The sequence below is a fragment of the Melopsittacus undulatus genome, chromosome Z (assembly GCF_012275295.1).
Source record: "Melopsittacus undulatus isolate bMelUnd1 chromosome Z, bMelUnd1.mat.Z, whole genome shotgun sequence".
Taxonomy (NCBI): Eukaryota; Metazoa; Chordata; class Aves; order Psittaciformes; family Psittaculidae; genus Melopsittacus; species Melopsittacus undulatus.
The window spans coordinates 60,623,115-60,683,132 of record NC_047557.1 but is presented as its reverse complement, the minus strand read 5'-3'; the positions used below and the strand labels follow the sequence as shown (position 1 = coordinate 60,683,132).

Sequence of the window (60,018 nt, the reverse complement as noted above, 5' to 3'; positions counted from 1 at the left end):
GTATCATCCCCCCAGGGCTGGGAATGGGGACACTGGGCACAGGGAAGGAGCATCACTGTATGAAGCTGCTATCAAACGAGGATGCAGCAGAGGGCTGGGACAGGGATGCAGTGGGGCAAGGTTACGAGGCTCTGTGGCATCTTTCATTAGCTTTTGGACCCTGAAAGGCATGGGAATTGTGGCCATTTTATTCTCATGTTTCAAGGTTTGATATCCATGGACCAGAAACGTGGTCCAGTGGGGAAGTTCCACTTTCTGCTGCTTCTGTCCCCAGAGTATAACCATTCCTGCCCATTTCTGCTCAGGTGGGTGAGGATTGAGCAGGTGGAAAGTGTCACCCTTCTCCCCACTGGTTACCAAGGCTTCCCTGGACCAGATCAGTACATGCCTTGTAAAGGATCCCTCACCTCCTTTGCTGTGAGACCATACTTACTCCAGCAGAACTTCCTTTCCCACCTCCAGCTCCACGTGCCTGCCAACAGCGAGGATGGAGCAAAGGTCCCTGACATTTATCCACATGTTTAACCTGCCACACCTTCCTGTTCTACAGCCCATGGGGAAGACAAATCCCAGTAAAAATGAAGCTGCTGTTAGAAGGAAGAAAAGGGCTAAGCTGGAGTTTGCTGACTCCTTTCACCCCCTTGGAGCGAGCCTGAAGTGGGTGTGCTTGCCCTTTGCTCTTGCTCTGTCTTAGCACAGCAGTGGTGACGCTGGATCTGTTCTTATTTGCCTATGTCCCATTCACAAGATGTCTGTGCACACAAGGATGAGACCTGTTTTCTGTCTATGCAAGGCCGCAGCCCCACTCCTGGAGCCTGTTTTTCTTTCCCATTCCCTACTGTCAGTACTACTACCAGCAGCACAGATGAGCACAGAGACTAGACCTCTGCAGAGTCAGAGGTGGCTGACTCCTCAAAGACTGCACTAGATCTTGCAGTAGTGGAGAAGATAAGGGGCTGGGGCTTGGTCCAAAGCCTGGACCTGTGACTCTTTCCGGTTACCTTCCTGCCCTTCACATGCTCAAAAATGAGCTCCAAGAGGTCTTGCTTCATGGTTTTTACAATGACAGAGTTATTGCTTGTAGGCTGATATTTACTCACATCAAGCAAGGTCTGCTCCATTGTCTAGCTGTCTATGGTTTTCCCCCTTTCTTACATGCATCCTTTTTTTCATTTTAGTGCAAGAAGCTCCCTTTTTAGTCAAGCAGGACTTCCACTGGAATTCCTATCTTCCTGCAGAAGGGAAGGGTTGTGAGATTCAGAATGGGCACTGTGAGAAACCCCCTCCACAGGAGGATGGTGCAGCCCTGGGGCAGCATCCTAGGGTGGTGGACATCTTCATCCCTGGGAAGTTTCAAGGGTTAGTCAGCATTTCCCCATCTATGATCTCACTGAAGTTAGAATTTCTGGTGGACAAGAAGCCAGGTGATTGCAGAGGTGATGTAAAATCATCGAGGGTACAAACCCTTAACACTGAGGGGCAGCTGAACATCAGTGTTGGTGGTGGCACCTGCAAGCTGCAGTTGTACCCAGCTGAGGCAGCACTCTGCCTGCAAAATTAGCTGCTTTGAAAATCTGTGTGCCTAAAACACTGTACTGGCCTGCTTTTGAAGCATTGTGCTAAGGACTGCTCTGTTCCACAGGTGCTAGATGATAATGCTGCCCAAAACTGTGATCTCCAATCACAGTTGAGTTGATACATCTTAAAGCTTCATTGAAGGAAGACTAGAGCATTAGACAGGAGAAATGTGCACAGAACCCCATGCTCAAACACACTCACAGCACCACACACCAGGCTAGGTGACACTGACGACTCAAAAGGGGCTTGTCAGGGTTTGCAGCCAGGCAGAGGGTGAGAATCTCCATCCTTGAAAATGTTTAAATGCAGCCTGGACCTGGCTCTAGGCAGGCGCACTTCGGTAGGGGGTTGGACAGGATAGTGTGCAAAGGTCCCTTCCAACCTCAGCTGCTCTATGGCTGCATGTGGTCCCCAGGAGAGCAGGACTGCATGGAGCAGGGGCACTCAACAGCCTCACATTGGTCCTGCAGCAGTGACTGTGGGGACAGGAACCCACAGACACACACCACCTTCAGCATCTCAGCACTCCTTCAAGGGGTCTGAGTTCCTAGACAGCTCTCATCTGTCATCCTCCAGCCTCCTCCTGTGCTGCACTGATGGCTGTTGCTTTCCCAGGAAGCAGCCTTATCCTGTTGCTCAGATGTTCCTCAGGGCTCAGCTGCTGCTGCTTTAATTTGGTACACTTAACAAGGCTTTTCCCAGCTTTTGAGCCTGCACAACTGATCCACCACCAGAGAGCTATTTACAGTCCTGTTGCCTCTGCATGTGACCTGTTCCAAAACCCTCAAGACCTCTACAACTATTGCACTTATTTCACACATTAATAGCAAGAGACATCTGGTACCATGGGCCAGTTCACACACCAGACTGTGACAAGCTGGCAACAGAGAGGATAGGTCAGGATGGGGTTTTAGGGACTGTTTAAGGGTAAGGTCTGAGGCTGCTGCCAGCAGTGGCGGTGTCCTTCTGGGGTAAGCCCTGGCCTACAGCAGCAGTAGAAAAGCAAATCAGAAGTGTCAGAGCACCACGAAAATGCTGGCAAAAGGTCATCCTACAACAATGCATCAAAGCTCCCTGTGGGGCACAATGGGAAGGAGGACTATTTTGAAGCTAAGCCAGTTTCCTCACTGCCACCCCTTTACAAACCCCTTTACTCAAAGGGATGTCCAAGATGGGGGCATCTGAGTGGTCTGCCCAGGATGCAAGCACCAAAATGAAAGAAGTCTGTCCAGGGACACTTAATGGTGATGCAGAGTAAAAGGCACACTTTTACCATGGCTCCTCCTTTGCTGTCTCAGGAGCTGCATGCTTCTCCTGAGTCCTGCCGTTTTGTACCCCTTAGGAGCTGATGGTTGTGATCTCCTGTCTCTTCATCTGGAATCCCCTCTGGGAACTATTAAGAAGCACTCATTGCATTCTGTCTCCTTAATGTCTCCTTCCCTTTTCCCTGTTTTCCAAACACTACTTTTAATGGCTTCAGTATAGCCTGCCTAAGGCTCTCACATACAAAACCATTCCTTCTCTTGGGTGGTGTGGAAAGCACTAATCATGTAACACTTGGCTGCCAGGCCTGTGGCCACTCCTGCTACTTATTCCCGCAGGTGCTCCCATACCCACACAGTCTGCATCCACACCAGTCAATGTATTCACTGCAGTTCCTTTGCAGGAAAAGAAAACCAGCATGGCATTTCCATGACGATAGGGGAAGTTAGGGATAGGGAACAGCTGGCCACTTATCAAACATTGAGATCAACAAAGCATCTGGAAACTGCTACTGGAATCAGCCCTGAGTCACAGCATTGTCAAACAGTCTTGTTTTCTCCTATTTTTCTTGCTTCAAACAAATGCAGCTCAGGATTATTGTTCTAGCCCAATAAAGGGCATGGTGTTTCTGTTACATAACAGGATTTCCTCAGAGTATTTTTGACTTTATATCACCTGATGCTTTGCTAAGGCCCAGGCCTTATGCAAAAGAAACAATGCTCAAAAAGTGGCTTAGTGACATTTCAGAGAGTAGCTGTTACAAGACCTGTATTAGGTTTGCGGATGGCAGAAGCATGGTGGCATGGCAAATAATGGCTGGCTGCTGCAGGAGGCTCTGGGTCTAAATAAATCATCACAGTCTGGTGAAATTAACTTTCATGAATAAATTACTGAAACGCAACCAGTGGCCAGTAATGACAGATGTGAGATCTGCCCTGCAAAGCATGGCTGCAGAGACTAAACTGTATCTGTGGATACCACCATGAGCAATTTGGACTGCAGTTAATAGGGATAATGCAACCCCCAGCTGTAAGCAAGTGGGGTTATAGCATTACAAAGAAAGGGATCTTGCTTCTGTGCATAGTCCCGGTAGATAAAGCACTCAGTTGCTGTCAGTATTTGCCAAGAAACAGTTAAATCTACGTATTCAAAGAGGTTGCAGAGTTGAGTGAGGAGTGCTACCTCAGGAAGATTACCCTGTGCCACACATCTGGGAGGGAGAAAGTGTCTCTGAGCCTTGAAAGTTACAGTGCAACAAAAGGGAAGGCTCTGAGAATCCCCTCTGACATTCAGTCTTTCCATCAATAAGGTCTCTGCTTTGCTCCTTTTTTTCCCTGACACTGGGTACGCCTCTGAGGAGAAGGCATTGACAATTCTGCAGGTACCTTCTGTGGCTCTGTGTTGCAACAGAGACTATAAACCAGGGCTTAGGCTGCAGAGTTAGCTATCTGCAGGGGTCAGGAAGAATATCCCCTCTTACCATTTATTTGCCCAGCATTTTCTGGTTTAGATCCTGCTGGCTGTTTTACCAGAGAGGAAAGTGCTGGGCAGGTTTGGTACAGCAGTGGGTTAAAATAACCTACATTTGTAGGATGTTTGAATGGCATAGGATGGACAAGCAAACTTGAGCACACCTGCAAGCTGGGATTGACCTGCACAACTGAAGGCTTTTCTCTGAGTAAACAACTTCACCTTGGAGGGTTGAAATTTTTAATTCCTCATCTTTCCAGATCTCAACATTCAGGGAATCCCTTTTGTTTCTGGGTGCACAGCATGACTCGAGTGTGTTAGGAGCAGCCAGTGGGATGGCTTGCATCCACCTGCCTAAGCACTGTCTGTTGATCTTTCCTTCTGCAGGATGCCCAGCCAGGGGGCCTATTTTCTCTTACCATTTATTTGCCAAGCCACAGATGTGCACAGTCCTGGGAGAACAACCTCAGCTCTGCCAAATTCCTGATTGCCTGACAGCAAGAGAATAGCCCCTCTGCAAGGTGCAAAAGCCTCAGCATGGTGTCAGTGAAAGTGGAAGCAGGCACCTGGTTTTAGCAGTCAAGCTCTCCCTGAACTTCCAGCCAAGAGCAATGCAGCTTTTCCTCTCTCCCGGGGAGGAGGGGACTAGACCCCGGACCTCGGAAGTTTGTCAGGAGAACATTTATACAAGGGCTTCAGAGGCCTGCCAGAGGAGTCCCACGTGGCCAGACAGATGTTAAACAGAGCTGGTCCCTGAGGGGAGCAGTGGTGAGGACAGGGGAATCTTGGCAGCTGAGTGCAGCACAGCCCAGGACAAGGAGGAAAGCAGATAAGCCCCCAGATTCCCCTTGGGAGGATGGGACAGGACAGCTGCATGGCTCTGAGGAGATACACATATGGTATGGTAAAACTGCTCCATCCCTGACAGTGTTGAAGGCCAAGCTGGACAGAGCCTTGGGTGGCATGGTCTAAGGGGAGGCAGCCTTGCTCATGGCAGGGGGGTTGGAACGGGGTGATCTTAAGGTCCCTTCCAACCCAAACCATTCTGTGATTCTATGGAACAGTGAGACGAAAGCCTGGTGGATGGTGGCCGAGGACAGGAGCTGGGGTGGCTCATACACAGAGAGGAGCTGGGGCAGATGCTGCCCCCCTGCCCCAGTCTCACTGGTGTATTTCTCCTTTCCCTGCATCTGTTCCAGAGCTGCCTCACCAGCCCACACCAGCAGATACGATGTTAGTGCAGCATGGGCTGCCCGGGGTTCGGAAAGGCAGGTTGCAGAGTCCCATCTGAAACCAGCCAGAGCCGAAGGAGGCTGCTCAGCATAATTGCCAAGTCGACGGACTTCTCTTTATCTCTGTTGTGATTATTTCCTCCCCCTGCCCCCAGCTGCATTCTTCGAATAGCAACATTCGTTTTGGAAATTCCTTTCCTGAATGGTTTCAGGATAGGAAACTGGGAGGATGCAGGGGCAGGATGGGGACAGAGGTTGCCCCAGTCCTGTATGGCAGGCTGCCCGTGTTTACTCACGTTGCACCCAACAGGGTGGCCGAGGGAAGCAATACCTCAGTCCTGCTGCCTCTAAGCATTTGGTTGTTGTTGTCCCATCACTTAGAGTCACTCTGTGGTTCAGGAGTTCGCTGCACAGACGTGGTGGCACAGAACAGCAGTGTACTCCTTCCATCCCTGCTGCTCCAAATCCTAACCCCTGCCCTGGCTTCAGGACTGTGCAAGGAAAAGGAGAAAGTGCTTCTTGTGGCAGAAGGACTGCAGCTTGGCAGGAGGGATCTGGCAGCAGTGCTGCCAAACCCTTTGATATGATTTGCTCCCTTTGGTGGCCACCATACTCCATTTTGTGTTATTGCCCTCTAAGACATTCACAGTTGTGCTGGCTGAAGGAAGTCATATTCAAAACACTTCCTCATCTCTGTAGGTGGAAGGAGCGACATACGGGTCTGACACAACACACAGGCAGTGAGTGAGTACCTCTTGCTGTCGGAGACAATGCAGATGTCTGGATGCCAGTCAGCCTGCAGGCATTTTTGTGGGGACCCCCAAATCTGCCTGCCACAAAGCTGTGCTGCTTCCAGCAGTCTGTAGGCTTTTTTCCTCAGCCACTGAAGCACTTCATCCATTTACAGTGAGAGAGCACGTTCTTTGAGCTGCAGACTGACCCCATCAGGTGAGCAAGAGAAGGGAAACAGCCCTTTTTTCCTGGACGTGGAAAAAGCCAGGAAGCATGGGGAGGGATAAGAGACTGAAAACCCTTGGTCATGCCACACCCTCACCTACCCAAATACTGCATTGTGCTGTGGGTCCACACAATGTCTGGAGCACCATCTATGTGTATCTTACCTTGGATCTACCATACCTGGCAAAACATCACTGTGAGGATCATGTACGGCTCTGCTCATGTATGCATTTCTGCAAGGCCTGGGGATATGAAAAGGCAGCAGAGACATCTTGCACTGAACCACAGAACAGAGAATAAGGCAGCGGGGCTAGGGAGCTGCCATTTTTCATGGCTCCAGTCAAATCAGGGTAGTTGTGGAGGGTCAAACCCTCCCACAGGGAGCAGTCCTGTGGGTCAGTGCACAGAAGAGAAACAACACCCTGCACACCACCAAAATCCTGTGGCAGAAAAATGCTGAGTTGCAACATTTTTTGGGCAACCTCCAGGAAATAAATTAACCTCGCTTCAGTGCAAACACAGAGATTTACATACATATTGCAACACAGCTGATGAGTCCTGTGAGCTGTGGCTGTACTGCAGAGAGGAGCTCTGGCTGTTGTGGCCCCAAAAGCAGGCTCTGCTGATGTTTGGGCAGATGGGGCAAGGAGACTGCTTGCAAGTGACAGGAGGTCAATGCTGCTTGGCCACAGTTTTGGATGAGGAGAAGTGTGAAACCAGCAGGTTAAGGCCAATGGCGCTTAGAAGCAAGGTGTTCATGGCCAAGAAGAGTGGCAGAGGATGGCGGCAGCAATGCCTTAGGGGATGGATGCTGGACAGGTTTTTCTGCCCTGTGCTGTATTCGGGTTAGCAGTTCTGCAGTGCACCCAGACACAGCACACGGCCTTTCCCAGAGCAGTTTCATGTTTCAAGCACAGCTTGCTCCCACCACACCAGTATTTACACAGCACTTGCTGATCTCAAAACAGCACACTTAAGGAACACTGGAGGACTTCCCCGCATCCTCACAGTACCACTTGTCACCCACACGTGCTGCCCAAGGTGGGGACAATGAACCTGTAACATGAATCTGTTCACACAGTCTGTGAATGGGGACTGAGTAACTTGTAAGACTGAAGCCCACCTTGAATGCCAAACAGGTTGACAGTGCCTGCATGACTGATGGGATTGTGCCTTTTCCTGGCTCAGAGAGGGGCAATAGCCTCTGCATTTCTTACTGGCTTGGCTTTGGCTCCTTGCACATCCTGAGCAGATACTCCAAATCTCTTCTGGCACCCAAACCCTGCACTTTGACTACTGAGGGGATTTGCTGGGTGCACAGCCTGGGCAGAGAGGCTTGGTGCCTGCTGAGTGAAGTCCTTACCTTCTAACCAGTTTGTCTCCTGACCCTCCTCTCCTGGTCCCTCATTATAAGCAGATGCTCACAGGTCAGGGATGCATGTGCACTGCTTGGGAGCTTTTATGCCCTTTGACTCCCACAGACGCAGAAGATAAGAGTTTGGGTTGCTGCTGCTAACACTAATTAACAGCTCCCTGCTCTATGTAGGGCTTCAGCTGCAGTGGGTCACATAGAAAGCACACAGTGATGTTTGCTAGTGCTTCATGCTGGTGGCCCCTGTCCCCAAGCTGCAGCTGCAAAGACAAGGACAGTTACCACTGTGCCTAAGGAAGGACCATATTCCATCTCTCTTGTTGCCCTTGCAATCAGGTCTGAGCCAGAATGTACCTGGACCCAGCAGGTTGCACGCTGGGACAGCCCTCCACAGCTCATGGTAAGAGCACAAGCAGTTACACTGGGAGGAAGCTAAGAGGCGCTTCTTGCTATGCAGAGCACTGTCCTTGAGGTGGGCAGGGGCAAGCCCCGTTCTGCCAAGGGGTCCCTACATTTAACTGCCAGGAAAACCAGTCTGATCCTCCGTTTGAGGTTTTCCCTGCTCTCAGGGTAGCACTCCCCTCCCTGCCCCAGGGATCCTCCAAATGTGCCATGCCACAGGCCCCTGCGGCATGGAGATGCTGACTCACGCCCGCAGGTTGCCATGGAAACGGCAGTCCTCATCCATGAAATGACGTCATCCTCCCGTCTGGAAACCCACTGCTGTCAGACGCGGAAAAAGCCACCCGTAGGCTGAGCGCCGCCTGATCAGCATAGCTCCAACCCGCCGCGCTCCCAGCTTCAGGAAACCCTTCATTTCCCTGTGCTGGCTCCAGCCAACCACAGGCTCGGGGAATGGGTTTCCTCCCTGCTTCCCCATGCAGTCAGACAGCACATAGCTGCCTCCCCTCCCAAAAAACCCTTTCCAATGGGCACACGTCTCACTGCAGTCCCTGTGTGCCCGAGGAGGAGTATGTGCATGGGAACGTGGATGTATACATTTACTTTACTGTTGCCTGGGCAAAGGGTTGCCACGGGGGAAATGCTATTTGGACACAAGGGAAAGCTGCTTCCCTGCAAGGGGACCAGATGGGGACCAGGGGGTTGGTAGGGTCTCTGGTCTTGGAGAGACACCAAACCCAAATAGGTAAGGCTCATAACAACCAGATCTGATACTGGGGTTAGCCTGCTTTGAGCAGGGGATATGTTAGGAGTGCTCCAGAGCTCCCTTCCAGTTTAAATGTTCCTCTGGTTTCCTGTTAGTATGAGCCAGCTGGCTGTCCAAATCTCACAGGACCTCTAAAGAACATGGTGAAAGATCCCCATTCTCTACGTTTGGGACTGTAACTAGCACAACACATAACTGAGCATCCCTCCACTGCTGCAGCTAGATGCTGCGTGAGTAATTTGTGCCACTTCACCACTGCAAAGATACATGTCATGTTCTGCGGAGTGACAGTTCTCTGGTGCCAGTCACAGCAAACCTGCCAGCAAAGAGGCCATCATGAGGGTCCATGGTTTAGCCTGCTGGCCTTCCACAGGGAGACAAATGAGAGACAACTGTTTCACTGTATGAGGGTGTGGACAAGAAAGAGAAGTGACTCACAGTGGCTGCATAAGCCACCGCAAGGTCCTCCAGGTTTAGAACCTGAGGTGGATTGTTAACACCAGGTGGATTTAGTCTTGGCTGCCTCTGGCAAGGGTCCATGAAACCAAATCTGCAAACGTGGAGGGAGAGACAAGAGGCCACAAAGCATCACTCCCAGGGGTTGAGGCTGTGAAAAGGCAGCCTCCTACAGACATCTATCATAGAATCAAGGTTGGAAAAGACTGAAGATCATGAAGTCCAGCAATTCATCTCAGAGAGCCTTAGGGCAGACTGAACCCTCCCTTCCCCTGGTCCTGCCTAAAAACACAGCAGACGAGCAGAGGCAGTGCTGGGTGAGGCTCTGCTTCCAGAGTGGTGGTCGATGGAAAGTGGTCTGGTGAAAGCAGCATCTGACCCTTCGCCCAGAGGTGGCTCCTGTTGGTGTGTCCTAGGCTGAGCGGCAGCACCCTCCAGCCCTGTATGCTGTCACAGACTCACCTCATGCACAGACCTGCCTGGGACCAGAGACCCAGCCCAGTCCTTCACCCATTCTCTAGACCCTCCCAGCTACCAGACAAACCCATCCTGTATCAGCAATCCCTCCTCTTCCTTATCTCCTGCACTGCAGCAGTGCCACATGTGAACAGCTCTACCCCAGCTCACCTGAGCTTCATTCCCTGCAGGGAAGCTGACTACCCCCTACCTTGCCCCTGCGTCAGACTCTCAATGGCAGGAATCCCAGTCCAGTCCAGCTTTGGTTTCCCAGGGATGCTGGAGCAGATGGAGATGCTGGGTGTAATTCATTACTCATGCAGATTATGCATTCCTGGTTGACTGACATCCCCAAAAAAATGAACACCCATCTGTGCTCACATTTAAACATAGAAGTGTTTTTCAGACCTGGTGTTAATAAAGGTTACTGATTTGCATTTGGGAGAGCAAGAAGAAAACTAGAGAAGAGGGGAGTAGGTTCTTAAATAAGAAAATCTTTGTTATAAAAATGCCTGGATAGCTCTTGAGTCCTCTTGGATCTGAGTGCAGAGAGAAGACAGATGTTGCCAATGCTCCGCTGTATTAGCTGTTGATCCAAAATTTGTGCCTGGACCTGATTAAACTGAAATCCTTCTCTTTTATTTTCCCCAAAGTATTCCATCTATAGTAATATGAACGCATGAGACAAATGAGTCCAAAGAAGAAAAAAATTTTGCACATTCTGACATTTCTGGACAAGGAACAATTATCTACAGGAAAAACTTCAACCCAAGGTACGTATCCTAAGACTGAAGTCCCATATCTTCCATCCCCCCCACTGGGTTGCTTGTAAGTGAGAGCAAACACAAAAGCCAGAACAAAGGGAGAAATTTAATTACTTTGTTTTGGGAATTCTGGTTGGAGAAATAGAACAGAAAGGAGCTCCTTTGTTAGTGCAGGCTGCGGCTTCTTTTTGTGAGCTGCTTCCATGTGGTCACTGGTTGCACATGAGTAAGTGATTATCCTGTTTCAAGTAACATCCAGGAAACTCTGAAAAAGCACCAGCCATAATGACATTGCAATGTCTTAACAAATCAGATTTCTAACCCCTGCTGCCAGAGTTACAGTATTGCTGGTACAACAATAAAAAATAAGGGCAGAGCCATAAAAATCCTCCTTTAGGGGAAATAAGTGACTTCTGCTAATGTTTAACTCCATGGGCTGCTGTTGCACCAACAGCTCAGAGCAAAGAGTTCTCCAATAACTCCTGCTCCACTAACATGAGATGGTACAATAGTCAGAAACCCACCCAGCAGAAAACAGGGAGAGTGCAATACTGGAAACATGGTGTGGCCAAGGGTCTCAGGCCTGCAGACAAAACAACACTTAGCAGAAGCAAAACATAAGAACAAGCTGAAGGACACCAGGCAGTGCCAAAACCCTTCAATTTTGACTGTGAAGGAAACAGGCTGTGTCTCAAGACCCACCCTAACCTTTAACATTCCAGCGTGCCAGAAGCAACAGCCCAAGGAGGAAGCAAAAGGGACAGTGCTGCTGGCACCCTGCACCCCACTGCAGCTCTCACAGCTGCCCCATCGAGGCAATGATTACTTAGGCAATGCCAGCAAGCTGTATAGTGCTCATTCCAGTGCCTAACACATGGCAAAAATCTTGCCTGCCACCTTCTGCCAGCATGCCTGCACACTTTGGTGTCTCTGACTAAAAACTTGGGTTCCCACTGGTCTGACAATCTGCAACCTCGACAGGTCCAGAGAGTTGCAAAAGAATCTTGCTTACACTTTGGCAGCAGCATAGCCTATATGTCTTTACTACAATGCATCACCTTGAAGAGCTTTTTAGACTTACAGAAACATAAGAGTCTTCAGCACCCTTCCACTGGGCTGACCATGGTTTTCCTCATACAACCAGTAAGCAGTTTGCATTATTCACATTGAGAATTACACATGGTCCATGTTCAAGTGCATGTTCACAGTTATCTCCAAGTTCCATCCAGCAGCTCCACAAGTCACTTTCCAGCCTGGACAGATGCTCAGGGTTATTCCTCCCTCACCCATGTGTACCAGGCACCACTGGCATTCCTCCTTGCTGGGCTTTGTGAGCACCCTGGTATCCCAGTCCTCCTGTTTGGAGAGGTACTCCAGACTGATGCTCTGCTTTTCACCATGTCAACCACTCCCTAATAATGGCTATTTCCAGCACTGTAGAAAAACAAGAAAAGTATGTAAATACACATGTACACAGCATGTGTATATAAAATTCCTGTTTTCTAGAACTAATCTTTTATCTGCAGACAAGTGTTGCTACACTTCTCCTGGTTTTGTTTTTTCCTGGCAGAGGAAGACTTTTATTAAACACAATAAAGCCAAAAAATGACCAGTCTGCCAAAGAGGGAAACAACAGGAACTAGAGTTTTCCTTAGGGTCTTACCTGTAGACCCCTTGTGATGCTTATAATAATTTCCATGGTCAAACTTTGAATAGCAGGTTTCTCCTGAGGCATGATGCTGTTGGTCATTTATGTAAGCAACTGAAAAGTGGCAAGGTTAATTATTTGTGAAACAGTTACCATAGTCGTTTTCTCAACATTTGCTATCAAGCACCATGAAGGCAAGCTCTAACTAAGCAATGCATCACTGGATGTATCCTTGGTGGGTTTAGCTTGGTTTTCATTTTTACCCTACAAAGGTGTTCACAGAACTTTTCTAGATGGTAGATGGTTCCTTATCCCTCTTTTTGTTGCACTCATAAAGGCTCAGCAAAAGCATGGCAAACTGATGCCTGAAGCTGAAAGGTGAAAGGAATGGTACTCTTGACACAGGGAGCCACAAGCAGCATAGGTATTTGTTGTAACATTTTTCTTGATTAAGGCATGTGAATGAGAATGCAGCACTGCCTTCAGAAAACAGCCATGCTTTTGGTTGTGAGCATGGGGTGCTTTGTCATGGTGCTATTTCTGAGAGGAACATCAGAATGGAGACAGTCCACGCTCAACTCTCCATGCTCCCCATGGCCATGTGGGGCTGGGAGAGAGGAGGGGCTCCCTTATACACACCTATCCCTGCAGGGATACAAAATGCTTCATTAAATGCCAGCAGTGAGTCTCTAGGATCATCCTTGGATCCTCCTTTGAGTCCCTGGCCTCTCTTTCTTGGCGTGGTGATGTGACCTGTCCAACAAGTCCAGAAGTGGTCAAGGATCTGACACTGGATGCAACCTGCCCTTTTGGTATAAGCCAGAAGAAGCTTTCCTAAGGGCTACAGGTAAAGGAAGAAGGCTCTGTACAGCATTCTCATAACAGTGCTGGAGCTCTGAAAAATTTGTTCTCAACAAATGATTGTTCAGAGGAACAACAACGACAGCCCAGCAAATCTGCAATGACAACAGAATTATGAGAATATTGAGGTCAGGAGGGACCTCTGGAGGTGCCCAGATCCAAACCGGTGCTCACAGCAAGGGCAGCTTCAAGGACTTGCACAGCCAAACTGGGAAATCCCAAAGGTCTCCACTAGGTCCCCCAGCCATCTGTGCATGGACAGGGAGAGCATGAGGAGGTGTCATGGCCAAGGTGAACCGGGAGCTGCCATGGGTGTTCACTTCTATCACCTTAGGGCCACCTCCAGCCCCTGCCACCTCTGAGCTGAGCTGCTTTTGCATGCTCTGCCCTGGTCTGAATGAGAGGGAACAAATGGAGACCCCCCAGAGGCTCCATCACCAGCATTACTGGGGGGGCAAAGCTGGTCATAAACAACAGCAGCTGAAGGCACTCGATGAAGTTCAAAACATGTCCTATGCTACACAACTGACACTGAAACTCTGAGCAATGCCTACAGCTTCTCACGTTGTGACAAATAAAAGGTATTCCTGCTTAGGTGCAAACACCTGCTGAATCTGCCTTTGTTAGGGACATGGGTGCAAGCTGACACACCCTGGCACCCGTGGCATGGGCATTCTGGTCTTGGCTTAAAGGGTATCCTGCAGGCAACAAAGGCAAGTCAGAGACATCTTTGCTTTTACTGAATGTCAAGTACCTGCCTTCTCTCCCTTCGTCAGGAAGAGCTGGGCTTCCCCCACTCATCTTGGGGTCCTGGCTATAAGAACAGTAAGGGAAGGATCCCAGTAGATGGGTATTTCCAAGACTCAGACTCTGACTTCAGTCTCTGTGAGGTGTATGCTCTTTGTGCTTCTGAGTGACAAGACACTTGGGGATCTCCTCCAGCCACCCTGCTGCCTGCTGATACTAATTTAAAACAACAACAAACAAACCACCCTAACTGGAGGATTCTACTTACCTCCAAAGCGTGCTGCGTCAATGCTGAGTTTTGTCATGCTCACTGCACACAGAGCAGTGAGAGGACACCAGCTCCGATGCTGCCACCACACCAAGCCTGGCAGCAGTACAGGCTGCTGGAGTGTCTCTCTGTCTCCGTGGCTGTCACTCCTGTCAGCACAGACCTCCCTTGCTGGCTGGGGAAAAAGCCTGGAGAGTTTCCTGCCTGCTCAGGCTCCAACACAGATGAGTGAGAGGAGCTGTGGCTGTCCTGCACCCACTTACCCCGAGAGAAAGCACTGCTCTCCAGTGGGATGCTGCAAAGGGACAGCAGCCAGTCCCTGCACTGCAGCCCCCAAGGGATACCCAGAGGCAGAGACACAGACAAATAACGGGCAGGCAGCTCGGATATTCTGAGGTACCAAAACTGCTTTTTTTGGTGTATCAGGGAGGAATGGCCTGAAGAGACAGCTTGTGCTGGTGCTGCTGGTGTCTGAAATGCCAGCCACCATGGCTGTCCTGCCGTGCTCCACAATAAAGTGTGGTGGCTGGTGATTAACATCAAATCCTGGCTTAATAAGTCTGCAGCCCCGGCACAAATGAGCGTCTCTGCACTGTCAGATGCTCATTTTGCTCCAGAGCCAGGTCTCAGTCATGGGCAAGAGTGAGTGAGGTCACTGCTCTGGGGAGAGTAGACTGAGTGGTTGGTACTGACGATCTCCAGGCAGGCAATGGGACTGGGGCTAACCCTAAAGAAAGGCTGCCACGTGCCAAGCCACGGGCATCATTCCCTGGCCCTTCCTTACTCCTATCATTCATTTTATCACTTCTCACCTCATTTGTAATAGTGTGCAGGAGCCCAGCCCAAGATTATTACTTGGAAACACAACACAGCCTGCAAGTTAAATATGCTCAATCCTATTTAACGTCAGCAGGGAGTGTCATTATTCACGATTAGTCTCCAGTTACACAGAAATTATTCTCACAGTTCTCCCCTTCCTGCAGTCCTTAAAAACAAAAGGCAAATGTCTTTATTCAATTTTTGTCTCTGAATAACATCCATTTCAGCTCAATTCCTATTTCCACTTCTAACTGTTGAAGCAGTTTTGACATAAGTCACACACTAAAATCACTCCAATGGGCTGCAAGGTGCAGCTACAGAAACATAACTGTAATGAGGTCTCCCACTCCAAGGTGATACAGCCTAAGTACACCACATTGTGCTTTGCTTTTAGGAGACCTCCTCTGCTCTGTATGTACTGAAATAAATGCCTGGCTGTCCTCATATCACAGGTCATTTGGAACTTCAAAACCCATGCAGATAAGGATAGCAGGAACCTCCATGAAAACAGTGCAGGGGTACCTGTGGCTCTGCTTTGATGCACCTCTGTGTCCCTGAACTGCTGCACAGCTACATACGTAGCTTCTGCAGACACTCCATGCTAATTGCATGTGGAAACACTATGGGGCTGGAAACCAAAAGGTGTTCTCTGTGAGAGCACCACCAACTGCCTGGCCATCCGCAAGTTGTACTGGCTCTCCCGGTGCTTCTCAGCTGCTGATCCTCACTGCAGATAGCAGAAAACTTCCCTGCACAACCTGGTGCTAGCATTACCTTCCCTGGCCTTCTCCTTCCCTAACCAGCTTTATGTCAGCTGCTGTTTTTAGCCAGTGCTTCTGAGATGCCCAATCCAGAAGTCAAAGGGCCAAGATGATGCTGATGGGCAGTCTGAAAACACTCTTTACACACTGCTGCATATCCCTCCAGATCCCAGGAACACACGAGGGCAAGCTAGAGACTCCCCAACACTGGCTGTTCATCCAAACCAGAGCTCAGGCTCTGCTGCAGGTAGATTCAGTCCTCATTCCCGCAGCAGTGAGGCAGGCTTGGTCGAGAAGAGGATGTGAAACCTCCAGATCAAGGACTGCAGGTGGCCCACCACTGAGTGTAGCTGCAGGAAATCTCTGACCGCACTCGGGCCATCCTTTCACCTTCCACAAGCAGAAGAATGGTTCCAGCTCTAACCACACTCCATGCAAGTCATCTTCTGCAGAAAGGCCACCTTCCTTCCAGGGAAACAACAGCTCCCACGGCTAGCTTTGCATGCCTGGCCAAGAGAGGTACAAATCCTGGGCAGCTCCAAGGACCCTTTTGGACCTGCTGTCTCATGGAAAGATGGGTTGAAACCCATCCCAAGAAAATGAGAAAAAGCTAATATCAACAGTGGGAGCAGTTGCTGTGTTCTGGGAGGAAGGTCTGCCACCCAGTGCAAGGGTGGAGGAACGGGCAGAAGCAACCTTGTGAAGTTCAATACTGATGATCCTGTCTTGTAACTTACTGCTGCTGAAGACTCTGTACTTGCATCCAAGTAGCAGTCATAGTATTTTGGGGATACTCAGTACAAGGAAGACTGACAAACGGCAGAGAGACCAGCAGTGACCCCCAAGGTGGTGATGAGACTGCAGCACAGGGTATATAAAGAGACATTGGTAGAACTGGGCTTCTCCAGCTGCAGAAGAGACAACTGGAGTGTCTTCATAGGCGTCATCCACTGCCTGAATGGTGGTTATGGAAAAAAAAAGAGCTAGGCTCTTCTCCAAGGCAGACAAGGACAGGACATGGGCAATGAGTGCATGCTGCAGGATGGGACATTCCAGCTGGGCATTGAGAAAACCCCTCCACCAACAGCAGTGCATCTCAGAAACCACATATCTGTCCTTGGAGATGCACAGAACTCAACAAGGCTCAGCACAACCAGCTTTGGCCCTTGGAATTGGAACTACAGATGTCCAGAGATGCCTTGCCAACAAGAGCTGGCAATTTTGTGTTACGATGGGAGGGAGAGCCTGGCAAGGGCTGGAAGCTGTGTCCACCAGCAGGCTTGCCTGAAAGGAAGGTCTAAAATCCCAGAGCTGAGCTGGATCTGTCACCACTGCCCTGTGCAGGGCTGGGCACTTCAGCTGGCCCAGGAAATAACACAGCTGCTGCAACTCAGAGCCCCTTAACGTGCTTTTGGAGATCTCCTCTGCTACCTCTTCGAGGAGCACTTGTGTCTGTACATCCACAGTTTCACTGATGCAGAGCAGTGACCGAGCAGCCAGAGGAATGAGACGAGAGGAAAATGACTGCAGGAGTGTATTAAAGTATTCAGCTTGTCCAGCTGAAAGAGACTCCTGCCAAACGATTTTATGAGGAATGAGGCATTTTACAGGAAAAGCAGGGCCTCTCCTCTCATTTCCTCTCCCCTCTTCTCTATGAACTTCAAAGAAAAGAGGGGTCAAAACAGAGGCCAGGCAACTGGAACCGAGTTCCTGAGCCCTAAAGCCTAATTAGTCCAAGATACATTTCATTGGATATCTCTTAGAGACAGGCCTAACTTATCCATCCTCCCCACAGTGCTGCCAACAGCCGGATAAAGGCAAGACGTGGTCTGCAGTTTACAGGGCCCCAGCAGCACAAGGGCTCCTGGAGGGGGCTCAGCCCAAGCCTCACCGGTGGCAAGGCTCTCCCAGACATCCAAGTTTTCTGTGGCCAGAGCTAAAGCCCACTCCCCAGATCAAGATTGCCTCCCCCTTCTTAGTGCTTTATCTCAGGGCTGCCTTCAAAGGGGTTGTGCAGACTGAACTCACCCAGTGCCATGTGGTTATTGTCCTTAGGTACATCTGTTGAGGCTAGCAAAGAGCCTCCAGCCATTTGGAATTGCCCTTCCCGCAGTTTTAGGCTGATGTTAAACCCAGCTACCTGCCCAGCTCCTGCTGCAGGCCATGTGCCCCATGCCCCTTCATGCAACTCTTTGTTCTTGCATGAACCCTCCAGCTTCTCCTCATCCCTCCATAGTGGATGCCCAGCAGAGAGGATAATAATGTCCCATGGTCTGCATCTCTTTGCATGGCCCAGAGTGTGGTTTGCCTCAACAGCATTGAGAAACAAAGCCTGTATTTGCACAAGTTTAAGGATCCTCTGGAACCACATCAAGTTATGTATCACCCTCCCTTCCAGACACAGGTCTTGGGTGGATTTTTGTTTTGGGACCCATAAAAAGTATTCTCAAGAACAGAGAGACAGAAATGACATGAGCTGGTTCCCCCATGCAGCCTCTTTCAAGATGCTAGCTTCAGAGAGGTGCCTCTTATTTTCAGACTATAGCGAAGGCTGTTTGGTGGAAGGACTAATTTCCGGCCTTGTCGTCTGAAAGCTGAGAAAAACAAAACCCTACGGCAGGTCACTAGAGTAATCTGGAGAGCAAAGAAAGGACATCATTGTCTCCGTAAGCTTATGTGGCCTCCTGGTGCCATAGCACAGCTCCGGAGCATAGGAAACCAAGGCTTGCAGCTGGCAAGGCAGCAGGCAGTTGCACATGAAGCCAGATGGCCATCTGGCAGAGAAAGTGAGGTCCTCAAGGGTGTACAGCTACCCCTAAGCTGTGATTCTGCACTCCAGTGGGGCCCAGGTCTTGCTCCCCTGCCACTGCATTCAGGGAACCTGGTCAGTGTAAGGAATAGCTCATTCCTGGTCTGGTGTTTAAGGGAAGCCAGGGAACAGAAGGGGAGTGCAAAAAACTGACTAATCTGCCACTGGGAGAGATATGAAAATTATTTTATTAAATTTTCATCCAGGGAAAAAGATATTTTCCCTTAAAAAATTTGTCTGAGCTTCCGCCTAAAGAGTGGGCCTGGGACCTACAAGGATTTGGCTTAACTCTGTTCTGCTGCAGATCATCTGTGCTACCTAACTGCAGCAAGAATATTTATGTCATTTTGCATCCATTTCCAAGGGGAGCCAAAATATAAAATAAAAACCTTTCCTTCCCTTATGTAATGCTCTGCCAGAGCTGGTGTCCTGCGAGTGGTGGATGGAACACTCTCTGGAGGTCTCCAGACACAGCACTGCTGCCAGCACCAGATCAGGTTGGCCTTAGCTGTGTCTAGCCACAAAGCCGAAATCTGCTTCCCATGTGCTCGGCAGCACTTGGTGTGTCATGACCCTTTCCTTGGAGGAAGCTCACGCAGAGCACTGACTCCACACAGGGAGGTTTAGCTGGGGGGTCTACCTCCCTCTGCAGCTATCAGGGAAGGAAGGCCAGGTGACATACATAGCACTGACACCCGTCCAGGCTGTTAGCCTGATCCTGTGTTGGTTTCCACCTTCCAGGAGAATGCCATCCTGATGACTGTGACGGTTCAGGATCAGGCACCCTGTCTGTTCAGCTCTTCCTGCTGGGACCAGTAACACAGGAGGAAGGGCGGGCAGGAGAGCATACTACTAGCATAAATACTACTTTATGCAGCTGAATTTAGTGATGAATTGAGCCAGAGCCTGTGTGCTGCCAGAACAAAAATAGCTGCTATCTTTGGACTTTACTGTTTTGCTTTGTGACAGTCTGGATCAGACTGGTTTTCACAACAACCTTTAACAGACATCAATACACCTGTCACTGAGAACAAAATACCTGGTATAATTAACTAGTACTCAGCAGTAACCCCTGCACCTCTCTATTAGGAGTTAAAAAAGATGAGTGGAGAGGAAACAACGGCAGGCAAAACGTTACCCTTGAAGCCTCACTCCTTGTTGTTTCAACTCTGCGCTATCGGATTACTTTCTTAAGCACTCAGGGGACAGAGACAGCAAAGAACAGCTTTTGTTGGCAAAGGCAGGCATTTTCTCACACACCGCTCTATTTTCCATGGCTCATCCAACAAATTGTACACTAAGCCTAAAAAGCCAGCAAGGAACAAGTATATCCAAGAGTGGCCGAATACAGCAGACCTCACACCGCCGTGCACTAGCAGTGTAGCACTGGTCCTGGACACTTACTGGTGTGGGTGGGAAGTGCCCCACACCAGAAAGACACAAGCAGCAAGATCCTTCGTGCTGCCCAGTGTTGCGTTACATGTATAGAAAGCCAGCAGAAAATGCCCCCGCTGTGTTCCAGCAACTGATCAGAGTCTGGGGATGGCTGGGCTCAATTCTGATTATCACTAATTCAGCACTCAACCTCCCTTTGTGTTCAGTAAGAACTTTCACAGTTACAGATCCACAAACAGCGCAGTTTATTGAAGCTACATTAATACAAATTCTGAACTGCCATTGGTAAATTCATTTACTTCATTAGCACTGTAATCCAAAGCTAGCCAATGACTAAGTGAGCTCGTATAGAAAAATAAACCACTGAGCTCAGTTTCACCCGGGTATTATCCAGTGTTGCAGGAGGCACAAAGAGGCGTGCGTTCCTGCAGAGAAGAGCGAGCCCGCTGACTTGTCTGCAGAGCAGTATTCTCACGCTCTGGCAGGGAGGAGCTCAAATGCCCGGTTTATGCTCTTAAGATTGTATTCAAACTGCCCGTTGTCACCATAGATGGTATGGGGGATCTCACTATGGTGTACTGTTATATGTAAGTGAGGGATAATGACAGTTTTGATTACCTTCTGTCTGGCTGCTCAAAGGGCTGTGGGTCTTGTGCAAGGTCGGAATAGAACTGTGACACATTCCATTATTCCCTCTTTCACACTGCTGAGGCAATCATTAAGGCCCATCCGGCCTCTACCCCTAATCACCTCTCAGCCTAATCACGCCCATCAGCAGCCCATCAACTCTATTAGGGTGTTGCTGTTAACCCCCTCACCACGGATCTCATGGCCCCGTTCCTATACCAAGGGAGCTAGGAGCTCCCTTACCAGCAAGGCTACCTAAGCCTACATGAATTCAGGAGGGACATAGTTAGCTTTACTTGTCTTTCAGCATTAACAGGGGCTTCTAGACCTTTGGACTCGATCAGAGTCCAAGCAGCAAGAATGGCTGCCACAGCCATTTTTTGTGTTTAAAAGACAGGTAACTTCCATGTTCCTCCACACATACAGGGGTCTGCCTGGGTACAGCAGCGTTTTCCCCATCCTTGGTCCATAATTAATAAAAGCTGACAAGATACGCTATTAACTTCCCTACTAATTATTACTTTATGCAGTGACATCTTCACACACGACCACACTTTTGAAATGCAAAGCTCACAATGGGCTAAGGCTTGCAAACAGCAAGCAAGATCCCTGTTTTACATCGGCAAACCTGCATATGCATAGAAACAAGCAGCCGAGGAGCTGCTCCACATCCGAGCCAGACCTGACCTGCAGTCAGCCCAATGTGTCTGTGTCACCGCAGGGAGCCTCCCGAAATCCTGACGAGTGGGAGACGGTGAGTGGCCTGCAGCTCTATGGGAAACCAATGTATTCCGGCTGTGAAACACTCAAACTAATGCAGGAGGTGCAGACCATCCTCTGAGAGAGCGCTGCACTTGGACAGTAACCACGGAGGGTAACTCGCGTTAGTTAGTGCTCTTCCCTGACGCCACACGCGCTCTCCCAAGCGGCCATTCTGTTGGTAGTGTTGCTGCTGGGAGGGACAGGGAATGAACAAAACCACCAGAGCCAGTAGCCACGGCTGCCAGAACAGTAATCCCAACCTTTCTATCGCTCTTTTCCTCGTGTGTTCGCTCTCAGCCTTCCTGCTCAGCTCAGCTGCAACTCCAGGACGCCTGCATTTGGCTTGTGCTACATCACAGCGCAGTATTAACCCCAGTATTCACACCAATTCATCTATCTGGCGAGGAGCAGCGAGGTCGGGAGGCACCACGCGCTCCCTTATTTACCCCCTTCCTCCTCGCCATATGCCCCGGCACTCACCGCAGGGAGTACTCCCCACCTATAGGGGGCGCCCACCCCCCGTCGTGGCTCGGGGTGCCATAGTGCGCATGCTCAAATTGGTTCCCCCCGCCCCATCCACCCACCCTTGCTCTGAGTGGTGAGTCAGGCGGGAGGGGGCGTGGCGCTTGCAGGAAGAGGCGGAGAGTGAGGGGGAAGTCATTATTAGTGGTGGCGGTAGCGGTAGCGGAGAGTGTGTCGTGACGGTATCGGCGGATCAAGATGTCGATCGAAATCGAGTCCTCCGAGTAAGTGTGGTTTTGGGGGTGTCGGGGTGCCCTTCGACATAACGGGAGCAGTAGTGGGGTGCGGTGGCCGCGGGGATAGCTGCTCCGGAGGTGATGGAGGAACATGAGGGCGGTCGCGGGGGCGCTGCTGCTATGGCCTAGCGTCTAGGCGGGAGAGAGGCCGCGGTGCTCTGGGAAGGAAGGGGAAGAGGGGCCGCAGAGCCGTCTTTATGACTTTGCCGTGCCTCTGCAGTGTGATCCGTCTGATCATGCAGTACCTGAAGGAGAACAGCTTGCACCGAGCCCTCGCCACCCTTCAGGAGGAAACTACTGTGTCCCTCAACACTGTGGACAGTATTGAGAGCTTTGTGGCAGACATCAACAGTGGGCACTGGGACACGGTGTTGCAAGCCATACAGTCCCTGAAGCTGCCCGACAAGACCCTCATTGATCTCTATGAGCAGGTGAGTGAGTGCAGGCTGCATGTGGTCTGGTTTTCTGATCAGACTTTTCTTATTGTAGATTTCTCTCTGGTGTTTTCCACTCCCCCTTTACTGATGGAGATGTTTTTCTCTTGATGCAGGTTGTGCTGGAGCTGATTGAGCTCCGGGAGCTAGGTGCTGCCAGATCTCTCCTGAGACAAACAGATCCCATGATTATGCTAAAACAAACTCAGCCGGAGCGCTACATACACCTTGAAAACCTTCTGGCCAGATCTTACTTTGATCCTCGTGAGGTATGTTATGCTCTCCCTAGAGACCTCACACTGGTCTCTTGCATGACCCTAACTTCAGTACCAGGTGCTTATTGCAGCTTTTATTTTTCCACTCTAGAAGTAAGAACGTGCAGCTTCCCAGTTTCATGACTTTGCACGTTTTAGGAAGTGTTAGGGCAATGATGTGTAACACTTTGTCACAAGGCAGTGGTTTTGAAGTATACTGCAGGTGGGAGTTTAGGGATTTGTACTTTTGTCCTGCCACGGAGTGATGTCTTTGTTGTGCTTTTCCTGTCTTTATATATGCAGAAGAAAATGTACATTTTTGTAAATAAAATTGTTGTATAATAGTAAGTAATTCTGACTGATTACATCAGCCAGAAATTTGTAGTGAAAATACATTGCAAGTGTTTCGAGGGTTGGTGTTGAAAGGAAGGGCTGTCTTGAAGGCCTAATAGGAAATTAATGTGGAAGGGGCTTCTGTTAAAAACAGTGAATGTTTTTGTGGAAAGTAGCTTAGAAGAGTGATTTTATACAAATGATGTTTGTCTAGGCATACCCAGATGGAAGTAGCAAAGAGAAGAGGAGAGCTGCTATTGCACAGGCTTTAGCTGGAGAAGTCAGTGTGGTGCCTCCCTCTCGTCTCATGGCACTGCTGGGGCAGGTAATTCTTAAATAATATTTTAGTAGCTATGTGAGTTTCTGTGTATCTTTGCCGCATAAAACTGCCTGTGAGATCACAGTCAGCTTTGTCTAGTTGATTCTCAGACTATAGAAGTAAAGCTTATTTACTGCACGTTTGCATGTGGTATAGGTAAAATTGTATTTTCTCCATGTGATGAGGATTTAGCAGATTTAGGAAAGTCAGCATTCCAGGAGTAGATTTTTTGCCATAGAATAGGTACTGTGAGCATAGAGAAATGTATTTTTAAGGTACATACTTTTGTGGTTTAAGTCAAGCTAGCATCACACAGCCTCTTGCTCCCCGCCTTATTTCCCCCCACCTCATGGCGGGATGGGAAGGAGAATTGGAAAAATGTGAACCCCATGGGTTAAGAGCAGTCCAGTAACTATAGTATAATATAAAACTACTGCTGCTACTAATGTTAATTATAAGGGAAGTAAAAAGGGAAGGGAATATAACATGAAAAGAGAAGGAAAAAACCCAATAAACAGCAGTGATGCACAATACAATAGCTTACCACCTGCTGACCAGTATCCTGACCGAAGCAGTGATTTGCCCTCCCACTTTACATGCAGTCTCAAACTGTTCAGGTATATAATTTGAAAGGGTACAAGGAATTGCTGTATTACATTGATTAGAAATAAGCTTTGATGAGGAAGATGTATGCTGATATGTAACAATATGGCTTTCAACTTCTCCAGGCACTGAAATGGCAGCAGCATCAGGGCCTCCTTCCTCCTGGTATGACAATTGACTTGTTCAGAGGCAAAGCAGCTGTGAAAGACGTAGAGGAAGAAAAGTTCCCAACACAACTGAGCAGACATATTAAGGTGATGTGTTTGTTTGGTCTGTGTTTGATGTGTGGTGTTCCAGCTTATCCCTTTGCTGGCTTTTATGTTTGGAAATAAGAGTAAACATTTTGAATTCTTCTGTTCTCTTTTTTTTGTAAATCATCTTAAGCTCTCCCTTCCTCCTGTTTCCCTCTTTCTCCATGCTTTATCTCATCAGGAAGCATTTTATGAAACTCTGAAATGAGGTCCCTTAATAAGATTGGGTGCTCATACTATTTGTGAATATGATAAATGTTTTAATTGTTTTAATTGTTTGACTTCACAGTTAAGAATAATTCAGTTTTCAGAAGTGGTTCTTTATTTGTCCAAGACAGTACTTGTGTCTTGAACTTCTGTGGGTGGTGTGTATTAGGTTTTGTGAACCATTTAGGTTTTAGACATACAAGGTGTACTAGTAGGATTAGTATCTCCTTTTTAAGGATTTTATCATATAGATAATAAAAGAGGAAGAAAACCATGCTGTAATGACATAGTAGTCCTGCAGCTCTCACAGTGTAGAATAGGCAGCTTCCTCATGTGAAGGTTTTTCAACTTCAAGCAAGAAGTGTTAGGTGATAGTTTTACCAGTTCTCACAGTGAACGAAAGATAAGGGTTTTTTTTGTTTGTTTTCAGAAGTGCTAATATGTTGGTATTGACAGAGGGTTTTGTACTTTAAATCTGCATACCTGTGGAAAATGGCATAATTTTGCCACCAAAATGAGTCTCATTTTTGTTTTAATGAATTGCTGTTTAAAAAATGCTCACAGGCTTAATTTATCTTCTATAAAACAGTTTGGGCAGAAGTCGCATGTGGAGTGTGCTCGGTTTTCCCCAGATGGACAGTATCTTGTTACTGGCTCTGTTGATGGTTTCATTGAAGTGTGGAACTTCACTACTGGAAAGATAAGGAAGGTAAATTGTGCCTTATTTTATTCACATGGCTGGTTCATTGGCCAGAGCACCTGGTTTTATTCTTTGATTTTTATATTTTATTTTCATTTTCTTGGGGACTGTGAATTTGTAAAGGGTGCCTGGCTGGGTGATTCAGATGCCTTTCTGAAATCTTTACATTGGTTCATTTGTCCAGTTTGTCATAAACTTCCCTCTGCAAAGGAAGAGGGATCTGGATCATTGTTGTTGCCTCTAAAATGGTGACAATAGTAGCCCCCTGTTATTACAAGGTTGTGAGGTCTGCTTGCTGATGGGTTATAAAACACAACTGAAGTTCAAACATGTAGTAATTTTACACTTTGCATTAAAATATATTTGAGTTCGCTATATTGATTGGTGGATCTTCTCATTTTGTTTAGGATCTGAAGTACCAGGCACAAGATAATTTTATGATGATGGATGATGCAGTGCTTTGCATGTGCTTCAGCAGAGATACAGAAATGCTAGCAACTGGAGCACAAGATGGAAAGATCAAGGTACATATCTTTTTCTACAGTATTTTGGTACGGATGGTTACCATAAAGTTCACTTCAATTACAGTGATGTTGCAGTTTCTTCTAAAAACTAATTTAGTGTGGTTCAGAAACAGATATGTATTGCCTCTAATGTTTTTAAGCTTCTGTGATCTGATAACGAAGGAACCACCTCTGTTCCATTTGCTGTTTCCTCTCAGGTTTGGAAAATTCAGAGTGGTCAGTGTCTGAGAAGATTTGAACGAGCTCACAGCAAAGGCGTTACATGCCTCAGCTTCTCTAAAGACAGCAGCCAAATTCTTAGTGCTTCATTTGATCAGACAATCAGGTAAATAAACTGTAAATATGTGACCTACAGTGCCTAAGAAAAACTTTTGAATATATATTGACTTGACCTGGCATTTGATCCTTTTGCACTGAGTTTTAGTATATAGGAGAGCATGACTGCTGAGGGTTGGAGTGGAGCAGTTTGAAAGTTCAACCTTTTATCTTGCTTAATTACTTCAGGGGTAGGGGCCAGCTACCTCTGATCTATTGTTGCGTACACTGACTTTGCTCACTTTCTTTCTGTGAGTCTCCAGCTTAAGTGATAGTTGTGAACCTTCAAAAATAACATTTTTCATGGTAAGTGTAGGGGAAAAAAATCTGAGGATAGCAGGATAATGACATTTCTTTTTCTTAACCTAAACAACCTGATCCCTACTCACTATCTTTAATACATGACTTGAAAGTAGTTGTTCCCATCCAGTTTAAAATCACAGAATGGTTTGGGTTGAAAGAAACCTTAAACATGGTCTAGTTCCAACCCCACTGCTATGGTCCATAGTTAAGTTCCCCAGTGTCTGGCATTCTTTTTGGGGCAGGGAAGCAGTTCATGATGTTGAAGGCCTACAGGCTGTGATTTTTGGAACCGTGGGGATGGGAGTTGAGTTTTTCTACAGATTTTGGAGTTGCTTTGATGCACAGTCCAGTTTGTGTATTCAGCTAGTTGATAGTGTGTCAGCCTTGTTACAGTGGTTGGATATGAGATGTGTCTACAGAAAATCGAAGGAAGTACATACCTCTTAATGTTGTTGGGCAAACTGAACAAACTTGGCATTACCTGACACTTCCCATGTCCTAAGACTTACATGCATACAGCTACAGTACCTTACCTGTCATGCAGGTAGTCTGTTAAAGCAACAATGTGTTAAAGCAACAGGGGATTGTAGTGGGGTAGGTATGTAGGTAGCTGGGCTTGCATCTGTCCTCTAAGTAAGCCCAAGTGTCTGTGCAATCTGTAAAAGCAGTCTATGCATAAATTATACCTTTAATTAGAAGGTACCTCTTGAAGTCTCTAGTGCAATCTGCTTCTTAAAACACAACCAGTCTTTCAGTTAGGATAGATTGCTCAGTCAGGTCCTTGTCCAGCTGAGTTCTCAAAATCCCTATGGGTGGAAACTCCACTGATTCTGGCATCTGTCATAGGGCTGTACAGGTGCATTGGAGAAAATCCTGTTTGGACATAAGGAAGGAAGTTTTATCTTGGTTTGTTTTTACCTTTGTAACTTGTGCCTTTTGCCTCTTACGAATTTGCCTCTTGGGAACCTCTAAGAAGAATCTGACTTACAATTTATCAGGTGTTTAGTAAGGGCTTAGATATCCTTTTTCTTTCTTTGAAGGATTATTGCAAAGTGGATAAAATAAAGAAGGAAAGTTAATTGTAGTTTCCAATAATAGCAGATAGTCAGTACACTACTCAAACTCTGTCCTAATCTAAGTTACCTGATGGGCAGCAACCTTATAAATCCCTTGTTCCTGCAGTCCTTGGCATCTGGAAAGTATTATTTAACATTTGTGTAGTCCAGTAATTCTGATCCTTCACCTGTTTGGAATCTGCTTACTGCAGGGTAGATTTGGTTTGCAGCAAAGTTCTGTTGCTACGCAGCCACTTCGTTCCAGTTGAAAGTGGCTTAGATGAGGTTTGTCTGGTTCAGTTTCTTCTTCAGGGTTATTCTGACCTAGTAGTAATTGGTTTAACCTATTTTTGTCTACGAGGAAGACAGCAATTAGATGCTCCTGAATGTTCATTTCTCTGGGCTGAATGCGCCTAGCCATTTCAGCCTCCCCTCAATGTTCTGTGGTGCTGTCCTCCAGCTATTTTAGTGACTCCTTAGTGGGGACCCAAAACTGAACACAGTCTTCCCAAGGTGACTGCACCTCTGCCTCTCCTAGTAGTGCCATCTGGTGTGTTTCCTCAGAGCCATAGCACACTGCCTGGCTTTCACTTTGATTTCCCCAAGGCCTGCCTGGTCCTTTGCTGCCGGCCTCCTGTGTGGCTGATCAGTCCCCAGTTGATTCTTATGCCTGAGGTAGGTCTGCAAAGATCTGTTTTCAGCATTGTGAGGCTTCTTTCAGTCTATCTACCTAGTTTGTCAAGGTTTCAAATGTTCTCATCTACCTTTCAGAATTGAGTTGCAGGATATGGGACTTAGATTATGAATCAAATTGAACCAATGCTTGATGAGAGCATACGTTTTATGTTTAATTGAATGGGATTGTATAATATGTTCAGTGTCATTAGGCTGCTGTAAAACCCAGTGTCACCAATAATACTGCTTTAGATGAAGAGATGTGTGGATCTGGAAGCAACTGCACAGTGAACGGGCATTATGAAACAACTTATTAAGAGATGTTAATCTGCTGAAATCCTGATACATATGAACTATAGCATAAGGATATTAACTGAAATTGTGTAAGCTTGGATGTTGAATCAGGGACATGAAACTTAAAATGGAATAAGTAATTTAGTTCTCAAGGCTTCAAACTTCTGCTTGAAAACTACATTCCTGTAGCCAGTAGGTAGTACAATTTAAGGCTGGTACGGATTGCCTCTATAATTTCATTTTAGATGGCTGAGCAAATTCTGCAGAATTGCACAGTAAGAGGCAGTGGCAACAGCTTGAAAAAGTCTGGCTGGGTCCAAGGAGAGAATTTTTCTTAACTCGGGGCTTGGTTAAGGCCCTGAGCCAGCCTAACCTCGGTTAGACTAGTGACTTCCAAACTTGATTCTGTAATTCTTTTTGTCAGCTTCATAGTTTCCCCTTTAATAGTCCTGTTACCTAACATGTGCAGTGTTACATACAGGTCTTTGAAGCTGAAGGTTGATGGTATTTCCCTAAGGTTTTTAGGGGAATACATAATAGCTTTGAAAGGGGCTTGTCCTAAAGACAGCTTGTGGATTTTTAGCACTTTTTATTGTTAACTATCAAAGGTACCTTGGAAGTAAAATACAGTAAAGCCAAGGAGTTGTTAACACTACCTCAGTTACTCACTCTGACCTTTCTTTGTGACAGGATTCATGGTTTAAAATCTGGGAAAACTTTAAAGGAATTCCGTGGTCATTCTTCCTTTGTCAATGAAGCTACTTTTACCCAGGATGGCCATTATATTATTAGTGCATCTTCTGATGGCACAGTGAAGGTAAGATAGCATTTGTTTATCCTTTATATAAATAATGTATTCAGACACTTCAGCATGTTGGAGCTGATGAGTTAAGACTATTGCAGTCATTGGAGAAGTACTTAGCGTTATCTGTAGTAATAAGTCTTTCTGTTTGTGACCTTTGCTGTAGATTGCTGTAAATGAGAACAGATAAAGGTTTCATACTGTGTTCACAGACTGCTGTAGAGTCTCTCTGATGTATTTATTAAAGGAAGATATAAGTGCAGCCCTTATCTGCCTGTTCCTGCTTTATTCTAGAGTTGACGCCTGTCATCTTAGAATGTGGGGATTCCTTGATCTGAAATAACAGCATTCTCTTGCTTACTGTGTTGGACACATGTTTATTTCTTGGTGTTCAGGAATCCCTTGCTATGTAAGCTAGGTAATCTAGCATTAATAAAACTGACTGTGGGAGTGGCTTCTAGTCTCAGCAAAGTGTGGAACTACTTGATGTGTAGTAGGTAAGAGGAATAAAATGTTGTGTATAGGGCATTACTGATTAATAATGAAAAATAAAGTTAATATAGAAGCAGCCACTGTAAGTAGGGCATCAATGCAGTGCATGGAGGGGATGGATAAACATACCTGGTTTATAGATTTGGCCTAGGAGAATGTAATAGGTCTTGATTGTAGTAAATGGGGTGTTACTTCAAACTTGCACTCTCTTGCTAGACTGCCTCAAATCATGGGAGTAGAATAAGAGGGTGGTACCTTTCATTTTGACTGTACTAGTATGTAAACAGCAAAAGTCTTCCACAGATGATGAGTTACATTTTCTTTTAAATATCAAAAAAGCAGTTGCATTTCCTGTTTCTGAACAGCTGGAACAGCCTGGTGCTGGGCCTGAAGCAGCTGGAATCTGGGATTTCTCTCCCACTGATATCAGTGAGGCTTTTTTTTCCTGCAGTTCTTGTGCCTGTCTTGTGGAAGGCAAATTGCATGTGCAGAGACTGCATGTATATTCACAGATACCAGTTACAACGAGAAAGCAAGTCTGGACTCACCCCTTAGGGAATATGCTTAACAAATGGGAGGCAGGCTCAATTTGAGTAATGGAAAATAATGTTCAGTTCAGTGGTAGTGAAATTGTTCATGGTGTCCAGGCTTCAAAATAGATATGATAACTTATTGTTTGTTTTTTTATCTGCTTTAAACTACAGGTTTTGGAATTCATATTTCCCTTCAGGAGCCTTAAGTCTGAACCCTGAATCATGGCTTTTGTTTGTTTGTTTAGTTAATTGGTTATGTATATCTTTCTTTTACTAGGTTTGGAATGTGAAGACGACAGAGTGCTCAAACACCTTCAAATCTCTTGGCAGCACTGCTGGGACAGACATTACTGTGAATTGTGTCATTCTGCTCCCTAAAAACCCAGAACACTTTGTTGTTTGCAACAGATCGAATACAGTCGTCATTATGAATATGCAAGGACAAGTATGTGATGTTAATAGTGACCTTTCAAGTCTCTCTGTCTCATTCCTTTTAAAAATGCCCAAAACCTAGTTAATAACCTAGCCTTGGGTTAAACCCTTTCATGAGAACTGTTCCATACCTAGATAATAGAACAGCTTGACTTGCAGAAAGCAAATGTAGCTATGGAAAGATCCTGTGTTCTAATCAGGCCTAGTACTGCTTAAATATTTTTGTCTTGAACATAATAATGAGATGCTGTAACTTAATCCTGTCAAATATTTTTTGGGGGGTGTTGTTACAGATTGTAAGAAGCTTCAGCTCTGGTAAGAGAGAAGGTGGTGACTTTGTCTGCTGTGCACTTTCACCTCGTGGTGAATGGATCTACTGTGTTGGTGAAGACTTTGTGCTCTATTGCTTTAGCACAGTGACCGGCAAGCTGGAGAGAACTCTGACTGTAAGTTCTTAGTTTTGAGCTTTTGGGGAGCTCTAAACACAAGGATGGTTTAAATGCTCATGCTGTTTCAAGTCTGTAAGGAGAAAAGTGTCACATCGAGGACTTTTTCACTTCTAGTAGCCATGATTGGTAACAAATGCATTCTAGAACACTTGGCTGTAGGATGTTGTCATACTTTAAACCTAGATGGTAACTCAGCACCATGCAGTGGTTCTCCTCCCCAATGCCTCAGATGGTATGGGGAGGAGAATCGATAGAATGGGTTGAGATACTAGTACTGCTACTGATAAGGGAATTAACAAGAAGAGAGAATATGAAACTAAAAAGGGAAAGGAAATTAAAAACAATAACCAGCAGTGCTGCACAATACAATTGCTCACCACCCACGAACTGATACCCAGCCTGACTTGAGCAGTGATCTGGGCCTTCAGGGTGACCCTCTCCAGTTTATACACTGGGCATGATGTGCTGTGGTATGGAATACCACTTTGGCTAGTTTGGGTTGGGTGTCCTGTCTCTGCTTCCTCCTGGCTTCTTGTGCCTCTCCTCAGAGGCAGAGCATGAGAGACTGAATAGTCCTTGGTCAAAGTAAACATTACGTTGCAACAGCCAAAACACAGCACTGTGCCAGCAGTAGTAGGAAGGACAAAAATAATTGTTACAGCTGAACCCAGGACAGTGTCTCTTTTTAGAACCTTTTTGATTAAAAGTTATGAAAGTTTTTATCCATAAAGCCAAGAGTGAATTGTTCAAAGCTTGAACTAGAGCATGTCTTGCTCTGGGCTTTGATGAAAAATCTGACCAAGCTGTCGATATTTAAAGCTGTTAGGTATGCTGGGGGCGAGGGGGGGAGGAGGAGGAGGGAAGAAACATTCCTCCACTTTTGCTGTATGTGCAAAGCATGTTAAACGTCAGACCAGCTTTTCTCTAGTTCTTGTTTGAAGAGAACATTTACTAAAAGAAGAAGCTCCTGGTTAATCTTTCTGCTTTTTCTCTAGGTTCATGAAAAAGATGTCATTGGCATTGCTCACCACCCCCACCAGAACCTGATTGCCACTTACAGTGAAGATGGCCTGCTCAAGCTCTGGAAGCCATAGCTTGATTTTACAACAAGCTATTAAGTGTGCCTGTTAGTTGCGGGTTATTGATGTTTGTGCTTTAACAAGGTCTGAATACAGAGAGTGTGATATTTGCTCCATTTTCAGTTTTGTTTTCCAGAGAATGACATTTTTACTTCTTGGTCTAAATTTAAGTAGATTGATACTTAAATATAGCATAAGTTAATTTCGGCTATTTTTTATTTTAACCAGAGTAGCAGAAAGAATTTCAAGTGAGGGTTTTTTCTGTCTCCTGAAGTCTGTACTCTTCCTATAGTGTTTATAAAAGTTGAATGAGCTAGGAACTATATACACCTAAAAATAAGCGGTTGGTGACTTCCTAGAATATGGTAAAATACTTTTTCTGAATAAATTATGTGGAATGAAAAGAATGTCTTTTTTTTTCCACTGAAACAGAGGCAGTTTTCCCAGAATGCAGATAAGTCTACTCTATCCTCAGCTTGAAGCTAGAGGCTTTTCTAGTCCAGTGTACTTTTCTAGAAGTGAATACTGTATTCAGTATTCACTACATTTTTCCAATTTTATATATATTAAGTAGTGTCACACAGCTTCCTTGGAGCCAAGCTATTCTTCCTCATCTCCCAGCACTTCCTGCTATAAACCTTCCTAATGTGACAGTGAGATACAGTTGGGCTTTTATTGTGGGTGGCTTTTGTGGTTTGCTTGTTGTGGGGTTTTTTTGTCCTTCACTTCCAGGCTAGAAGAAATTACTACCTGGGGCATCTTCCTGTAAGTGCATAATGTCTTCAGACCATCTTTAACTGAAGTGAGCATGGGATCAGTACTTTTAAAAGGTGGAAATCTGGTGTAGATAGGTTCAAGTCCTAGTGATGCTGCACCTGCTACAGTTGTGTTGGGCTTTTTTACAGTTTACTCAGTTTAGCTCCCTATTTTCCCAAAGGGGCATGGCATAATCTAAGTAATTATTAGCAAGATTTTTGTTTAATTTTAAAATTCCATATGCCTGTGAACCTAGTTGAAGTGCTACTTGATTTGCACACTATGATAAAGTTAATCCTTCAGGCTCTTCAGTTTGGAGCGGGTGGTGATTCTGTTTCAGATCCTGACTAATGCACTCTGCGTTGAATGTGCACAGGAATCTTCCCCAAAGTATGACCTAAAAATTGCCTAAATTAGTTCTAATTGGGCTTGATCTTTATACAAGTGTTGATTGTCGGCTAGTGTCAAGTGCACTCACCCATTCACTTCATTAGTCTGTGTTAATTCTGGTCTAAGGAGCTGCAGAAATCAGCTTAACTTCTCACACAGCATTGCTTGTTCACTACAACTGTAGTGCTTTGTTCTGTTTAGCTGTAATGTTTTGATTGCTAAGTTTTTTTTACTTCCCTTGATATTGCAATAAAGTTATTTTGTAGATAGTAAAAAGTGATTGTTTTCCCTGCCTGAAAAGACACCTATGTTTCAGAAACATCTGACAGTGGTACATCTGAAAAGCTCCATTGGCAAATACTACTTGTACAGAAGTAGTCTTTTTAGTGTTACCTGACCTGTGCTTTGTTTTGCCATCATGTCATGCAAAACTGTTCATCCTCAATGCAAACAATATCATTCATTTCTCTTAGAAATAAAAGTCATTGTAGCACATGAAACTCCTGGACGTTTAAACATTGAAATAGATTGCCTAGCTTAAAAATGTGAGAAAATCTGGCACTTGATTGTAGTTTGTTGTGTCAAGTACTTCACACAAAAGGTGAAAGTACTAACTAATGCTTGTACAAGGGCAATGGTAAACAACCGGGCTGCAGCTGTAATTAGCAAAATAGCTGGCAGTTGGCACTAACATACAATGATCTGAATGTTAATTTTATTTTTTTTAAATTTTAAATTTAAAAACTGGATTTTTCTTTTTAATGTAAATGTTAAACTTTTTAATGTAATCCTCTCTGAAGAATCAGCCTGGTGCTACATTGCTTCCCCAGATGCAAGACTTGAACAAGGCCACACCTAGTGGTTTAACTAACATTAAAGCAAGCATTGTTCACCTTTGTCCCTTTGTTCTTTAAATACTTTCTTGGAACTGGTGGGCTCTGTCATCCACTGAGGAGTGCAGAGTAGTGACAGCCTCATGTCAGTTCGTCCTCCTGTTTCTGGATTGGCAATCAGTGAATTCCAGCCAGGCTTGGATGGAGTTGGGTGCAAGTCTCTATGTTCTTGCAGAGTACATGTGGAGGAGCTACTGCCATCTCAGTCAAAATAAGTGATCTTGGGTTCCTGCACAGCTACGTGATTGGTGGCTGTGATGTTTGTAATGTTATGGAACATGGAAGCCTGTAGATATGGTATCCACCACTACCAGCTTATAATTCGTAAATAATCAGACCCTCCCCTGACTCCTAGTACAATTTAGAGAGACCAGCTGAAAACTGAAGACTTGGTCTTAAAAGTTGTCTGCAAGTTGTATAAAGCAGCTGAATTCTCTTGACTTGAGAGAATAGGCATCTCCAAGGGTGCTTGCCAGCCCCAGTGAATCCATGATAATGCTTATTGCTGAGGGACTTGCACCATGAGCTTGGTAGGAGGGCTGGCCTCTGGCTTGGGCAGCTTGGTAACAAGAGTGTTCATTTGAGGTAAGAAAAAAGGAAGTACGTTGTTGAGATTTATAGGAAAGAGCGTTCGTAACTGACTTCTGGCATCAAGTATAGCTTTTCTTCACTTCCTGCCTCATGTCTGCATGGCTTTTGGGGGTCCTTAGGCATGGTTACTTCATCTGCACTTCCTGTTGGTGACGCACCAGTGTGTTCACTGGATAGCTGTAAATAAAACTCATTACCTGGACATCTTGTATGATGGAGCCCAAAACTAGACACGACACTTCCAGGTATGCCCTTACCAGTGCTGAGGAGAGGGGAAGGATGAATTCCCTTGACCTGCTTTATACCAGTTTTCTTCTTTCCAAAACCAGCACATTGCTGGCTCATGTTCAATTTGGTGTGCACCTGGGCTCCCAGGTTTCTTCTCCACCCTGCTGCTTTTCATCTGGGTGGCCCCCAGCATGTCCTGGTGCATGGGGTTGTTCCTCCCCAGGTGCAGGACTTTGCACCTTGTTGAGCTGCATGAGATTCCTGTCAGCCCATTTCTCTACCTGTCCCTGGATGGCAGCACAGCCCTCTTGTATATCAGCTGCTTCTCCCAGTTGTGTCAACTGCAAACTTGCTCAGGGTTTATGTTGTCCCATCATGCAGATCATTACTGGAGCTGTTTAACAGGACTGGAGCTAGCACTGACCCATGTGGTACATTGCTAGTCACCGGCCTCTGCGCTTGGCCATTCAGCCAGTTTTCAGTCCACTTCACTGCTTATCCATTCTCTACATCAATGGCTTCTCTATGGGGATCTGATAGGAGACAGTGCCAAAGGCCAAACTGAAATCCAGGTAGACAGTGTCCACTGTTCATCTACCAGGACAGTCATTTCATTGTAAACATGTCTTTCCCTTGGTGATGCTGACTACTACTGATGACTCTCTTGTGGTTGATGTCCCTGGAAATGGTTTCCAGGTTTAGCTGCCCCACCACCTTCCCAGGATCAAGGTAAGGCTGCCTGGCCTTTAATTCCCTGAATGTTTCTTCTTGGCCTTGAAGACACAAGTGACATTTTCTTTTTTGCAGTCTTCAGGTACTTCCTCAGGTCACCCTGATCAATGAAAGACTATGGAGGCTGGCCTCGCAATGACATCTGCCAGCTCCTGCAGCACTTGTGGTGCATCCCATCAGGACCCATAGATTTATGTATGCTCAGTTTGCTTAGGTATTTCTTGACCTGACCCCCTTCTGCCAAGGGTACATCTTCCCTGCTCCAGACATTCCCCTGGGATAGTCTCTGGGATTCCCGACAGCCAGTGTTGCTAGGAAGATGGAGGCAATGAAAGCATTCAGTACCTCAGCCTTTTCCATGATCCAGGTAACCAGGTGCCCTATCTCATTTGGCAACAGGCCCACATTTTCGCTAGCACTTCCCACCTGTGTACTAATCAAAGGCCTCGCTGTCTTTGACATCCTTCACCAGATTTAGCTCCAGTTGAGCTTTAGCTTTTATAACTTTAACCCTGGATGCTCAGATAGGTAGAAGAAGACAGTTAGGGCCCTGCAGTCTTACAGGCAGAAGCAGAAATGAGAGCAAGCTCTTAAATGAGCATGCAATGGTAATTCCCAGTTTCACAGCAAACCTGCAGAACAGAAGAGCTGCTGGATTTCTGGGGAATAAACAAGTCCTGTGTGCTTGGTGCACAGCAGAAAGAATCACTGTAGTAGACTAGCACTGTAAGCTTGATGAAATTAATTTGGTGGTGTTTATACAGAAACACTGCAATTGCAAACACCAACTAAGGTTATGATAAGTTGGATTACTACACTGATAGCTAGGAAAGCAGCTATTCTGTGCTACTATGTCCTTAATTTCTGTGGCTGTCCATTCAGCTAATTCCCAAAATGTCAGAAAAAAATTGTCGTGTTTCATTGTTTTGGTAGCACATAACATATTTAACTGCTTATTGTAGTTGTATGGTATACAGAGGAACAAAGAAATACATGGAAAAGGCCATATATTGTACTCAATATCCCACTTGAAGGACTAGGGACTGAGTCCTCCTCTTTGTTCACCCTTGCCTTCAATTGGTCATGCCTTTTGCTGCAAGCTTACTGTACTGCTGCCAGTGTGTTTCTCTGGACCTTGCTTTTATGTTGGTCACTAGCTCATATCTAAGCAGGGTGCTTGGCTGGTGGTGCTTCTGCTGCCCTTCCTGCACCAGCAGCATCATCTTTCCATAGGATGCTCTACAAGGCTTCTGGAAGCTTGTGGTCAGCCACCCTCCTGAAAGCTGGACCTGACCTGTCCTCTAGACTGTGTTTGGTGTCAAGCATGAAGCAGAATTGGCCACCAAAGTTTTGAGAGAAGAGCAGAAACATTACTTGAGCAGTGCTGATGCAAGTATGGGTGTGATGAAAGGAAAACTTTAGTTTTCCTCAAATGTCCCCTGGAAAAAAAGGCTATGGAAGTTTTATATATATAACAGTCCCCTGAAGTAAGATAATGTCCTATTGTCATCCCCAAGGTAATTGATTTGTCGCAGCTGCTTGATCCATGGGTACAGAATGGTGCTTAGTGAACTGTAACACAAGTAGTGTATTTTAGTGCTCTTTAGCCTCAGATCAGCCCTGGCCAGAGGTAGGATTACTTCCTCTTCTTTACTGATAAGAGCAAAGGCTCCTGCTAGTCACATTTCATACAGCTGACTGTTGAGCTCATTCAGGTACAATCTGGAAAAGACATTTTGCCTATAGGATTTTATCCTTGCTGAAAGAAAAAAACCTCCAGCAAAGCATACAGGGCCTGGCTATCCTGTAGGGACTTTGAAGGGAACTAACTACATGTGAGGTTCAAAACCCACAGTACCAGTTGCCTTATAAAATGAAGCCCATAACACAATAGAGATGTTTCCCAAGTTTCCAGACAGTTTCCAGATGTTCAAGTTATGACACACCCATACTGTCATGTAGCAGCTACTCCCAGGAAGAAAGAGCGCCGTTTGTGACACTTTTGCTTCAGAGCAGTGTAGAAAGCATAAGCTCTGTCCCAAGCCAGATGGCAGACTAAGACCAAACCACCAAGCTAGAGGTTAAATCTAGACCTGTCCTCTCAGCGTATTTTCTGAAGGAAGTATTTTGATGGGCATTTCTGTGAATAACTACCTAAAATGAAGTGGGTGGTGTCTTTAAACCAACACCTGGTCTAAGAAAAAAGAGGCAATGAGCGATTTTGTAATTATATTGGAAATGCTTCATCTACAGTATTTAGAACATACAGAAAATTCAAGAGTCAGCTTAAAATAATGCACACAATACATTAATTCCAGAACATCCTAAATGCAGCAGTTTATTGTATTCACCATTTCTCTCCCCTGCAAGATCATGTAAGCCCCCCTAATGGGGTTGGTACTGCTTTCCAGGACACACCGAGAGGAGTGCCCAACTTTGGTAGGCAAGGTAAGAAGTCAAGCTTCAGATGCCAGCAGGCTAATACAAACTGTGTGTGTGTGTGCGCTGATAAAGCCTGGGGGTTTTTGCTCATGCATGGTAGCAAAGGAACCTCCTGGTGCAGCTCTATACCACTGGCTCTATATGCAGTACAGTGCAGGAGAACAGCCAAACAGTAGTCGGTGATGAACCAAAAGCAAGCTTCACATCTAGTTTCAAGGTCAGGATAAAAGCTGGCAGAGGAAGAGACTACTTGACCTTAAGTGCAGTAGCATCAGGGAGGTTGTGGATCACACTATTTTAATGGGCCTGTGAAGACTGACCACATCCTGGTCAGCTTCATGTATTATGTGGCTGTATTAAAGCCAATCCCCATTTAATAAACATCAGTACAAGCCCAAAACACTAACATATTATCCTAAAGTGTACAAAATCTTACTATACCTTACTATGAATTATAAGTACTTGTGCATACTTTAACAGAGTATAAGACCTAGAATTCCTAAAAACATCACAGAGTTTTAGTGTAAGCCCCAGCAGTTGCACACATACAGGTATTACAAAGGCTTGGAATAGAAGACAAGCAAGTAAGGGAGTTTCCTTGACCAAGTGGCAGGGGTGAAGTACAATCAACTTCATCTGAGCTTGCACCCTGGAGCTTTATACAAATTTCCAAGTCAGTTTAATAGCTTAGTTTATTTCTTTATGATTTTAGAAACAGCTATGGCTGGATAGACCAACAGATAACATTAAGTGAGGGTGAACTGCTTGTAGTCCTTCACTCATCCACTAATACATACAAAACAAGCATCACAAGTTATTCACTGGCCCAGTTACGATGTCTGACACTGAACACCACCTCTAGGGTGATGCTCATCATCTTCATAGACTTCCCCATTATAGTGGTGGTCTCTTTTCTGAGACGGATCAAAGTCCACTAAATCCACTTGCTCCATTTCCTCAGTTTCTTCTATTTCCTGCCTTGTAGGAAGCAGTTTTTCAAGTAGAGACAGCTTATCTGAGGAGAGGAAGCCACTCTCTGGGAAGTTCACCTGAAATCATCAATAACTGGGGTTACTCAAGTCTGTCTGAATTGGCTTTTCAAAGCCCCAGTACAGGTCAAATATATGCCCAAGGGTATCTTTATCACCACAGATGACTTAAATGAAGTGCTTAAATAAAAATTACATCTAAGTCACTAGGCTTTTTTTTTTTTTTTTAGTGTCTGCAAGAAGTTAGCTTCTAACACAGCAACTTGACCAAGCTTATCCAACATTTCTTCTGCCTCAGGCTGCCCTCTGGAACCACCATAGAAGTACAGGGTACACTGACATTAGGCTGTGTCTCCTCTAAATGGCACAGCTCTCAGCATTAGCTTCTCTCCAGAGAGAGAACTGTCATTTTCCAACCTACTCCTTTGCTCCAGCACAGGGGATATTACTAATCCATCCTTCCTAGAGGATGCAAGAAACTAAGGAAGAGCATGCCAAGCAGATGAAAATTCACAAAGTTACCAATGAAATTCTCCTGGTACTTAATGTACTTTCAGCACAGTGTTCTAAACTCTGTTTGCTGATTACAAGTTCTCACTGTTGTCAAAAACAACTACTAGGCAAGGGCATCTAGTAATTGCTCTTTCTTCTTGACTGAGGTAACACTTAAAGGCTAAATTTCAGAAGGATATTCAGTACTGAACTGTGCCATGGAAATAAGTTGATCCACTTACCCTGAATTCTATGATCAGACGTCCTTTTTCATAGGGTCTGCGATAAATTGGCATTCCTTCATTTAACACACATTTAATAGCCCCATGCTTGACAACCTGGCCTAAAAAAAGACAAAAAAGAAAGAGGATCTATGCAGACAAGAGAAGCAGCTTTAGTTTCAACTCCCTTTAATATTTATGCAGCCTTCTACACTATGGTTAGACAGCTACAGCAACATGTAGTGGTCTAACAGGGACTTACTGCCTGGTAACTGAGTAGGCAAGCAGGTTGACATCTACATTACATTCTTGTAGTCTTGTTATGCTTCCTGAAGGAAGCATACTTACAAATTTATTAAGTGCTCCATCATTTCCAAGACTGAAAAAGAGGTTTTCAGAGACCCAAAGCCTTCAATTTTCATGAGTTGTCCTCAGGATATGAGTATGTCCATGAGGCAAGGTCTGTTACTGTATCACACAAAGGGAAAGCTACTGCTGACTGCTATCCAAAAATCCTTTATTTGCTTGAAGTTTTGCACTATGAAGACTAGGGAAAAAAGGTTGACACCAGCAACTTCCTTTGCACATCAAGATGGGATGTTTCTGTTTCTTTAGATTTTTAGCTTGCATTCACTGTATGCTTGTACTTCTAACAGGAAGCAAACCAACACTTACCAGGATGGGAGGTAATAATAATAGTTCTATTATCCAGAGTTGTGATAGGCTTTTGAAAGCCACATAGTGCTTCAACCAGTTGAATATCCATAGACATAAAAAGGTCTTCATCTCGTCTAAGGCAGAACCAATAAAGAGCAGTCACAGAGAGGCAGTAATTAAATTTTTAACTTGGTAAGGACAACAAAACTGTAGGTTTAATAGCAGCCCGGGCAATTAAAGTACAGTTAAGACTGATGCAACACCTCAAGCCAGCAATTAAAGGAATGATACCCACACTGAGAGCCGTTACTACCAAAGTCCAGCCATCTAAAGTGTAGAAGTGTTTATTGAACAGAAGTAACTAGAATATGGCTCAACTGCATCTAGTTTTACTTCACTGCTTCTTCCCAGCTATAGAAAGAATTTCTCTCAAACCCAAAATCACTGCCAATGGGACAATTAAACTCTTATTTTATGCAGATTAGTATCTTACGTGCCTTAGCTAAATTCTGTTACACTTGCTTTCTGAATCACAGAATAGTTTGGGTTGGAAAGGACCTCAAGATCACCTAGTTCCAACCCCCTGCCATGGGCAGGGACACCCCACACTAAACCATGTCACCCAAGGCTCTGTCCAAGCTGATCTTCAACACTGCCAGGGATGGAGCATTCACTACCTCCCTGGGCAACCCATTCCAGTACCTCATCACCCTAACAGGAAATAATTTCTTCCTTATATCCAGTCTAAACCTCTGCTGTTTAAATTTCAACCTGTTACCCCTTGAAGATTTGGTACTGGGGTTGAATGTTAATTTTAGACTCTGACAGGAGAGGAGCAACATTCCACTTGTCCCAGAACATAATCTCTGCATATCCCCGCAAGACCAGTAATACCAAGGGTTATCTAAGGACACTAGAACTGAAGGCAGCGAGCAGAAAGGCAGACAAAAATATGCCAGCAGAGTTGTAACTTCAAGTCCCAGCTAACCATGCAAACAGTTTGGCCCAGACTGTCCCTCTGGCATAGCTGATTCAGTATCTGGTTTCAGTGAAAGAAAAACCAGCTGAGTAAGCTTATCCAAATTGAAGAGAATTGATTCTTAACCTGTGAGCTCAGTGCTCTTTGGCACAGAGTTCTGGCACAAACTTCCAGAGCTCAGTTCCATACATGATGGTCAGGCAGACCAGCAGCCTGTTTCCTAAGAACCTTTAACTTGCCATTCCTATTTACAAGTACAATGCCAGTGTGGTTGGCATTGAGACAAATGATTTCTCTACAGCCACTGATTCCCTGTTACTGCTCTGAACTGCAGTGAGATATCAAGTGCAACACATTTCTGCAGGACAACCAGTGTTGCTTTTAATTGGACCAAAAGGTACTGGACAGACTCACTGCACAAACAATAACTTGAAAGCAGGAGGCTTGCAATGCCAACCAGTACTGTCCAGTAACATGAAACAATGGAGACACAGTCAATGCTGCTTGAGTCATTTTTGCTTTTGCAAGAAAGAACAGACAGGACTCATTACTGATACATTCAGTGTATTTGACATATAACAAGAGAACATGCTGGAAGTCTTCTGTGCCTTAAAGCCAAGTGGGCAATGTGCAGCTGCCTACACTAAGTGGTAATTTTCTGAGCTAAGTGATAGAACACTATTCTAGAGAGCAAGAAAATAATCCCAAATATTCACATCTATTAAAAAAAAAATAATCGGTATTTTAAGAGTTCTTAAAATTCAAGTTTTGTAAATTCTTAGTAACTGTAACCGGTTTTGTTTGCCTTCCATCGCCAAGGCTCACGTAAGAATATTGTGTGCTAGTACAACACAAATGGCTGTGACTAGTTATTTCTACCAGGACGCCTTTCCTGTGCACCTTGGATGTTCCTCTGGACACCCAAACAAACTCGGAGGTGAATACCAGCCACATGCTCCCATCACCTGATATTTACAGTAGATAAAAGGTGAGTGTTAATCAAGAGCTAATGCAAAGGGCTTTTACCTTGTAAAGACAGAATGGTCTTTTTGATCCAAGACAATAATAATGTCTCCTGGCTCCAGTCCTGGCTCTTGGTCCCCTTCACCATGGAATGTTATTTTCTGACCATCCTTCATTCCTATTGCAGGAAACAAAAAAAAGCCCCAGCAACAAAATAAGACTTTCAAAAGCACACGCTTGTACCAGGACATCTCTAGATCTTTAGATCAGAATACCAGGACCTCCCCTTAAAGCACTGAAATTTTTTTTTTAACCCCATTACATGTCCAGCAGTACAGTGGTGCCAACCTGAGCTATGTCTCAAGATCATTAACTGCAGTGCAAAACATCTACCTGCCAAGATAGTCCTTAAAACATTATCAAAAAAAATTACATGCACAAGCACTGAACAGAAAACCGAAGCACTGCATGCAAAGTGCATTTTGAGAGCAAGTGACCAATCAACTTCTTCAGTTTTATAAATATATGCAGCAGAGCTCCTTATGAAACATCTCAGTGCCTGACAAGTGCAAGCAGCACGCTCCCTAGGACTGTCATCTAAGAAACCCTTTCACCCACACAAGTCTCACTACCGTAAGTTCTAGCTGCTTCATGTTAGCTCACAATCTGTTTTTCCATAAGAAAGGGGAAAATATAAAAAACCACCTCTTTTCAGTGATTTCCCTGTTTAAAATGTCAGTAACATATCCTTACTAGCCCTCATATGTAATTTTACTGTAGCATTTCCCCACTATATCCAGGCATTGCATAAGGTGTGCTTCCAAATTTAACAGTCGCAGGTGATGATCAGGCACGAGTCTGCAGAAGCCACGTGCTTGTCAGCTTGCTCTGTCTTACAAGCTGCACTACTCCAGAAACTTCTCCCACCAGTTCCTTGAGCAGCCTCCTCAACAGGGATGCATTTGTTACTGACACTGTTCTCCCACCACTGTGAGGGCTTGTGTATTGAGCTGCATTTTCCCAGGCAAAGAGTGCCTGTGCTGTGCAGGACTGTCAGGGTTGCGTACTGAACAGTCCTAAGCATGAGAGGCTTAGCACTGTCTCTGCACCCTATTTCTGTAGCAGACCTGGTTCCCCTTCACACTGAAGCACAGCAGAAGAGATCGGAGTCTGCAGGGTTTCAATACAGCAAGTGACAACTCATTAGGCAAACAGCAAACAAATTATGAGTTTCACTTTTATCTGTCCAGCTACCTGATCAAGACTCACATTCTTGAGGTTGCTCCGAAGTCAAGCACTGCTTACAATACTGCAGTTTCAAAATTCATTATTGGTTACATGCATAGGCATTAAATGCAAACACAGAAGTAACCAACATTCCCTAAAAACAAGTCTCATAATTTTTAAAGGCAGCAACAGACAATTTAACTATATATTCAGCAGTGTTACCAACAAATAAATATCATGTGCTTGCTAAAGCTTCTGCTTCATGGCTGCAAAGTCAGCCAGTACATTCAGGTTCAATACTTCACCTCAGTAAGACACCTCACCTCTGTCAATGTGAACTTCCAGTATTTTCTTCTCTCTGACAATTTTCCTTCCAGTGCAGCTCTTACACCGGTCCTTGGGACTGATGCGCTCCCCGTGCCCCTGACACTCCATACACACCGACTGGATTTGCTGCACCATTCCTGGCCCGATCTGGTGAATTCTGATCTGCATGCCCGTTCCCCTGCAATTAGGACAGCATTCTACTGCACCCTTCTTACCACCACGACCTGAGAGTGAAAATTGGAAGAAGATGGTTATGTGCTGCCAGAAAAAAACACCAACATCTTTAGACGCAGCTTGTGTTTAGTTTCATTTTCCATTACCTTCACATTTGTCACAGATAACATTCTTCTGCAGTGCAAGTTTCCTCGTTGCACCGTTGTACATATCTTCTAAGCTTACTGACAACTGATGGACCACATTTTTGCCTGTAGGAGAAAATGGATAATCAAGTTTGAAAGCTCAGTCTCCAACTAACAGAAACTTCCAATGTCACTGTGCTCGAGGCATGAAAAACTGAGTCTGTGAGCTTTAATATCCTGTTTTAATATAGCTTTGTCTTGTTTTGCCGGTATTAGTAGAGCCTTCCTATCCTATGCTGGATTAGGTTACAATTCTAAGGGCTTTGTCAGCAATGTTTCTCTGTTAGAACGTCAGAGATTCTTTAGAGACTCAAAGCCAGTAACAGAAACAAAATATGCAGAACTTCAGCCATTTAAGTTTTACAATGCAGGACTCCAGTCTTAAAGAAGTAACTGAACACATCTCCTACAAAGAAGTGGGAGACACTGTATACCGCCAGCAAAGTACTTTCCTCTCACCAGGGGACTTTATGGAAACTGAATCGATTAATTACATTTGTACACTCGGGAATCAGAACTTTAGCTACTGCAGGCTTAATTTTGTGAAGGATACCAAGTTCTGGCTTATTAAGAACACTGTAATACAACAATGCAAACTTTTTTCTTCCCTTTTTTTACTGGGTACACAACAAGAAGTTACAAGGTCAGCACTAACCTTAACAAATTTAACTAACACTGGTGTGATTAATCTGGACTTGTAACTTCTGAACAACATTTTACTACGGTTTGAACTCAATGCCATTGAACAGCACACAAAAGCAGAAAGGCTACACAGACTGAATTTATCTTCTTTAGACACAGTTACATACAATGAAAGGCCAAATTCACATTTAGACACTACGCTTACGGTAACTAAGTTACAAAATCATTTTAAGATGTCACTGTTCCGTTCCCTATTCAGCCTGTTAGCAGCTAGGGTCAAGCTCAGTTAGAGGCTTTCCAAACGCGGAAACCGGTTAGCTATTAACATGAGACAATGCACAAGAGATCAAGCTACCACCATATGAACCAAAAATGCCCTCCCCTGCTCTCTTCGCGTGGTTAAGAACGAAAAACGTTTTCTCCCATTTGGAGACCAACCCTGTAATTTCACTTTAAGGCTATTTAAAGCCGTACATCTACAGCATTCTCCTCCAAGGCCCCGATGCTGCGTATCGCAGGGACCACGCTGCAGGAGCCCGGGAAAGCGTCGGAGTATGTCACATTACCTCGTCTCTCTCTCTGCATCCTCCCACCGCCGCCAAAGAACATATCGAATATATCCATGGGCGACCCGAAGCCACCACCAGAGCCACCCTCTTTGATGGCCTGCTCGCCTCCTTTGTCATACAGATCCCTCTTCTTCGGGTCCGACAGCACTTCATAAGCTTGCGAAATCTGCTTAAACTGCGGGAGACAGATACCATGCTTCAGACCCCGCGCCGCGGCACCCCGCACGGCACCCGCCGGGCCGGGCACCCCCCCTGCACCTCCTCACCCCTCGCCGTGCACGGCAGCGCCAGCAGGGCGGGCGGCTCCACAACCCCGTCCCGCCGGGCCACTGACCTTCTCGCCCTCATTGGGGTTCTTATCGGGGTGGTACTTCAGCGCTAGCTTTCGGTAGGCCTTCTTCAGCTCCTCGGCCGAGGCGTTTGGCTTCACGCCCAGCACATCGTAGTAGGTAGTCTCCTTCACCATGGCGGAGGGCGACCCCTGTGCTGCGGGAGGCCCCGCACTCCGCGCCCGCTGTTCTCCTAACGCTAATCCCGACTTTTCTGGAAAGTTCCGAGCCGGTCCCGCATCCGGGCGCTTTTGAGCCGGCACATCCCCGCCCCGGAAGGACCACCCCGCCAGCCCACGGTAGGGGAGCAGCGCGCAGCCAATAGGAGCGGGAGGCGGAGGGCGGCCGACCAATCACCACCGTCCAACGGCTGCCGGGCTCAACTGCCGCCGCCACTCCCGGCGTGCCCCGGTGGGTGAGCGCCCCTCCGCGCAGGCTTGGGGGAGGCTGCAGTCCCCACGCTGCCCGGGTCGAGGCGGTTTACGGGCGCCATCAGGTGTGCGCGGCTGCCTCCAGGCCCTGCCTCCCGTGCCCAGCGCTGCTGCCGCGGGCCGTTCCTTACGGGCGGGTACGCAGCGGTGCCCGCCCCGCCCGCCGCCTTTTCTGCCCGCTCCGTGCTCACCGGGGGGGAGGGGGTGTGCGTGCCACCGCGCGGCCTTGTTATACTGCCGCGCCTGCGCTCTGGTGACGTTGCAGCAGCCGATTGGCTGGGTCGGATGCGGCGTTGAGGTATCGCGCGCAGTAAAGGCGGGGGCCGGCGTTGCCAGGGTCCTGGGGCCTGGTGTCCGGTACCGTCCATCGCAGGCCGGTACCCGACGGTAATCATCGTGGTGCCGCGGCCGGAGGCAGGCGTCCGGCGGGGCTGGGGCGCACCCGGCCGGCCGCTGGGGCCGTAAGGTGCTGGCGGTGGTTGCCGAGTGGGAGGTGTCTGTGGAGGGCGGCAGTCCCGGGCAGCAGGCAGAGCGGGAGGTGCTGCTCGGTGGGCGTAACCACATGCCCGACATTGCTGAGTGTGTTCCAGTGGGGACAGAGGGTCGTTTTACACCGGGAGTTGGAAAGATGAGCCCTTAATGCCAAGCACCAGGCAGGGATCGTTGCAGGGTCACGTTGGTATAAACTTGAGACCCGGATTCACGGCATGGTCCATCTGCAGCCAGTTCCTAGATGAAGCTATTCCCCTCTGTCGCCCTCTCTGTCTTCTGTCTCTTTGTTTTGGTGCATAAATGAATCTCTCAGATCAATCCTGATTCAGTGGGATGCAAGTATCTTTTTTTTTTTTTTTATGGGTAGGCTTATCTGTCAGATGGAGCTGTTGATCCAATTGATTTTTCCCATACATGATCTGTAAGACCGTATAGTGATATGGAAGGAAGGAAATAGGATTGCCCTTTTAACAGCAACTTGCCCTTAGATTACACTAGTGTCAATGCCACACTTGACCTTGACTTTCAGAAGCTGAACCCAGTTAGCAGAAGTGACTCAGCTAATGAACGGGCTGGCAGCAGAATCCCTGGACCCTGTTCCACAGGATGGTGACCCACTGGGAGGTGCATGTTAGTAACATGCTCTATATTTTGCTCTCACAGTGATGCGTGTGTGCTGGCTGGTGGGGAAGGAGAAATGTGGTCAGCGAATGCAACTGCCACATATGGAAGCAGTGGTGATTGGGCGCGGCCCAGAGACTGGGATAACGGATAAGAAGTGTTCACGTCAACAAGGTAACATTTAGCTCAAATCCCACTTCCTACATGCAGCAGCAACAACCTCACGTGTGAAAAGTGTGCAATGTTTATCATAGAATCGTAGAATGGTTTGGGTTGAAAAAGATATCAGGATCATCTAATTCCAACTCCATACCATGGGCCATGAATATCACTCTTCTGTTTGGCTAAATTACAGTGAAACTAACAAACCAATGATTCTGCATAAGCCATAAGCTTGCTTTGAGCAGGGTCTAAATGGGAAATCAGTTTTCCCCTGGATCTGAAGCAGGCTTTCCTTGGTGTTGCTTCTGCAGTCACTGGCTTATGGTCTCCTTTCTCTGCATGGTCCATAGCATTGCTTGATTCTTGAAGTTATCAAGGTTTTTCCATAAGCACTTGTGAGCCTCTCTGGGACCTAAAAAGGCAGAAGAGACACCTAATATCAGGAAGTTACCCTTTGTGAACTTAGGCATTGAACCTGAACATGGGTCTGAAGACCCACAGTCATGTTCCATGGCCTGTACTCTTGCTCTGTGAGTAGCACTTCATCTCTTTAGTCTTCCACCAACTGGTTTTTGGAATGACTTATTTTATAGATGCAGTGGGAGAGTATATAAAAGTACCTGTGATATATAAAATACTTGTAATGGTTTAACCTGAGCCAGCAACTATGTAGCACTACTCTCCCAAGGGATGGGGGAGAGAACTGGAAAAAAAGTAAAACCTGTGTGTTGAGATAAGAAGAGTTTAATATTCAAATACAGTAGAATATAATGGTAACAACAACAACAATAATAATAAAATGATAGAGGGATAAACCAAACAAACAAAAAGAAAAACCCCAACAGTGGTACACAATGCTCACCACCTGCTGACTGATACCCAGCCTCTACCTAAGCAGCAATCTGGGCCTTCCTGGTAACTCCACCAACTTTATATACTGGGCACAATGTACTGTGGTATGGAATACCCCTTTGGCTAGCCAAAATACAGCACTGTACCAGCTATTAGGAAGAAAATAAACTCTGTCCCTGTCAAAACCAGAACAATACTTCATATCTTCCCTGCCTTTTTTCCCTCTGGACACAGTCCTGTTCTATGCCCTGTTAATTAGAATTACACAAACAGGACTGGTGAGAATAGCAGGAATGTGTATAAGACTTCTACAGATTTTATCTGTATTCTAAATAGCTGTGCTGATCATGGTGTGGAATACTCAGGTATGACTCGGTGTATGGGTTCGTTCCGTTTTACCTGTGGTCGTGGAAACAGAGGATGAAGCAGAAGTATTCTTTTTGTACATTCACAGAGATCAGCTTCAGAAAGTAGCAGGTCTTACAATACAGGAGTAGTTCAGCAAAGTTCTGGCCTTTCTGCTTACATAGCATTGTGACACTTTGTTCTTTCTTTCCAGTTCAGTTAAAAGCAGACTGTAACAAGGGGTATGTCACAGTTAAACAGGTACGTTAACAGGGTGTACAATATTTTTGAGATGTACTTAAACTCCACAAATGCTGCAAGTAATGATTCTGTTCACTGGGTCTGAACGACCTGTAGCTGTTTTATGACCAAGGATTGCACAATGAGTGGTCCTTGGAAGTGATATGTTTGTCTTTTTTTTTCTTTTGAACTGTAAAGACTGCACTGTTCCTTCCGGATATGCGCCAGCCTCAGACAGCATCAGGGAACCTTACTATGAATACTCAAGCTGTTCTTCCAGGCACTATGTCTGGGACATGGGACTGGGCAGCTGTAGAAGGTTTGGGTTTGTTTTGATGGCTGATAGAGTCAAAGATGTGATAATGATCAGGCAAATCCATCTATCAGTCAGTCATTGTAGGTTGCCCCTGCCACTTTGCATTATCAGTTATGCCTGGGAGGGAGGAAAGTGTATTGCTTTTCAATTATCAGCTCAACATCAGGTAAATTCTCAGTCTTTAAAACACTGTTTTTTGGGGGAAAATATTTTAAAGTTGCATAAAGCTGGAAATGGATGCAATAAAAGAGGCAAGTAAAAATTTTACTATTTTGCTGTCCTCATTTTCTCCTAGAACAGAACGAATAACAGTTTGTTTTGTGAATGTGTGAGGTACAAAATGAAAATCAATGGACAGTGGAGCAATAGTTGGCAATTTGAGTTGAAATATCCTTTGCTATTTATTTTCCTTTTTGTCCCTACCAAAGATAGGAGTCAACCCAACTAGTGTTGATCTCATGAATATTGGCAAGGATGAAGAGGTGAAAATGAAGCCAGGCCAAGTTCTGCATATTGTGAATAAACTGTACCCCTACACTGTGCAATTCACTGAAGAATTAGGGAAAACTGTTACTGAAGCAAAAGAGAAAATACAAACCAAAAAGATGTCATGTGAGGACTCCTGTGAGAATGATGATGTAGAGTTTGTGCCCAGAAAAACAATGAAGATGGAGGTGGGGGATACAACAGGCAGTTCTGCAAATCCCAAGCTAAGCAATACTGGCATATCTCCATGTGAAGGAACTTCGAGCAAAAAGGCAAGTATTAATACTTGTGCTGTTTCTCCTGGGGTTGTCTCTTCCATTATGGCTTTTGGTCTTTCACTTTGTGGGTGCTCCTGATGGGGAGTGTCTCAGGTGAACACAGATCCTCAGAGTATTCAGAGCATGTGAAACATGAAATCGAGCCTTGAGAAAGTTTCCTGGGACCCATTCTAACCTGTGCTGAGGGGGATGCATGTGTGTGAAGGTGGTTGCTTGTAGTCAGGAAGGATTTAAGCTCTGCTTCCTGCTGCAGTTTCTGCTGGAAGGACATGTGCTCAGTTTATCTGGAGTCACACAAGGACTGGCTCTTATGATGCATTCTGCAGTGCTACAGATAGAGCAGTGGTTATCTAAAAACTTACACACAGAGAATGGGACAACTTGATACTCTTATGTTTTCTTCTCCTTTTTTTTTTTTAATTCTTATGTGTTTTTTTTCCTCTTGCTTGAGTCATTCCTTACAGTAGAACCTTGTTTACATTAGTGAATGCTATCAGCCATAATCTTTGGAAAGAGAATTTTTAGCCCTGCTGATGTGGACAAAATAAGAGACTGCTTAGTGCGTCTGGACCTATAACAGTGCAGTTGCTGGAGGAGGAGGCATGGAAATTAAACCCCTCAAGACAAGATGTCAGTCCCAGGTTGTGGTGGGTTGACCACTCATTTAATTTGTGAATTCAGGCTAGTTAGATTGGTGCCAAACAAGACGATTCACCCTGTTTCTTTGTCAGTACTCTAATGTTTGAACATCTCTTTCTGTAAGAATATGATGAAGATCATAATTGATAATGCCTGTAAAGTGATCTGAACAAGTTAAACATCTGTTTGGAAAAAAGTGCACTCAAGGCACCTTCTATTTAAAAAGGACATGGTATTGTTCGAACAAGTCCAGAGGAGGGCCACGAGGATGATCAGGGCACTGGAGCACCTCCCATACGAAGACAGGCTGAGAAAGATGGGGCTGTTCAGCCTGGAGAAGAGAAGGCTGCGTGAAGACCTCGTAGCAGCCTTCCAGTATCTGAAGGGGGCCTACAGGGATGCTGGGGAGGGACTGTTCATTAGGGACTGTAGTGATAGGATAAGGGGTAATGGGTTGAAACTTAAACAGCAGAGGTTTAGACTGGATCTAAGGAAGAAATTCTTTACTGTTAGGGTGGTGAGGTACTGGAATGGGTTGCCCAGGGAGGTAGTGAATGCTCTATCCCTGGCAGTGTTCAAGACCAGGTTGGATGAAGCCTTGGGTGATATGGTTTAGTGTGAGGTGTCCCTGCCCATGGCAGGGGGGTTGGAACTAGGTGATCTTGAGGTCCTTTCCAATCCTAACTATTCTATGATTCTATTAGGCATTCAGTAACCAAGTTAAAGAGATACCTGCTAGTGTGTTGACTTGATTTTCTTGTGCCTTTCTTGATTTCTGTCCAAGCCACTCCTCGCACAATATGAGAAAATAGATATATATAAGAGTAAGGCCACACACCACAACCATTTCTTTGTTCTGTGCAGAGCAGCATGTGATAGGACATGGAGATTCTTCTACTTCCTTTGGCTCTTGCACTCATTGTGATCCATGAGGCAGAGGGTCTTTTAGTAAAATAATCTGTCATCAGTAGCAATGGAGGACTGTGCCATAGCATGTGCATGCAAGTTATTAAATTCCAGCAGAACTAGAGCCCTGTGTTTTTAAACTTCCAACATTTGAAAGACTTAACCTTAAATCATAACAGTATCTCCTTAAAAGGTTTCAAAAGTAGCTCTGTGGGGGCAGTTGGAGCAGGCATGTTGGCATTTGTAGAAAGGAAGTCATTCAGCTGTCATTCAGGTGTTCTTTTGCTGTTGTATACTAATGAAAGTACTTCACTGAATGCTTTAAAACGTTCAGTTGGGTTCTTGATTAGCTTATACAATAATTTCTTTTTCTTTGTGTGCTTCAGGAACACTCAGGACACTGGAGTCAGGGTCTAAAGAGCTCCATGCAAGATCCAAAAATGCAGGTAAAAGCTGTGCATTTGTACTATACAACAGTTCCTGTCTAACAAAATTAAATGAGCTTTCTTTGTTCCTTCTGTAGTTTACTTTTATGACCTGATTAACCAGTGGGGTACTGCATAAGGGCTGATTGTACTTGCATCTCTCTCTGTCCTAGCATTAATTTAAGAGTCTCGACTGTACTGATATTGCAGAATGTCATTATCCTAATTACCTTTGAGCTCTATACTGTTAAATTTAGCCCATGGTTCAGAAAGGTTCTTGGGAGAGCAGGTGAGCTGTGCTGTTGCTTTGTTTCCTCATGGGGACCATCTAAAAGGGAGGTGTAGTCTGAAGCTGAGTAAGCAGTGGTGGTTTCCCAGCAGTAGGCACTATTTTTACCAAGCATGGGGCAGTTTCCTCGTTTCCAGCAAACTCAACTGCTGCACCTCCATACTAGCTGACAGGATGTGACCTCTGGCTCCTCATTCCACTCCATTTCTTTGTGCTAACAGGAATTTCCTGGGTGTTTCCTTTAACCTCCTGCAAATGCACCTCACTCCCCCTGCTCCCCTGTGGCTGCATAATGTTTTTCCTTGAGCTCTTTGTTGCCTGGTTTTGGGGAGGTGAGACTCAAGATGCATAAATCTGACAAATGTCTGTTGTGGCTGTAGTGTATGCACACTTTCTTGTTAGTCTATTCTGAGAGAGCCCTCAGAGAATCTTCCCTGTCCATGTGCAGAACTTCCTTTTGTTTTTAAGATATGGCAAATATGTAAGCAACTCCTTCTCAAAAACAAGCTGTTTGGCTCCAGCATAGGAAGAATGCTCTCCATCAGTATTGCACTGTCTGGTGGAGTAAGGCTTTAAGCTTGTGTCCTTTTAGCTTGGGTTTTAGTTCATTGAGTGCTGCATAGAAATTAGAACATTAGAAATGTGTGTTTCCCTTTGTACTTCTCAGCAAGAGTGTGTGTTCAGGAGGACAAATATCACAGACACCTATGATACTTGAACAGTTTTAGTTGAAAATGACCTTTGGAGGTAACCCAGTTTGACCACTTGCACTTGGTGTGAGTACCTCAGGCTTTGTCCCTTTCAATTGAAATGATCACCAGGGGTGAAGATCTGGCAGCCTCACTGGGCCCTTTAAGGTCATGATCACCTCCAGCTGAAAATAATGTCCTTGATACTGATCAGAAGGTCTCTATTTTTAATTTTTTTTATATATATGTATTTCTTAAATTAAAGTGTGAAGTGTTGAACTGCATAGATTTGTAGTTCCATTCTTCTGGAAATGCCAGGAGTTTCAAATGAGTATTTCTATGGGGAATGATAATGCTATTGAAATACTTGCTTACTTTCTGAACATGAAGCTTAATTTTCATTTCTTAAGCAAATTTCATATAGCCTTTACCAAGGCGGTGTTTTAAAACTGTTCTTTGTGTGTTAGAACACAAAAAAGCTATTTGTGATTTAGTGTTCACTTTATTAGTAGTGTGTCTGAACTAAATACACAAACCAAAGAATTCCTATCTTTGCTTTTTAATCAAATATTAAATAAATGGTGATATTTCTTTCTTCTGAAGAATCATGATCCCATTCCCACTGGGATATGAAGACACTAATGTGTGTATGTAAAAGCTGAATATGAGGAAGAACTTTTTCATGTTTAGGGTGTAGAGCACTGGAACAGGCTGCCCAGGAAGGTTGTGGAGGCTCCCTCTCTGGACATAGCTAAAACCTGCCTGGGTGCATACCTGTGTGACCTGCTCTAGGTGATCCTGCCTTAGCAGGGGGTTGATTAGGTGTTCTCCAGAAGTCCCCTCTAACACCAATCATTTTGTGACAGTATCAACCAGTCTTGCTGCCGAAAGAATCAGTCCTGTGGTTTGTGTGATGATAAAATTTTAGTCTTCCTGGAAAGCAGGACTGATCAGATCTGTATATAAACATATAACAATTATTAGCAAAGATGACAAAGACATCATCCATCTCTCGCCAGTAGACACACTGCTGAAGTACCAGAGGCACAGTGCACAGCTTCTGCTGGAGACATAGACAGGTTTTTATTGCCAGGGTCAGGTTGTCCCTATACCCTCCTAGCCACATGCTTTGCTACTGTTTCTCTTCAGCATCAAATTGTTGCAGAAGGTAAACCAAAATGAAAACAGGAGAAGGGCATGGATGGGCAAGGAAACGGTTCTCCTTTTTGTGAGTGATCTTACAAAGTATCATATCTGGTGGAATGAACTGAAATAGGTGGGACTTGAATGTTTCTGTGTTTGTAACGCTGGCGGAGGTCTGCAGCACTAAGCACACTGATGGTAGCGTCTCTGAGACTTGTGTTTCTCTCCGGAAATCCACAAGGGATGCAGCAGTGCAGTGCATTCCTGCATGCTCCGCATTGAGTACAGGGCCGTGTTTGTTTCAGTGACTGCAAAACTTGAATGTTACCTGATGGAAATAAGAGTTTCCTAGCCATCGTTGATATCTGAGTCCACGTGGTTTTCGAAAGAGTTCATATTCACCTGGAGCAATGGTTAACTTATTACTCTGTAAGAATAGAAAGCTTTTTCCTTAAAGTGTATACAGAGGGGTATTGGAACATCTCATTATAGCTGCCTCATACATGGTATGGAAAAGGGTTGTTTTGATCTGAAAAGAGTTGTTTGGGACAATCTTCCTCCTGTTGGGAACAATGACCAAGTTCCTGATAAGCTTGTACTGAATTAGGTGAAATGACATCAACCTACCTATTTAACACAAAATACAAGGCATGTGGTTAGATATAATAGCAATGTTGACTGCAGCTGGATCAGCAAGTCCTGTGGCATGTGTTTTTACTTAGGTGTAGTTAGTATTCAGTGAAAAAGAGAGGATAAGAGAGAAAGAAAGGGAGAGGAAGAGAGAGAAGTATCGCCACCTGTGGATCCAGCCATACCTTTGTTGGTCCTCTTCACCCAGGGTATCATTGGTGGTGGGAGCTCTCCCTCTGACCTGAGCTCTGAACTTTTATGTTCATATTCTCTTCGGGTGTTATCCATAGTTTTTATACGAAGCATAGAGAAGTGTTACTGTGGTAATGATGGGCACAGTTTAGTGAGCACAGAGGACCCTCCAGCTGGTCATTGTCCCTTCTATCATGTTGTCTGCTTTTTGACTCCATCCTCTGAGTCAGCTCATCCTTAAATCGTCCTTTCACATTCCTGTGGAGGCTTATCGGCTTCAAACAAAGAAGTCAGAACAATCCTATCTACACAGTATATAATACTAGCCAACATTATTATTATTAGCTTTGTTTACATTCAAGGCCTCCCATAGTCACATGCAAATGGTGCCTGAGACAAGTTCAGTTTCCTGTCTCTTACTCACACTATGGAATGTAAGCAGTGTTCGAGACAAGCTCAGTGTCCAGGTTCTCACAAGGGTGCATATCCTGCACCAACTTAGTTACAGCAGAAGTCCCCCTTGAAGTGAATGCTCTGCTGTTTGATATTTTTTTCCATGTAGTAATTTTCCCAGGCATTTTTCCTGACAGTCCCAGTTGTACTAGCAACGTGTATCTGTGCTTAGGCACTTTGCAACCACAATGGAATGGGTAACATCTCAAAATCCAGCCAATACAGTGCTTATAGGAATCTGATACTTTAACTTTCAATCAGTAAGTAATCTAGTTGTTTGTTTTGCAAGGTTTACAAAGATGAAAAGACTGTAGTCATCAAGGATAAATATCCCAAAGCACGTTACCACTGGCTTATCTTACCATGGGACCCCATTTCAAGCCTCAAGGCAGTCACCAGGGACCATCTTGAACTCTTGGAACATATGCATGCAGTTGGGCAAAAAATGATCGAAGAGTGCCCTGCCCGAGAGAGTCTGGAGTTCAGACTGGGCTACCATGCTATCCCCAGCATGAGGTAAGGTCCAGATGAGTCACCAGGTGGACTCCTGTATAGATTTTGGGTTAAATCTGTAATGTGAAATGCTTGGCATGACATAGTGCTTCCAGAGCAGAGGAGACTTCTTCTGTGGCTGGGCTTTGGGTCAGGCATAGCAAGACTGACCCATATGTTCAGTGGTCTGACTGCTGAGTCACATTTACAATTGGTATTACTGCAAAAGAACTTTGAGCATTAATGTTATTTTTGTCTCATATCTACCTAATGTATTTGTTTCAGTCAGCTACATTTGCATGTAATCAGCCAGGATTTTGATTCTCCAGCTCTGAAAACGAAAAAGCACTGGAATTCTTTTACTACAGATTACTTCTTAAATTCTCAAGGTAATTATCAGAAACTGTATTTTATAACATGTAATCCTGCTTGTGGGTTCTGGCTTTGGGCCTTTTTTCCCCCAAACAAATGTGTAATCCACAAATTCTGTTGTAATAATTTAAATATTTTATATCATTTCAGATATTGGTGAATAGCACTAAGTAAAAGTCAGCTGAATTTTGTGCCTGGTTTAAATTGGAATGTCATCATGACATGACATGCATACAAAGCAGTGTCAGGGCTTCTGCATGGCTCCAATACCTCTGGTCTCTTTTCTTTTGTTCAGATGTGATAGAGATGGTAAGAAGTAAGGGAAAAGTGATGGTGAAAGGTGATGTCTCTGAACTTCTCAAACGGCCCCTCAGATGCCATCATTGTAAGCAACATCTCTCCACTGTCCCACAGTTAAAGGAACATCTCAAGAAACATTCACCAAAATGACTGCAAGTAAATAATCTTGCAGTGTGTCTTCAGAGTTCTGGCTAGAACAAAGGCCTCAGAATGTTGGTGAACTTGTGTACTTTTTGTTAAGTGGAATGACAAATGTAATGTGTGAAAAAGCAACCTGGAAACAGCAGCAGCTGTGTAATTGTTCAGGCAAAAACAAAGCCCAGTATAAAATAAAATGACTTCTGAACTGAAGACGTGTTTGCAGCTTTGTTGTGGTACAGCCACGCTAATCTGTATGTGAACTGGAGTCTGGAAGAAGATTTTGTTTGGATTAGTTTAATTCCAGAGCTGTGGCATTGAGCCCAGATCTAGGTTTCTGCTGAGAAAGCAATAAAACAGTTTCTCTTGATGTTAAAGTTTGTGGTAAGTGATAATGTTGCAGAAGCTGGTAAGGCTGACAGCAAATTGTTACAGAGTATATTGAGAGTGGATGGGAAGGAGCATCAGCTACTGTGAACTCTGTTGAAATTCCAGTGCTGCTGAACTTCCCCTTGGCCATGGAGCAGGCACTGCATCTCACCAGGTGCCAGGGTAGTCACTGCTCAGGCTTTTAGAGGGGCAGCTTTTCATGTACAAGGATTTAACAGAAATACATGAATAACACACAATGACCACCTTTGCTGCTCCCCAGAGTAATGAACTATAGTTCACAGTTGTTTGGCTGCATATGTTGAGGTTGGCACAGAAATTGTGTGGTTTAATGACGTTGGTGAGCCTCTGTCATTTGATGTAAAGATGTGAACTCCCAGATAGGCAGCAGAGCCATAGTGATTAAAATCTGTTTCTGGGTCCAGAACTGGTTTGTGGTGTTCAGTTTCATTCTAAACCCAGCTTTGACTTGTAAGGTGCCTTCTGGGTGAAATGGCTCTCAATAAAGGGCAGATGGAGCTTTTGTTGTACAGGAAGAATGCTGTTCCTAACAGTGCACTGTGTGGAGAGGGTGTCTTCATGTGTCTCCCATGCAGCAGCATGTCCTTACATACCCTGGTGGGGCAAATAGTGACCTGTTGCTGCTGGAAAAGAACAAAGATGTTCTGTAGTGTGGGCAACAGCAGGGGTTGGGAGTGGCCTAACTTCAAACACTGCTCTTTAGTTTCTGCTGACATTAGTAATACTATGCCTTAGTTTATAAAACAAAACTTAGAGAAACAGAAGCACAGCCAATCCTGGGATTCACTCTCTAATACAAACGAGAGCTTCACTTAGCCCCAGAGGTGGACTGGTGCTAATGCTCACAACAAGGACTGTTTTGGACCAAAGGCAGTTGCAGATGCTGGAGAACCATGGTCATCCTCATGTGGCAGACACAGGCCAGAAATGGAATCATGCTGCTCCAGTTAAACACACATGTTATGGCCCATAGTCCATCATGTCTGGGTGGATATTGTGTTTTAGTACCTCTCAACAGGTCAAAGCGAAGCACAAACGTGCACTCCTTCTGTATGGACACAGCGTGCAGCTAGGTACATGACTCTCACACCCTTGCCTGTGGAGTGATTTCTGATGGGCAAGCCCAGGTATGATGTCATAAGCCAGCATCATCAGCAGAACCACTGCCATCAAGTGCATGTCTGTGGCAGGGAGCGGTGGCAGGGCAGCACTACCCAGAGTGTTTCCAGCACTATGACAGTGGTGTCACAGATGCACAGGAAGAGGCTGCAGGAATGGTACCCTTACCAGTCAGTCATGAATCTGCCACCACAGCTAACATCAAGGCAATGAAGGAAACTAAAGCATTAGTTGTAGACACTGGCACGGGTCACTTCAAGTGTGGCTTCGCAGGGGATCTGTGGCCTTTGTATGTTGTTTCACCTACATTTCGTAAGCCCACATGGGAGGCTGGGAGCAATCAAAGAGAAACCCTTGTTGGAAAAGAGCTTCAGAATAGCAGCATACCCTCAACACCCATCAGCCCAGTAAGACATGGCACAGTGGTGGACTGGAACTCTGTCCAAGATGTTTTGAAGTGTATTTTCAAGGCGGAGATGAAGATTCAGCCAGAGGACCATGCTGTTTTGATGTCAGTGCCTTCCCTGTGTTCCACCACTGAAAAGGGGAAATATGCTGAGATGCTGTTTGAAGGTTTCCATATGCCTGCCATCCACCTTGCATACCAGTCCCATTTATCCATGTACTCTTATGGGAAAACCTCAGCTCTTGTGGTGGAAAGTGGGCATGGCGTTTCGTACGTGGCTCCTGTCTATGAAGGTTATATTCTACGTAACATCACTGGGAAAGTAGATTATGCTGGCTTGGACATCACATATTATCTCATGAAGTTACTAAATGAGTCTGGAAATACATTCACAGAACACCAGCTAAACACCATACAAGATCTCAAAGAGAAGTGCTGTTACACCTCTCTGGATCTTCAGCAAGACTTGAGTTTGCCTGTTGAAAAACAGCAGGTGGATTACAAGCTGCCAGATGGACACTTCATCACTGTAGGCAAAGAGAGGTTCCTTTGTGCTGAAGCACTCTTCAAACCAGTCTTATTTGGCTCACAGCAGCAAGGGCTTTTGCAGCTGACACTCACCTGTCTGAAGAAGTGCAATGCTGATGTCATCAGAAAAATGCTGGGGAATGTCCTGCTGTGTGGGGGTAGCACTATGATGGAGGGCTTTGCTGAACGCTTCCAGAAGGAACTTGCCACTATGTTCCCCTGTGACTGCCCCATCATAGCTGCATCCCCTCAAAGAAAGGCTGCTGTCTGGATTGGTGGGTCTATTCTGGCCTCACTCAACTCTTTCCAGGACCTCTGGGTCCACAGGTATGAATATGAAGAACATGGTTCTACCTGTATTTTCAAGAAGTGCTTCTGAGGAAGAGAGTGGGTGCTTTAGAAAGACCACTGCTGACAAAGGGTACTGAATAAAGTCAAAAGTACCTCCCTTCCACCCTTTGCTGTAATTAAGAAATTTCTATCAGAGCTGTATTATTTTTGTGATATTGTGTGCCTTAAATACTTTTTTCTTTTTGTATTTTGTACTTAATGAAGCTAGAGAGTAGATAGGTGACAAACTTCTCCTCTACTGAATCAGCTTAAGAAGCAAATGTGGCTTCATGGAAGCCAAACTCCTTTTTTTCTATTATTT

General features: G+C 45.4%; 4 protein-coding genes across 10 annotated transcripts; 3 read left to right on the top strand and 1 right to left on the bottom strand.

Annotated features, from left to right (window-relative positions):
- The first annotated feature begins 22,064 nt into the window (after nucleotides 1-22,064).
- Nucleotides 22,065-33,647, top strand: SMU1 (SMU1 DNA replication regulator and spliceosomal factor). The gene is made up of 12 exons (XM_005141477.4): nucleotides 22,065-22,159; nucleotides 22,392-22,602; nucleotides 22,722-22,874; nucleotides 23,407-23,517; nucleotides 24,240-24,368; nucleotides 25,162-25,281; nucleotides 25,680-25,796; nucleotides 25,994-26,121; nucleotides 29,129-29,255; nucleotides 30,543-30,710; nucleotides 30,991-31,143; nucleotides 32,142-33,647. The coding sequence occupies exons 1-12, from the start codon at nucleotides 22,134-22,136 to the stop codon at nucleotides 32,238-32,240; spliced, it is 1,542 nt and encodes a 513-aa protein (XP_005141534.1). The 5' UTR covers nucleotides 22,065-22,133; the 3' UTR covers nucleotides 32,241-33,647.
- A 4,383-nt stretch (nucleotides 33,648-38,030) lies between these two features.
- Nucleotides 38,031-46,248, bottom strand: DNAJA1 (DnaJ heat shock protein family (Hsp40) member A1). The gene is made up of 8 exons (XM_005141476.4): nucleotides 46,017-46,248; nucleotides 45,680-45,857; nucleotides 44,433-44,537; nucleotides 44,109-44,336; nucleotides 42,622-42,736; nucleotides 40,635-40,750; nucleotides 39,981-40,081; nucleotides 38,031-39,306 (listed from the first exon to the last, which is right to left on the bottom strand). The coding sequence occupies exons 1-8, from the start codon at nucleotides 46,146-46,148 to the stop codon at nucleotides 39,088-39,090; spliced, it is 1,194 nt and encodes a 397-aa protein (XP_005141533.2). The 5' UTR covers nucleotides 46,149-46,248; the 3' UTR covers nucleotides 38,031-39,087.
- Nucleotides 46,249-46,386: 138 nt separating this feature from the next.
- APTX (aprataxin) lies at nucleotides 46,387-57,115 on the top strand. Of its 7 annotated transcripts, none has more exons than XM_034072585.1 (8): nucleotides 46,387-46,422; nucleotides 47,598-47,729; nucleotides 49,129-49,175; nucleotides 49,899-50,228; nucleotides 52,166-52,225; nucleotides 55,890-56,116; nucleotides 56,378-56,481; nucleotides 56,760-57,033. In XM_034072585.1, exons 2-8 carry the CDS (start codon nucleotides 47,600-47,602, stop codon nucleotides 56,912-56,914), a joined length of 1,053 nt encoding a protein of 350 aa, XP_033928476.1. In that variant the 5' UTR covers nucleotides 46,387-46,422; nucleotides 47,598-47,599; the 3' UTR covers nucleotides 56,915-57,033. The 7 variants fall into 7 exon arrangements, with proteins under 7 accessions (XP_033928476.1, XP_033928472.1, XP_033928475.1 ...); XM_034072581.1 differs by lacking the exon at nucleotides 46,387-46,422 and adding an exon at nucleotides 46,432-46,507; XM_034072584.1 differs by lacking the exon at nucleotides 46,387-46,422 and adding an exon at nucleotides 46,471-46,579.
- A 1,472-nt stretch (nucleotides 57,116-58,587) lies between these two features.
- On the top strand, nucleotides 58,588-59,745 carry LOC101870866 (actin-like protein 7A). Its single transcript, XM_005141474.2, has one exon. The coding sequence runs from the start codon at nucleotides 58,588-58,590 to the stop codon at nucleotides 59,743-59,745; it is 1,158 nt and encodes a 385-aa protein (XP_005141531.2).
- Nucleotides 59,746-60,018: the final 273 nt, after the last annotated feature.

Coding starts and splice junctions, on each gene's coding strand:
- DNAJA1 (XM_005141476.4), bottom strand. CDS start 46,148: ATGGTGAAGGAGACTACCTACTACGATGTGCTGGGCGTGAAGCCAAAC. Junction 44,538..45,679: donor GATGCAGAGAGAGAGACGAG/GTAATGTGACAT, acceptor TTTCTCCTACAG/GCAAAAATGTGGTCCATCAG. Junction 44,337..44,432: donor TATCTGTGACAAATGTGAAG/GTAATGGAAAAT, acceptor TTTCACTCTCAG/GTCGTGGTGGTAAGAAGGGT.
- LOC101870866 (XM_005141474.2), top strand. CDS start 58,588: ATGGTACCCTTACCAGTCAGTCATGAATCTGCCACCACAGCTAACATC.
- APTX (XM_031042269.2), top strand. CDS start 47,600: ATGCGTGTGTGCTGGCTGGTGGGGAAGGAGAAATGTGGTCAGCGAATG. Junction 49,176..49,898: donor GGTATGTCACAGTTAAACAG/GTACGTTAACAG, acceptor TCCCTACCAAAG/ATAGGAGTCAACCCAACTAG. Junction 50,229..52,165: donor AAGGAACTTCGAGCAAAAAG/GCAAGTATTAAT, acceptor TGTGTGCTTCAG/GAACACTCAGGACACTGGAG.
- SMU1 (XM_005141477.4), top strand. CDS start 22,134: ATGTCGATCGAAATCGAGTCCTCCGA. Junction 24,369..25,161: donor AACTGAGCAGACATATTAAG/GTGATGTGTTTG, acceptor TCTATAAAACAG/TTTGGGCAGAAGTCGCATGT. Junction 25,797..25,993: donor CACAAGATGGAAAGATCAAG/GTACATATCTTT, acceptor GTTTCCTCTCAG/GTTTGGAAAATTCAGAGTGG.